At 46.3% G+C, this 63,330-nt stretch overlaps 2 protein-coding genes across 5 annotated transcripts; both read right to left on the bottom strand.

The window, feature by feature from the left end:
- Positions 1–32,585: 32,585 nt before the first annotated feature.
- On the bottom strand, positions 32,586–46,448 carry LOC148128719 (vomeronasal type-2 receptor 26-like). 4 transcript variants are annotated; one of them, XM_087948483.1, is made up of 6 exons: positions 46,102–46,448; positions 45,420–45,711; positions 42,621–43,415; positions 40,818–41,030; positions 34,191–34,317; positions 32,586–33,558 (listed from the first exon to the last, which is right to left on the bottom strand). In XM_087948483.1, the coding sequence occupies exons 1-6, from the start codon at positions 46,437–46,439 to the stop codon at positions 32,648–32,650; spliced, it is 2,676 nt and encodes an 891-aa protein (XP_087804609.1). In that variant the 5' UTR covers positions 46,440–46,448; the 3' UTR covers positions 32,586–32,647. The 4 variants fall into 4 exon arrangements, with proteins under 4 accessions (XP_087804609.1, XP_087804610.1, XP_087804611.1 ...); XM_087948484.1 differs by having other exon boundaries at positions 45,420–45,708; XM_087948485.1 differs by lacking the exon at positions 40,818–41,030.
- A 12,733-nt stretch (positions 46,449–59,181) lies between these two features.
- On the bottom strand, positions 59,182–61,089 carry LOC148128718 (vomeronasal type-2 receptor 26-like; the record flags this gene model as incomplete). Its single annotated transcript, XM_087948481.1, has 2 exons — positions 59,182–60,100; positions 60,963–61,089. Coding segments are annotated over 2 exons (1,038 nt in total), but the record flags the coding sequence as incomplete, so codon positions are not given.
- Between the last annotated feature and the right edge of the window lie 2,241 nt (positions 61,090–63,330).

Raw genomic sequence — 63,330 nt, 5'->3', positions numbered from 1 at the left:
AATAACTCAAGATGGCAAATGTCTCCAACACAGCTTCCTCCTTCATCCAGTCCACTTTTAGTACAGTCAGAGACCAGCATTACAATGAATAATAATAATAATGGAGAAAATAAAAATAAACGACAGTCAATGGGCAGTTAGAGTCTGCCTAATGCTGAGTCATGTGCGAATATGTGGCAATATAAATGTCCCAAATAAATAAATACATAATTTTGTGTTACAGCAGAATAGAATTTGGCCCCATTCAGAGAAACTCCTTCCTACTGATCTGATAACTGCAGTTGCACATAAAAGAGTTCCGTATTTCCTGGATATTTTATTAGGAGAGGCGTCACAAAGTGAATCCCTGAGTCCTGATAGGAGATGCCGCATAGCAGGCTGTGAACTCACTGGTGGGATTCAAATTTTTTTACTACTGGTTCTGTGGGCATGGCTTTAATTTGTGGGCGTGGCTTGGTGGTCACGTGACCAGATGGGCATGACTTGCTGGCCATGTGACTGAGTGGGCTTGGCCAGGTGGCCATGTGACTGGCAAACCAAATACAATTGATCCTCGCTTAATGGCCGGTTGCTTAGCAAGTGTTTTAATTTATGACTGATCTCCCCAGAGCTACTTGTCCTGTTTTTGGAGTTTTGACAACCATAAAGACAAACACACAAACACACATGCACACACACACTCACTCACACACACACAGACACACACAGAGCTTTCTAACCCTGCTATTTTTTATTCTGTAAGGATCTCCTGCTGGAGCATGGGGTTGGACTAGATGACCTCCGAGATCCCTTCCAGGCCAGCCCTAGATTGCTGTGCTGCTTCAAAGAGTCTTCTGAAGCCAGGGTTTGTGTCCTTCCTTCCTCTCCTTTTTTTCTCTCTCTCCCTCCCTCCCTCCTTCCATGTATTTATCTATCCATCCATATATCTCATTCACTTTCTCCATTCTCCCTCTTTCTTTCTCTCTTTCTCTCCCTCTTTCTTTCTTGCTCTTTCTTTCTTCTCTTGCCCCCCACTCTCTCTCTCTCTGTCTCTCTCACACACACACAGACATAGAGAGTGGGAGAGAGAGGGGGAAGCTAGGGACCTGGCCTCTTCGCTATCCCCCACCGTCCCCCTTACCTTCTCAGGCCAGGTGAGGGAGAGGATGGTGAGGGGCAGGGCCAGCTGCTTCAGGCAAGGTGAAGAGGCGTTGACCAAGCACGGAAGTGTAGAAGCCTGGGTGTTCGATCGCGGAAAAGAGAGGCGGGAGACCAGTGTGACTTTTCAGCTCTTTATTTCATGTATAGATCTGTTCAAGATCTTCGAGTCGCGGCAGCCCTTTTTGATAGGGATTTTCCACGGCTCGCAACCAATGACAGTTGTTCGAATCTCCCGCGATCGGCCGTGCCAATCGCGGGCGATTCTTAGCGAACCAATAGCGATAGGGTAATCGAACCAATCAAGTTACAGTATCTGTCAACCAATCAGAAGAGGTTATTTCAAGTATGCTAATATGGAACACCCTCCCCTCTTGGTTCAGTCTTACGTAACGTAGTCCCATAAGTAGGTGGAGCTTTTTGTGTTCCTACTTGACCTGCACAGCTCAGTTGTGTTGTTTCCTTCGGCTGGTTCAGACGGGGTTGCTGTTGCTCCTGTCCTCTTCGGTGGAACCGCCTTGAAGGGTGAGTTAGGCCTGCTGCTGCCACTCCCACCCGGCCTACCCGGTCGGTCGAGTCGGTGGCTCTGCTGCTCCTGCCTGGTCTTTCCGGGCTGGTAGAGCTTGCTTGGCTGTTTCCTCCAGGGAAGCTTCGTGTTGGTGGTCTGCTGTGGGTTCCCTTCTGCCAAAGTTGTCTGCCGGTAAGTAGTGTTGGTTTATTTTTGGGTTTATTGGTGTTGGTGGGTGGTGTTCAGTTTGTTGTTGTGTTATCAGGGGATTTTCACCCTTGTGATTTATGTTTGGAGATTCTTCCCCCCGAGTTTTTTATTATTGTCTATTTGGTGTGGTTTTTGTGTTTGTGGGTAATCTGTGTTACCCGTTGTCAGCCTCAAGATATCTTCATACTAAGTATATTCTATCCTCTAACTATTGCTCCTCTGCTGCTATGCCATTTTTACTCTTTCGGCTGTCATGAAACGGTGGGAGGGGGGAATCTTGGAAGGGAAGAAGGCAGGAGGTGTTTTGCATTCCTTTGCTGGGTTAGCAAGGGGAGGGGGGATTCTTTTCTTTAACTTTCCATTTCTTCGCTAGCTTTTGTCCCTTTCTGCGCAACTGCGAACTTTTATCAAAATATGTCAAGGTCAATTGACAGTAGCCTCATCATCACCTGGAGATGACTACATGATCATATTCAGAAGTTTTAATTGGAAGAATCATTTGATCTATGGAGGGGGGGAGCAATTCTACTCCTTTGTATATGTATTCTACCCGCCAATTTCTCAGTTTCGGAATTGGCTCTGTCGTTTCCACTTTATTTTCCAGTAAAAGAATAATTCTGCTCTACACCATGGAGTCTGAGTATTTCTTTCTTGGGATTTAGAGGAGTGTTGTCGGTGTTTCTTTCGGTTGTTCTTGACCTCAGTTGGTCGATGTGCCTTTTCCAACTTCTTCCGTCTTCTGTTTCCAGTCGGTATGACCGGGGCCCATTACCCGGTTATTCTGGCTGGTATCCAGAGTGGGTCCCCGTGAAGTTTTTTGCATATACTATCTCTCCCGGTGTAATGTGCGATATTTTCCGGAAGAGTCTGGCAGTTTTCCGGTGTTGTATGTTGGGTGCAATCTGTCTAATTTTGATCATAGTTTTCTGCCCATCAGGAGTTCCGCTGGGCTTTTGTTAGTGGATGTGCTGGGTGTTATATCTTGTATCGTCAGCATTTTATTTATTTTGTCTTGTATATCCCCCGTATCCATTTTTTCTAATGTGTCTTTGGTGTACCTAACCATGTGTTCTGCCCTTCCGTTCGCCGCCGGGTGAGCGGGCACTGTCAACGCATGCCGTATGCCTTGTTCAGCCAGGAATTTTTCAAATGACAACGCCGTGAATTGCGGGCCGTTGTCTGAAACTAGCAAGTCCGGTAGTCCATGGGTTGCGAAAAGCTTTGTTAATTTTTTGATGACTGCCTCTATTGTAGTTGATTGCATGACGCTTACGTCAAGCCAATTTGAGTAAGCGTCGACAGTTATTAAAAATGTATGTCCCTTTGTAGGCCCCGTAAAATCTATATGGACTCGTGACCAGGGGCCTCTAGGTGTCTCCCACTCGAGGGAAGGAGCGGAAGGGGGGTTAGGTCTGGTTTCCTGGCATTTGCTGCATGTTGCCACCCATGCCTCAATGTCTTTGTCCATCCCTGGCCACCAAATGTAACTCCTTACCAAGGATTTCATTTTAACAATTCCCGGTGTGCCTCATGTAGCATGTCCAATACCCTTTTTGTATTTTTTCCGGAATTACCACTCTGTTCCCCCATAGTATGCAACCCTTTTGAGTGGATAGTTCAGTTTGTCGGTTTCGGAAAGTTTTAAACGGCTCGCTGTCATCGGTTTCTGGCCACCCTTTTGTTACCCAGTTTAAAACCCGCGCCAGTTGCCTGTTGTCAGCCTCAAGAGATATCCATCCCTACCTATCAAGATATCTCCGCTCCTAATTATGGCTCATTTGTTGCTATGCTTTTTACTTCTCTTTCGGCTGTCATGAAACGGTGGGAGGGGGGAATCTTCGAAGGGAAGAAGGCAGGAGGTGTTTTGCATTCCTTTGCTGGGTAAGGAAAGGGAGAGGGGATTCTTTGTTGTAACTTTCCATTTCTCACTAACCTCTGTCCTCTTATATGCGCAACTGCGAACTTTTATCAAAATATGTCAAGGTCACTGACAGTAGCCTCATCATCACCTAGAGATGACCACATGATCCTATTCAAAAGTTTTAATTGGAAGAATCATTTGATCTCTGGAGGGGGGGGAGCAATTCTATCCCTTTGTATATGCATTTTACCCGCCAATATTTTAGTTTCGGAATTGATTCTGTTTGCTACCATTCATTTTCCAGTAAAAGATAAATTCTGCTCTACACCATGGAGTCTGAGTATTTCTTTCTTGGGATCTAGAAGGAGCACAGTCTGACATTATTCCGAAACTCAAAATACATCAACCCACCCGGAGAAAACAGCAACTTTTCTTCCGAGGGGGCTTCCTCTCATGTCGGCTCCAGCCAGCGATGAAGAGGACCAGGGAGCTGTGGTGGGGCAGCCTTTATTGCTGCCAGAGATGCCGGCTGCTGATTTACTGGCCGACCTGACCCTGGAAGAAACCCCAGCTGAGATGCCCAGATGGTCGTTGGGGGTTGGTTGGAGAGATCGGGACGACCCCCCTCCTCCCAGAATCACTGTAAGACGAAGAGGTGCGAAGGAACGGCTGTGGCAGGAGGGGGAGGAGATGGAATGCAGACTGGATCAAGGCGGCAGATTCCTTATGGATGCTTCTGAAAAGCCCGGCACGGCTCAAAGGTATGAGGGGGAAGAGGGAGCGAAGTCAGCCCGGAGAAGTCAAGCCAACCCCACCCCCCTAGGCCAACCTACGCCGGTGCAGCCACCCGCAGCCGCCTGGGGAGCCCCAGCAATAGGTGTGCCTCCTGGAAGGCGCCCCCTGCCTCCCTTAGATGTGAAATTTGGAGGAACTCCCAGAGACTTGGGGTTTTTCCTGGTGCAAGTGGGAAGCTACATGGCAGAATTTGAAAGGGAGTTCACTTCTGAAGCAGCCAAAGTGAGATGTGTCACCAGGACCCTGGAATGGTTGGCAGCAGACTGGGTGGTGACTTTGTTCAATGATAACTCCCCCAACTGCGAAACCTCGATGTTTTCATGACTGCATTGAGGAGAAGATTTGAAGACCCCCCTGGCAGAGAGAAGGGCTAGAATCAAAATGAAAACCTTGACCCAAGGGGGAGATCGGTGGCAGACTACACCCAGGAGTTCAGGCAGTTGGTCTCCTGTCTCCGAGGCTGGCCCCAAGAGGCCCTGGTGGAAACCTACAAAGACGGCTTAAATGAAGATGTATACCACATGTGCATCTCCCGGAAGGATCCACGTGATTTGCAGTCGTGGTACTTGCTGGCGGAAGAGGTGGATATTGATCTGGCTCAAACAGACGCAGAAGGGGTCCTGGCTGGAGAAATCTAAACCCCCACGCCCCCAAGAGGCCTCCACTCCCCAAAGAGGAGGGATGGCAGCAAGAGCCAAGACCACAGCCTGCTTCCGCTATGGGAAAGAGGGCCACCGGATGGCGGAGTGCCGAGTCAAGTTGGTCCCACCAAAGCCGCAGGGTCCAGGGACGAAGCCCGGTAAACCCCCAACCAAGTCCCGCGAGACCGGACTGAAGGCGAGGGAGGTTGTAGAGGTCGCCCTTCCGGCGGGGAGGAGCTGGGACCTCCAACCTTACTCGACGAGACCGATTCGGAGGATGACGCCGGTAAGTCCTACCCAGGGGCCCATGACCATCCCAATAAAGTTAAGGGACCCTACATCGGGACCGAGGGAGAGATGTTGGCCTTGTTGGACTCGGGTGCATGAGGTGTGTAATTAACATGAAAGTAGTTAAAGACATGGGCATCGGACTGAGAACTTTGAAAACGCCCATAGCTTTCTGTCAATTGGACGGATCTGTGGCGGGAGGTAGCCCGGCAAGCTTTATAACGGAACCCTTAGAAATGACCATGGGAACTCACCGCGAGATTTTGTGCTTTATCGTGGCCCCTGGGATGGAACAGCCTTTGATACTGGGACTCCTTGGCTTCGAAATGGAACCCCACATAAACTGGAGGGAAGGGTGGATACGCATCCGCACCAATCGCCCACCGGAAGGGGAGGAGCCCCACTCGGGAGGGGGAGGAGAAGCCCCATCCGAAGCCCCAAGTTCTGGCCGAGGTAGCTTCCGCAGGTGTCGAACGAGTGGAGGGGGAGGAGAAAATCCCGAAGGAATACTGGGACTTAAGAGAAGTGTTTAGTGAAAAAGCCTCTGACGAGCTCCCTCCCCATCGATCAACTGATTGCAGCATCGAATTTCTACCGGGTAACGCTCCCGAAACCGAAGCTGTATCCGATGACACCGGGGAGCTGGAAGAACTGAGAGCGTTCATCGACAAAAACCTGAAACGTGGCTTCATCACGCCTGCCAGACCTCGAGTGGCGGCCCCTGTAATGTTCCGCGAGAAGAAAGATGGCTCAAAACGCCTGGTAGTGGACTATAGAAACTTAAACGCCGTGTCGGTGGAGAATATGTACCCCTTCCCCTGATGAAGGACATGATAGCCCACCTGGCGAAGGGGAAGATTTTCACAAAGTTGGACTTGAGGGAGGCATACTACAGGATCCGAATTAAGAAAGGCGATGAGTGGAAGACTGCGTTTAACTGCCCGATGGGTTGCTTCCAGTTCAACGTTCTTCCTTTCGGCCTACAGGGGGCGCCCGCTGTTTTCATGCAAATGATAAATCAAGTGCTTCACGAACATCTATACAAGGGGGTTCTGGTCTACCTTGATGATATTCTCATCTACACGGAGAATAAAGATGAACATGTGAAACTCGTACGCTCGGTGTTGCACAAGCTGAGGGCAGCCAAACTGTACGCCAAACTGTCCAAGTGTGAGTTCCATCAAGAAAAATCGACTACTTGGGATATCGTATCTCTCCCGAGGGCATCGAGATGGATCCAGAGAAAGTGCGAGCTGTATTGGAATGGGCCCCCGAGAACCCGGAAGCAACTTCAAAGTTTTCTTGGGTTCGCCAACTTCTATCGGCAATTCATCCCGTCTTTTGCAAAAATAGCAATGCCCATCACCAACCTTCTGAAGACAAAGGGGGAAGCGAAACCAAAACCCAGCCAACCGTTGAATTGGTCCATGGAATGCCAAGCCGCATTTGAAAAGTTAAAAAGACTTTTCGCTGCAGAACCAGTATTAAAACACCCCGACATGGATGCCCCTTTCGTGATCCAAGCTGATGCAAGCGATGTGGCGGTGGGGGCGGTTCTACTTCAATTAAACGAGAAGGGGACACTACAGCTGTGTGCTTATACCTCCCGTAAATTGACTGACACTGAAAGGAGATGGGCCGCCTGGGAGAAGGAAGCTTTTGCAGTCCGTTGGGCTCTTCTAACCTGGAGACAATTTTTGGAAGGAGCGAAGCATCCCTTTGAGGTATGGACGGACCATAAAAATCTGGAAGCTTTAAAGACTCCTCGAAAGCTATCTCCTAAGCAGGTTAGGTGGGCTCAGTTTTTCAAGTGATTCAATTTCTCGTTGAAGTATATCCCAGGGGGAAAAAATTTTATGGCGGATGCTTTGTCTAGAATGCCTCAATACAACAGTATCCGAAAAGAAGTGGTAAGACCAATCGTGTCCACTACACAGTTGGCTGCTCCTGTAATTACCAGAGCACAAAAAAGAGACCAGGAGAGGGATCTGTCCACTGACCTGATGGAACGATTTAAAGAGGCTTTGAAAACAGATGAGTGGTTCCTAGCAAATGCGAATAATTGCACTATTCGAAATGGTCTAGCCTGGATAGGTGCAAAATTGTATGTACCCCAAATCCTGAGAAGCCAAGTTTTACAACAAACTCATGATTCTAAAGCGGCTGGTCATTTTGGATTTGTGAAAACTCTACATTTGGTGAAACGACAGTTCTGGTGGCCTTCGCTGAAAAAGGACATTGAGACTTATGTGGCGAGTTGTCCAGTGTGTGCTTCAGCGAAACGGCCGCCTGGTAAACCACCAGGTTTGTTACAGAATGTGGCCAGGCCAACGGCACCTTGGAAGGAAATTTCCATGGACTTTATAGTAGATCTACCCGAGAGTGTTGGACATACTGTCATTTGGGTAGTGACTGATTTGTTTTCCAAACAAGCTCATTTCATCCCTTGCTCTAAGATTCCTTCAGCGAAATCATTGGCCAGAATGTTCATTATACATGTCTACAGGTTGCATGGCGTTCCTGAGCGTGTAGTTTCTGACCGGGGGGTCCAATTTACCTCGAACTTCTGGAGAGAATTCTTGAAATTGATAGGCTCCGCCCAGAGCCTAAGCTCCGCCCATCATCCCCAAACTAATGGGGCCTGTGAGAGGACAAACGGGGTGTTAGAACAGTACCTCAGGTGTTATATAAACTATCAGCAAGATAATTGGGTGGATTTACTACCTTTTGCGGAGGTGGCGTATAATAATTCTGTACACAGTAGTACGGGATTTACCCCTTTCAAAGTAGCCACGGGACAAGATTTTGTGCCCATACCTGAACTGCCTCGAGAAAACCCCACTATCCAATCGTTGGACGATTGGATATCTAAGCTTCAACAAAATTGGCCGGTCGCTCAGTAAAGCTCTGGACGAGGCACACCAATCTCATAAAAATTTGCTGACAGAAAGCGAGCCCCACAGATGATGTATAAGGTGGGCGATAAAGTTTTCCTATCGACCAGATATTTGCAGACTACTCAGAAGTCGAAGAAGTTGGGTCCTAAGTACGTGGGACCTTTTCCCATTGAGAGGATTGTAAATCCGGTGACTGTTCAACTGACTTTACCAAAGACTCTTCGTCGTATTCATCCTGTTTTCCACGTTAGTTTGTTGAAACCAGAACATACCAGTACTTTGGCGGTCCGACCCAGTCTGATCCACCCGCATTCTGTTAATCGAGGGGAACAACATTTCGAGATTAAAGAAATTCTAGATTCTAGGAAATGGAGGGGTCGTGTCCAATATCTTGTAGCGTGGAAACATTTTCCTCCTTCCCAAGCTGAATGGGTTAATGAAAAAGACATTAAGGCCCCTGATTTGATAAAAAAGTTTTATGCCAAATACCCTGATAAACCCTAGGAATGTATGCCAATGTTAATACATAATTGTTTTTCTCTTACAGGGACTAATGTCCTTCTTCTAGGGGGTCCGAATGTCAGCCTCAAGAGATATCCATCCCTACCTATCAAGATATCTCCGCTCCTAATTATGGCTCATTTGTTGCTATGCTTTTTACTTCTCTTTCGGCTGTCATGAAACGGTGGGAGGGGGGAATCTTCGAAGGGAAGAAGGCAGGAGGTGTTTTGCATTCCTTTGCTGGGTAAGGAAAGGGAGGGGGGATTCTTTGTTGTAACTTTCCATTTCTCACTAACCTCTGTCCTCTTATATGCGCAACTGCGAACTTTTATCAAAATATGTCAAGGTCACTGACAGTAGCCTCATCATCACCTAGAGATGACCACATGATCCTATTCAAAAGTTTTAATTGGAAGAATCATTTGATCTCTGGAGGGGGGGGAGCAATTCTATCCCTTTGTATATGCATTTTACCCGCCAATATTTTAGTTTCGGAATTGATTCTGTTTGCTACCGTTCATTTTCCAGTAAAAGATAAATTCTGCTCTACACCATGGAGTCTGAGTATTTCTTTCTTGGGATCTAGAAGGAGCAGTTTAGCAGTTTCTTTGGCAATGTCTGACGCAGTCATGGTTAAGTTGGGTAATGTCTCTATCTGAAGTGTGGATGTGGTAGGAGCCGGGTCGTCTTCCAGGTCAGGGAGGGGGGAGCGGCTCAGGGCGTCAGCGTGTGATATGCTTTTCCCTGGCCGGTGAACTAGTTGATAGTTGTAGGCGGCAAGGAACTCGGACCACCTTGTCATCCTTGGTGACAATATGTTTGGGGTGGCCTTGTTCCCTGCCAGTATTCCTAGGAGCGGTTTATGATCAGTAATGAGAAAGTCCTACCGTACAGGTATTCGTGGAACCGCTTTACCCCAGTGATCACGGCCAATGCCTCCCTGTCCAGCTGGCTGTAATTCCTCTCTGCCCTGGACAATGTCTTTGAGTAGAATGCGATTGGCGCTTCTCTCCCGTCTGGTAGTGTGTGGCTTAGGATGGCTCTGACGCCGAAAGGTGATGCGTCGCAGGTCACGGTTAACGGTAGGGTTTCGTTATATTGTACGAGAACCGAGTCAGATGTCAGCAGGTCTTTTATTTTTTGAAATGCAGTTTCTTCCCGCTTGCCCCAGGACCAAGCGCCTGTTTTGTCTAACAGCCTATGCAGAGGTTCTGCCGTTGTTGCCTTCTGTGGCAAGAAAACATTATAAAAGTTAATAAGTCCTAGGAATGCCTGTAGTTCAGTTTTGTTCTGCGGTCTGGGGGCTTCTTTGATGGCTTTAATTTTCTTCTCAGTGGGGTGGATTCCATTCCCATCAATTAGGTACCCCAGAAATTCTACTTTTTCGGTGCATTAGCTGGCACTTTTCTTTTTTAACTTTGAGTCCTGCTTCTTTAAATTTCTGCAGGACTTTCCTGAGGCGGCTTCCCAATTGATTTTTATCCTTGGCAGATACCAGCACGTCATCGAAATAGGGTACCACCCCCTTTATGCCTTGCAATAACCGTTCCATCAGGCTCTGGAACAAACCTGGGGCCATGCTGACTCCGAATTGGAGTCTTTTGCAATGAAATGCACCCCTGTGGGTTACAATGGTCTGCACCTCGGCAGTTTCGGAGTCGACTGGCAGTTGCTGGTATGCCTGTGCCAGATCGAGCTTTGCGAAGACCTTTCCACCCCCAGTGAGTGTAGGAGGTGCTGTACCACCAGGACGGGGTATGCACTCTGTTGCAATGGGTGGTTGAGGGTGGCCTTATAGTCACCACAGATTCTCACGGACCCGTCTGGTTTGATTGGGGTGACTATTGGGGTTTCCCACCGTGCGTGGTCTATCTGTTCTAGGACCCTTGCGTGATGAGCTTGTCCAATTGCTCATCGATCTTTGGTTTGAGTGCAAAGGGGATTCGTCTCGGCTTTAAATGGATTGGAGCTATGTTGGGGTTTAAGTTAAAGGAGATAGGGGACCCACAGTACTTGCCTAGCTTCCCGTCGAAGACTTCCTGGAAGTCCCGCATCAGGCTGTCATCCCAGTCCATCTCGGTGACGTGGTTGATGCCGGTCACCTCGATCCCCAATGGCGCGAACCATTCCAATCCCAGCAGGCTTGGGCAGTCTTTATCCACGATGGTCAGTGGAAGTACTTTGGCATGTCCTTTGAAAGTTATGTGGAAGTGTCCGATTCCGACCACGGGATCCTGTTCCCTGGTAGTCTTTGAGGGTCAGTCGTTGGTCTTCTAATTCCCATCTGTGTATACTGGGCACTAGCTGTTTGTTGGTGTGCCAGAATACCATCGAGAGGTAGGATCAGGAATCCACCTCCATGTTGCACTGCTGGCCTTCGATGCCGACCTGCACGTGCACCTTTCGGGCATCGGTTGTGCTTGAGTGCCCGATTGTGACCGTCTGGTGGGTCTCTTCCTTCCGACGGCTTTCGCTGAGTCGCTTGCTTCTGCCCTCGTGGCTCCAATGGCTCTCTCCGTGTCGGTCTCTGGTCCTGGGGGTGCCGTGCGTCGCCTCGGGCTGTAATTCCTTTGTTCCAGCAGACCTTGGCGATGTGTCCCTGTTTTGCACAGTGCCGGCAAATGGCGTCTAGGAACCGGCACTCTGAACGGGATGGTCTCCTCCGCACCCGGCACACTGAAACCCCGACTTACGACCTCTCTGTTCCCATCTGTCTCGCTCTGATTGGAGCCGGTGTATTTCCTCCTCCTCGTCGTCGGTCTCGGAGGGGGAATCAGCGTCCTCATGGTGTGTGGTCATGCTGGTGGATTTTTGGTTCCCCTCTGGTCTCTTCTCCTGGGGCTGGCTTGCTTCCGTCGGTGTTGGTTGTGTGACTACGTTCATTTGCCGCATGGCGACCGCTGACTTCTTTGCGGTTTCGGCTGCGGTGGCCTCAGCTATGGCTTCTGCGGCTGTGATGTCTGGCCGGGTCAACAATCAGCTCTGGATCGTGGGATCTCTTAGCCCAAGGACCACGCGGTCTCTCATGTCTTCGTCCATGTTGGAAAACCCACAGGCACCTCCGATGTTCCTTAGCGCCATCACGAAATCTCCAACGCTTTCTCCCTCTTTCTGGTCCCGCCTGTAAAACTCATGCCTCCGGATGAGGTTCAGGACGGCCGGTGCATAATGAGCCCGCAGCAATCGATCCAGGTCGGCCCATGCCATCTGCTTAACGTCTCCCGGCTTTGCCAATGCCTTGGCCATTTTGAACACTGCAGGCCTGCAGTGTGTCAGGAACACAGCTCTCTTCCTCTGGTCGGTTGCATCTTGCAGGTTGTTGCTCTCGAGGAACATTAGGAACCGATCGATGTACAATTCCCAGTCCTTTGAGGTTTGGTCGAACGGTGCGGGTGGCGAGTTGCTGCCGGCCATCACGTCAGTCGATCAGTCTCGGTTGCCACGTGCTCGACTAGTCCCCCTGTCTCAGTATCCCATCCTCGTCGCCAGTGTTTGATCGCGGAAAAGAGAGGCGGGAGACCAGTGTGACTTTTCAGCTCTTTATTTCATGTATAGATCTGTTCAAGATCTTCGAGTCGCGGCAGCCCTTTTTATAGGGATTTTCCGCGGCTCGCAACCAATGACAGTTGTTCGAATCTCCTGCGATCGGCCATGCCAATCGCAGGAGATTCTTAGCGAACCAATAGCGATAGGGTAATTGAACCAATCAAGTTACAGTATCTGTCAACCAATCAGAAGAGGTTATTTCAAGTATGCTAATATGGAACACTGGGAATGGCGGCTCTCGGCTCAGCTGGCCTGAAGGGCTCCTGCAGGCATATCGCGACAAGGGGGGCGAGAAGCCATGGGACATCCGTCCACCCACCTGCTGGCTGGCCGGGCTGGGCTGGAAGAGGCACATCTGCCGGGAGAAGGAAGAAAACATGATCCAGGAGGGAGGGCGGACAGGTGGATGTCCCAGGGCTGCTGCACATGCACACTGCATCAGTAGCACACGCACGGCTGCACACGCACGCCCGAGCCAGTGAGAACCAGTTGAATACCACACTCCGTGAGCTGCAGTTCGAGTGGCCCCTTGTCCTCAGGGCCCCAGTCTCAGCTCAGGCGCTCTTTCTTTGTATCAGCCCCTGAAACTGCTCTGGGAACTCCGTTGCAGCTCTCGGAGGTTAATTCCCTTTGGACTTTTGGCATGATTATTCGATATAAATATCTTGTTGCTCTAAAGGCTGCTCAAATAAACATTCTTGGGAAGAGCAGCCCCATCTTGTTGGATTTCCAGATCTTTGAGACCTTGTTTGAGTTCAGTAAGTGCACTAACTCATCCCCTATCCTTAAAAGCCCTTCTCTGCAGAAGCCACGGGGCTGAGTACCAATGAGTAGTTGTGTGTTCATTTTCCCCACAACAACAACCCTGTGAGTTGAGTTGGGCTGAGAGACTGGCCCCAAATCCCCCAGTCTGCTTCATGACCAAGGCGGGACTTGAATTCACAGGCTCTTGCTTTCCACTTCGGAGGCTTAATTAGTAGACCAAACTGGCTCCCTTACATACTTATCAAGCTTGGCACAATCCTTCATCCAGTGCATCATTAATGTTCTTATATGAGATACTATAATTTATCAAATCCTAAAACCCAGATAGTTTTCTAGTGCTTTTTAGTCATACGGTTGTTTCTAGGAGGAAATCACAAATATTTTTCTGGAAAGTTGGTAATGTTTAAATAACATAAAAGTATATTTGCCTGAGAATTGTTATAAATCTTGTATAATAGCAATTTATCAACCCTATTATACTAATGACAACATAGAAAAATTGATGAATTATGACAAAATGTTATATCTTCCCACTTTTATGACAAAGATTTAAAAACCTAAAAATTATCTGAGTACCATTTTTAAATAAGTTTTTATCCACTTAATTATCATACCATCCACCCCTCACTTAACTGGGTTCCTGATCACATCACAAAATTGTTTGTTACTCTTTCCTGAAATCAAGTTATATCAGCATAATATATTTAGGAAAGGAAATAATATGTGAGGATGACTTGCATTGAGCACATAAGTTATATCCCTCCCTTTCCCACAATCCATTTAGAAAGGGCAGTGATTGGAGGGGTGGAGGAGAGATTCTGCCTGGGGAAGAAGCAGATAAGAGGAGGACACCTACAGCTGCATAAAAAAAGGGTCGGTGGGAGATTTGTACTTTCTGACTCCCCAAATCCTGTCAGTGCAGCATTACAGCGAAGTGGGCCTAGCTCAGGTTTCCTGTCTGGGCTTCCTGGGAGAGGATTACCCTGACAATTTTCTTCTTGACAAATCCATGTTTCTGATAAGCAACCTGCTGCTTTCAGGGAGTTCATAAATCTCCTTTTTTTCTGTTGTTCAACTATATTTTGTCAAAATCTATATTGTCAAAATATGATCGACAAATTTTTGTGAACTTTTTCCTTCGCTTGTAAGATAGTGGTAACACCATTTTCCTAATGAAGCATGTCTGTAAATTAGACTACTACAAGAAGAAAGATTAAATATTGAAAAAGCGTCTGGGATAATAAACAAAGTTTTCTGCTTTTAAAATTGCTGCATGTTCCCATTCTAGTTCCATCCTTTCCTGGAGAAGAATGAGTTTGTCAATATTTCACACACTGAATTGTACATGGACCCAAATGGAGAGGTAGCATCATATCTGTTCATTTGGGGCTTCTTGGTTCTTCCCAGGGATGATCCCAGGGAAGAGACTGTGGCGTATTTTGTAAGACAGAGACTTTATATTGACGAAGATGTTCTTTCACGGCTAAAGTTGCTTAACAAGGTAGGAGAAAGTTTGGTGTCTTCTCTCCATTTTCCAAAGCCTGAGGTCCCATTTCAAGAGGGCTGATGCTATTCCCCAAAGGTGGTTGACCTTCACCGAGAATTGAATCTGGGCAGTAGAAACTGGATTTTTTCCCTTATGCTGCTTGGGAGGCTTCAATATTGTTCCATTTTGTGGACCACGTACAATTAAGGGTCCCCATCAAACAGGTGAGAAACCCACAAGGGCTGGGGAATGTGTCACTAGTAGCTTCTGGTTGTTTGCTCCTTGTGCCCAGAGTAGCAACGAAGGCGGCAATTCTGCTGACCGGGCCCTGAATCCAGGCTTGGACTGTATCGGATGGGATTGAATCGTGAGTGGATGGAGATCCTTTTGGCCCCATTGGGGGAAAGAAGCTTCCTCTCGTCCTGCTTGGGGAAAAGTGTCCCCTGAAGGGGCAGCTTCATAATCTGGGAGGCTCTTAAGGAGGCCGGACCTGGCCAGAGCTCTCCATGCCTCCCTTTCACCCTCCCTGGGATGGAGCAATGGGCCTTCTGCTCCTAGGAAGCAGCTCCAAGGCTTTCAGTTCGCGTGAAATTATCAAGATTGTTCTGATATCACACCTTAAAATTAGGGTGTGAGAAGAGGGGAGAAATGCGTGTTAATGGGGTCATGAGAAGGAACCGGCTGGTTATCACTTAATGCTGAAATCTTTTCTCAATTCCATCCAGGGGTGGGATTCAAATTTTGTAACAACCGGTTCTGTGGGCATGGCTTAATTTGTGGGCATGGCTTAGTGGTCACGTGACCAGATGGGCATGGCCATGTGGCTGGCAAACCAAATACAAGTGGTCCTCGCTTAATGGCCAATTGCTTAGCAAGTGTTCTAATTTATGACTGATCTCCCCAGAGCTCCTTGACCTGTTTTTGGAGTTTTGACAAACATAAACACAAACACACACACACACACACACACACACACACACACGCTCGCACACAGCCTTCTGACCCTGCTATTCTTTGATTCTGTAAGGATCTCTTGCTGGAGCAAGGGGTTGGACTAGATGACCTCCGAGATCCCTTGCAGGCCAGCCCTAGATTGCTGTGCTGCTTCAAAGAGTCTTCTGAAGTCAGGGTGTGTGTCCTTCCTTCCTCTCCTTTTCTCTCTCTCCCTCCTTCCATGTATTTATCTATCCATTCATATATCTCATTCACTTTCTCCTCCCTCCGTCTCTTCCTTTCTTTTTCTTTCTTTGTCCCTTCCTTCCATCTCTCCCTTTCTTTGTCTATCCCTTTTCTTCCTTTTGCTTCCTTTCTCTCTTTTCTTTCTCTTTCCCTCTTCTTTCTTTTCTCTCTCTTCTTCTTCTCTCATTCCCTCTATTTCACTCTTTCCCTCTCTTTTTCTCTCTTTCTCCCTCTCTGTATCTCTCTCTCTCTTTCTCTAACCCCCCCTCCACTGTGTGTGTGTGTCTGCGTCTGTGTCTGTGTGTGTGTGTGTGTAAAAGAGAGGCATGGGTAAGTCTGACCAGGTCTGGACTCTTTAAGAACCTCCCCAAGTATGAACCGGCCCTTTCAGGGGACACTTTTCCCCAAGCAGGACGAAGCTTCTCTCCCAATGGGACCAAAAGGACCTCCACCCAATCATGATTCAAATTCATCTGAATTCAGTCCCTGGTCAACAGAATTCCCTTTTTTCTTTGCTAGTTGGGGCACAAGGAGCAAACAAACCTGAAGCTCTTAGTGACACATTCCACAGCCCTTGTGGGATTCTCACCAGTTTGAAGGCGATACTAAACCATAGGTGGTTCACAAAATGGAGAAGTGAGATAAGGTAAGCGTGATAGTGGGGGATAGTGAAGTGGCCGGGTCCCTATCTTCCCCTCTCTCTCCCCCACTCTGTGTGTGTGTGTTTGTGTGTGTGTGTGTCCCTCAAAGCCACGGCTGGGCCAAGCCAGCAAGCTCTCCTTGGCGCTCTTCGCTACTTCTTTCATTTCTTCTTTTTCGAATCCAGACTGGCTGAACAATGATTGCCAGACCGCGGTGGAAGCGTCCATTTGGGCAACCCTCCTCCTCCTCTTTCCTCCTCCTCTTGCACCCGGCAGCTGTAGATGGATCAGGAGGGTGCACTTGTGTGGGGAGACGCTCGCTCCTCAAGTGAGCAGCCACCCACCCCATACCAGGTTTTGCTGTGCTTTGGCATTTGTTTGAGGAGCATCTCCCCATGTGCATGCATCCTCCTGGCCCTGCCACAACTGCCGGTTATGAGAGGAGGAGGAGAGGGAGGAGGAGGGTCACCCGAAGGGACGCTTCCATCGCGGTTCAGCCAGTCTGGATTCCAAAAAGAAGAAATGAAAGAAGTAACGAAGAGCGCCAAGGAGAGCTTGCTGGCTTGGCCATGCCGCAGCTTTCAGACACACACACACAGAGTGGGAGAGAGAGTTGGGAAGATAGGGACCCGGCCGCTTTGCTATCCCCCACCGTCACCCTCACCTTCTTAGGCCAGGCGAGAGAGGGGAGGGGTGAGGGGCAGGGCCAGCCGCTTCATCAAGGTGAAGAGGGGGCGACCAAGCACAGGCGAGTAGAAACTTGGGAACAGCGGCTTCTAAAGGGCTTTGAGGTCGAACGGCCTGGAGCGGACGAGATCCGAGTGGGCATTGCACCACAGGGTCACCTGATCGCCCACTTCTTTGGTGTTGGCTTTACGGAGCCGTGGATTGAGGCCTGAGCTCACATGCAACAGCAGTGCCTTTAACTGCGCTCGCTTGTATGTGTCCAAATAATCTGGCGAAGACACCGGAGGAGTCACTCAGGTAGACCTGCCCCTCCGCAGTCCCCTCCTGCAGAAAGCAGCCATTCCCTGAGCTAAGAAGGCAAGGAGCTGCGGCTCGACTCACCCAATTCCTAGGACTACCCCAATGGTCCCAATTCTGCTAGGAGAGGGTGGCTACCCCCTGGCAATCCCCTTTCCCTCGGTGCTCTGACTTCCCGTGGCCCGCCTCCAGCCTGAACACCAGGTCGGACCACTAGAAGGCCACTTCCCTGCTTCTCAATGGTGCTCCTGTACCAGCCACTGCAGGACCCTCCACCTCCTTCCCCAAATTCTCCCTCAATTTCGAAATGACAACGCCAGGGGTGATTATTCTGTGTCCAACAATGGGGCTGCGGGTGGGAGAGGGAAGGGATGGTAGGCAAATGGGCCATGCTCCCTGGTCTCCCTCCCCCACACCTCTGCCTCACTGCTGGCAGGGTCCAGCAGCTGTGTGAATCCCAGCTAATCCCATGTGGAGAGGCTCATGTTCTCCTGCTGCTGGGAAAGCAAGAGAGTCTTTCCTGGCACAGTGAAAAGTTTGCAACTTCCCTCCAATAGGGAAACGGGCGGCTCTGGGCGGCAGAGAAGCAGCCTGCTTGAATCCTGTTTCTCTCTGCCGCCCAGAGCTGTGCCGGGAAAGACTCTCTTGCTCTCCCAGCAGTAGGAGAACATGAGCCTCTCCACATGTCTTGCAGTACAGCGAAATGTAGCTCTGGTCCCCACCAGTCTGCATCTCGCCCTCGCCTGGATTCACCGCAGCTGCTGGGCCTTATCTGCTGGGGGTTAGGGTGATGGGTGGGAGCAGCAAAAGGCAAGTGGGGTGGGGGTTAAAGGTGACTGGTACTGGCTGGTAGGCGTCTGGGCCCCGGAGCTTGCAGAGCCTCACTCACCCAGGGAGATCAGGCAGGGCCACAGCGGAAGGCATGCAGCAATGGCTGGCCTGGTGAGTGGGCAAAAGCAGGCTGCAGGCGATGCCACGCATGCGCGATAAGAACTGACTGGGCATTGGACTTCTGGTTTGAAGGGCTTCGGCGACAGGCAGAAATCCGCAATCGTGCGCAGTTTCTGTCTGGGCTCGCCGCTGGAGTGCCCTGAGCCGGCTGGTTTCAGGGCTAAGCCACCCCGTAGAGGTGGTGAAGAGGGGGGAGACTGCCAGCAGGGTTCAGGAGAGCCGCATCTCTCCTCCCCAGCTGGCCATTACTCCCTTTCCCGAAGGCGGTTGCAGCGGTGGTCAGAAATGGCCACCACAAAGAAGAACTCGACCGGAAAAGAATGTGCAGGAGGAAGATAAGAAGTGAAAGTTTTGGCTGACCGGGTTAAATTGTAAAAGCAACAACCAAGGTACCCTGGAATTTAAACTTACAAAAAACAACATCGCTCCCAAAGAAGAGTTGGAAGCAGCAAAGGAAAGTGAAAAGGAAATGTTCGGCTTTTTTTCCCTTCTCTCTTCTTCCCTATACTGACAACTAAGAGACTTAAATAAGAAATTGGAAAAATCCGCTTTGACATCAATAGGCAATTAAGCTGAAAATAAAACAAAATGTGAAAGGGATAATAAAGATTTCTGGACATTAAAATTTTTCTTTTTCATAAGCAGGAAGGGAGAGAAAAAGAATAAAGGGAGGATCTGGAAGAGGGAGGAGACTGCCTGGAATTAAAAAGAATCTACAGTAAAAGTTCAACAAGACTTCTAAAAGATACATTTTAACTGAAACTTTGCAACTAAATAGTAACCCCAGGAAGAGAAAGTGAAAAAAAGAGCAAAAAAGAAACAGCTTGCGTGTATTTGGATTATTTGGTGATCTTTGGATTCTTGGTTATTATATTTGAATGACTAAAATCAATCGGGTGGTTGTTTAAAAATTTATACAATGGCACCACTTCTGGATGAATTGAAAATGGAACTGAAAAAGTATAAAGAAGATGCACAAGAAGGGAAGGGTTCTTTTGGCTTCATTTTTCAATTCTTAGAAATGGAGATTTGGAACTATGAGAAACAACAAGAAACAACTGCAAAAAAAGAAGACTGGGACAAAGAAGAAGCCATCTTTAATGAACAAGCAATTTTATGTGGGGAAGAAAAAGGAAAGGGGGGAAAGAGAATGGAGAATTTAAGACTTAAAAAAAACAACCAAAGAAAAGAAAAATAATTCGAAAAATAAGTATAATATTGGAAAGCAACAGAAAAGCGGAATAAAGAAGAGAGAAATAGAGGTAGAGAGACAAGGGGGTGAAAAGGGGAGAGAGAAGAAGAGAGGGAAGAAGGAAAGGATAAGAAGTTACAAAGGACCGGAACAAGATATAGAGAAACAGGACCTATTTAGAGATCATGGGTGAAAATCTAACTGAAAAAGGGATTCAGTAAAGGTACATAAGATTGTATTTTTTTTTAAACAAGTTTTATTAATTCTTCAAAACATACAAATACATACATACACAAAAACACAAAACATAAAAGCATAAAAATCTCTTTTCTGAAAGTTGCTTAGTCCCGGTTATAACTCTTGGTACAGACACAAATTCAAATTCATATTCCTTTTATATACCATTTCATATCTTATTAACATTTTCAATTTTCTATATAACTTCTCCTCTCTTTTAAATTTTCTCAATTTTATTTTATTTATCTCCTCTCAATTCAGATCGTAATATTTATTATTCTTTGTCTGTTCTATTTCCAGCCATCCATTTATTTTTCTTCTTTAAAAAGAAGAAAAACTTCTCCTGTACACTATATGGAGTATGATGCCTTTATCTCTCTCCCCTATATTTATAATACTTAATATAAAACACATAACTTACATTGGGATTCTGTCTGGTACATTCTAAAATTATACTATGTTATCAAAATGATACAAATCTATTCATTAGTATTGATATTCATTTATATCTTGAACGTTTAATACATTACTTTTCAATTAAATCACATACTTTTATGGGAGCCCTATTTTCCATAATTATTCCCCCTCACATCACATATTATAGCTCATTATTTCATTACAATGTTCCTCCTTCTTCTACTTCAAATCTCTCATTTCACAAAAAATTTCGCTAATATACCATATTCTGATCATTAATATTAACAATCATTTGTATCTTAAACATTTTATCCATTTCAATTAAATATCATGCCTTTGTGGGAACAGTTATGCTTTCCAAATTTATTACCCCCCCCCAGATCACAATCTTAAATCATATTTCATTGCAGTACTCCTTTTTTCTTAACAAAAATTTCACTAGTTTATGTTAAATATTTTATCACTTTAAATTACATATTATTTCCAATTTTCTATGGTTATTTCTAAATACAAATATAAAAATACAGTCTTATGTACCTTTCTAGAATCCCTTTATCAATAAAGTTTATCCATTATCTCTAAAAAACTTTTGCTTCTTAACATCTTGCTCCCCACCATTAGGGCTTCTCATCCCTTCCTTTCTCCCTTGCTTCTTCTTCTCCTTGTCCTCTTTAACCCTTGTCTCTCCACCTCCCTTTTATTCTGCTTTCCCCCTTTCTGTTGTTTCCTAACATAATGTCCCTTTTTCACCTTATTCTTCTCTTTTTGGGTTGTTTTCCCAGATCTTAGAGTCCTCTTTTCCTTTTTCTCTTTCTTTTTTCCTTCTCCAACCAAAGTCATTTGTTCATCAAAGATGGCTTCTTCTTTGTCCCCTTCATCCTGTTGTTCATTCTGCTTCACATAAGTATAAACCGCCATTTCTAAAAATTGTTTTTCTTTTTCATATTTTTGATATACAAGTTTCAATCCATCCACAAGTGATGCCATTGTGTAGAGAAAAAGTTTTTCCAGACAACCACCCAGATGTTTTGATCAGAAATAATTCTCAAAAGTTCCAAAATCATCAAACAATCCAAACAGGCTGTTTCTTTTAAATACCTTCTTCTTCTTCCCTTTCTCTTTCTGGAGTTAAAGTTTAATCACAAAGTTCCCTTTCAAATATATTTTTTGGAAGTCTTATTGATGTTTAGTAACTCTTTAAAATTCTAGGCAATCTTCTTATTTTCAAATTTTGCTCCAATTTTTTCCCCTCTCCCTTCCCACTCACAGCCAAAAGGATTTTTTCCCTCCACTGTCACTTTAGGAAGGAGAGTGGAACAAAGAAAAAACTTTTCCTTTTAAAATATTTGCAGCTTGTAACTCTCACTAGAGACAATACATACTTAGCAGCCTTCAAGTTTCCAGGTCACTTTCTCTTGTCTTGTCCCGGTTAGAAGCAACTTTCACTATTCTTCTGACTTTCTCCCTCCTGCACCTGCTTGTCCGGCTGCAGATTTCTTCGTGGCGGCCATTGCTGACCGCCGTTCCTCCACCTCGGGAAAAGGGGGTTTAGCCGGCTGGGGAGGGGGTCTGTGACACCCCCAAACCCCTTTCCGGATCCCCCCTGTCTTCAGCTGCCTCTACGGGCAGCTATATCCCCAGATCCAAACGGATTGGGAACCTTGGCGGCGAACGCAGCAGGGATCGCGCGTGTAGCGAATCCCTGCCGCCGCCGAAAGCTTGCAAACCGGAAGTCCTCATAAGATTGTATTGTTATATTAGTAATAGAAATAACTTTAGAAAACAACGTATGATTAAAATGAGGGATAAAATAGTTAGTGCAATTTAGTGAAATGTTTGTGAATAAAATAAGTGAAATAAAATAAATGAGAAAATTGAATTAGGAAGGAACAGGAACATTTTAATTAGTAAATGTTTTATAAAATATAAGTGAAGGGGAGGGGAATTAATTATGGAAAGCTTATAATTGTTCCCATAGAAGTATGATATTTAATTGAAAAGTAATGTTAAAGAAGTTAAGATTTTAATGAATATTAATATTAATGATAGCATTGAATTGGAATGGAATGTGTTGTTTTAATTATATATATTTATATATTTTTCTTTTTTTAAGAATACAGTGTGCATTTTAAGAATGTACCAAGCAGAATCCGAATGGAAGTTATGTATTATATTGAATGTTACAAGTTTAGGGAAAAGATATAAAGGCGTCATATCTCCAATCAGTAACTACAGGAGAAATTTTGTTTAATGAGAAAAGATAATAGATAATTGAAACAGGACAGACAAAAAATATAAATACAATGATTTGAATTGAGATGAGATAATTACAATAAAATTGAGAAAATTAAAAGAAGGGAGAAGCCATGCAGAAAATGTAAAATAGTAATAAGATATGGAATAGAATATAAAAATGAGCATGAACCTGAATTTGTGTCTGTACGAAGAATGTAACCCGGGATTACGCTACTTTCAAAAAAGATGTTTTATTTGTATTTTTTTTCTCTTTGTGAAAACTCAAATAAAATTTACAAAAAAAAAAAAGAACTGACTGGTCATGGAGGGGAGGGGCGGGTGGAGAGGGGCGGGGCCAGTTAGTAGTGCGATTTGCCAGTTCTCCAAACTGCGCAGAATCATAACAACCGGTTCTATAGAACTGGACAGAACCAGTACAATCCCACCACTGGTTCCATCTCTCCAGACTTTTCTATTTAATAAAGTCCTTTTTTTGGGCAATGTGAGATGCTAAAAGCAAAAGAGAGGAACTAAAGGAAGAATCTTCCAGAAGTTATATCTCCAACCATTTGGAAATAGTGAGAGATTTTGTATTTACTTAAGTGAAGACCAGAGGCTAATATCTAATATCTTGTCTAATATCCATTTTTACCTCCATTTTCCATGGACGGAGAGTCCTAACACATTTCCTTTGGCAATCTTGTTTTTTTCCTGCTCAGTCCTTTCCTCAATCTGAATGTGTGGAAAGTTGTCGTCCTGGATTTGTCAAGAGGGCTCGAGAAGGAGAGCCAGTTTGCTGTTACGACTGCGTTCCTTGTCCAGAGGGGACCTTCTCCATTCAGAAAGGTGGGTGACACCAAAGGAAAATGGGAGGCCTGGTGGAACTGGATCCATCCAGAGCATTGTCATGAAAGTGTGAATTAAAACACACTTTTAAGCTTAATTGGTTTCTGGTTTATTTCCAAAATGCCCTATTTCTCATCTAAACAGAAGAGCAAAAAGACTGTGAAGGAAGGGCTGGATAGAGAGAGGTGGCTGTGGCAGATTGGACAAGCTTTACTACTGCCAGAGAAAATATTTATTCTTTTTAGGTTGGATGTGTCCTTCCTTCCACATTTACTTCTCTAGGAACACCTGAGTTCTTTGAAACACGAGGAATGGTTTTAGGTCCACCTCCTGAAAGGAGGACTGCAATGCAGTCTACATGGGTTCCCTTTGAGGAACACTGAAAAGGTGTTGCTGATGTACGAGATACACAATATGGTGGCATGGATAGTTATGCTTATATGTGTCTGCACCCATATCACCACTGCTCCAATGGCCATTCCAAATTATTTGCAACAGTCACTTGTTCTGCCAGCCAGCTCTGAGGCAAGTATGACAAGAATTGCCATCTTGCATGTAAGTTTCTGTAGAAAGATTAATTGATTCATTATTTTCCTTTAGTAATGGAGGTTCCTTTCAATATTCTGAACATTACAAAGGAAATCTTTCAAGTCCAAAGCTTCTCTCAATTTCATAGCCTATCAAAAATATACTGTAGCTATATATTTTTAAAAAGTGATAACACTTATTTTTTGTCTCTGGAAATATTAAGAACTCCATCCTGGAAAATGCTCCTGATAATCACTTGTTCCCAAAGAATGTACAATATATCTTGAAATGCAAAGGACAAAGAAATATGGGGTTGTTGTTTTTTTTCTCTCAGACACAGAAAAATGCACCGAATGTTTGGATGATAAATTCCCAAATAAAAAAAGAGTCCAATGTATCCTCAAAGTGATAACCTTCCTGTCTTATGAAGAACATCTCGGCATCATCCTGGCATCTTTTGCCCTATTCTTGTTCCTAACCACAGGCCTTGTTTTAATCGTCTTCATTAAATACCGAGAAACTCCCCTTGTCAAAGCCAACAACCGGGACCTCTCCTACATCCTCCTGGTCTCCCTCCTGCTTTGCTTCTTGTCTTCTTCTCTCTTCATTGGTCAACCAAGGAAAGCCACCTGCCTTCTCCGACAAACGGTTTTCAGCATCATCTTCTCAGTTGCCGTTTCTTCTCTCTTGGCCAAAACCATCATGGTGGTGCTGGCCTTCTTGGCCACAAAACCAGGAAACCGAGCAAAGAGATGGTTGGGGAAGAGCTTGGCCAACTCCATCATCCTGTCTTCTTCTGGTGTCCAAGTTATCATCTGCTCCATCTGGCTGGGAGTTTCTCCCCCTTCCCTGACTCTGACCTCCTCTCCCAACCTGAAGAGATCATCCTGCAATGCAACCAAGGGGCCGTTGTCATGTTCTACGTCACCCTCAGCTACATGGGCTTCCTGGCTGCCGTCTGCTTCACGGTGGCTTTCCTGGCCAGGAATCTGCCTGGGGCCTTCAACGAAGCCAAGTTGATCACCTTCAGCATGCTGGTCTTCTGCAGTGTCTGGGTGACTTTTGTGCCCACCTACCTGAGCACCAAAGGGAAACACATGGTGGCTGTGCAGGTCTTCTCCATCCTGGCCTCCAGTGCTGGTCTGCTGGGCTGCATCTTCATCCCCAAGTGCTACATTATCCTTCTGAGGCCAGAGCTGAACACAAAGGAGCATCTCACAGCCAGAGCAAATGTAAAAACATGAGATATAACATCATTATGATAATGGAAGAATTGTTAACGTTTCTTTTATTTCATTTCCATTTAGATAGTATGCAGGAGTCAAAGAAAATGATATCTGTATGTTACAAAATGGGGAATTGTTGAACGACTGGAATTCTTGCAGTTCCCTCCCATCTCAATAAATATTGCTAAAGAGACCACTGTAAAATTCAGAGGAATTCAGCTGTTCAGCAACAGCTACTGAACATGATACCTTATAAAAAACAATTGACGCACTTGTTCCCACTGACAGCAGCTAAACATGTGGGTGGGTGGTGAGAGAATGTGTAGGAAAAGAGATCAGGAGGAAGCTGTGGGATCCAAACACCAGCCTGGTTGCCTGATCCTCTCCCTAAAAATGCCAGAATGATGTGAAATGCCATGCTTGACTGGCTCCCAGCTGAGGAGGGAAATCTTCATCCCTCTTATATGAGTCTTTCTTGATTTCCTGATAAAACCTCCTTTACAGAAAGAATTCAGCAGAACGGCTGTCTGGTATTTCAGTTTGGGATTGTATGTACTTCACAGCAAAAAAAAAAAAAAAAAACTAAATAAGAAAATTAAGTGTGTAAAGAAATTTCCACTGTATATTTTTTTTCTTTCATCAACCAGAGAAATAAAATAGCCGTTTTCAGGCTCTTTAATTTTCCACTCTACAATTTGTACCTAAAGCATTTCTCTGCTCCTCCTCCAAGCCTGTCTCGTCTGTGAAGGGCTGGAGAAGATGTCCAGAGAAAGGGGGTCTTGGGACTCTTCCCAGGAGGAGGTTGCAGGGATCCTGTCTCAAGGCAGCCGCATCATTGACCAGGTCACAAACCTCCAATGCTGCATAATGTTCATCCAGGTCCAAGAAGGGGCTGAATAAGTCAGGGGGACTTCTAGGTTTCTAGGAAGAGGCACCCATGGAAGCTGCTCTGCTCTCCAACCACAGAGATTGCTGATCAATTGGGAATCAATTTTTATGTCTCATAATGGTTCCTAACTGCGAATAGGATCCCTTTGCAAATTTCATTTTAAGGAGATAAGAAAAGCTCTGTTGGATCAGAAGAAGCTCAGTCTAAGATTCACACAAATCCCTCTGATTCTCTCACAAGCAGTAGAAGAAGGCCAAGACTTGTGGCTTTGTGCCACAGGGAAGAGGCGTTTATCCAGAGGTGGTATTCAGTAGGTTCTGACCAGTTCTGGAGAACCAGTAGTGGAAATTTTGAGTTGTTTGGAGAACTGGCAAATACCACCTCCGACTGGCCTCACCCCCATCTCTTCTCTGCCTCCCACTGAGTCCCAGCTGATCGGCTGGATTGGTTGCCCTGCACAGGAGAACGGAGCTGGAAAGCAGGTTAGTCGGGAGAGGTAGGAATGGGCTTTTGAAGTAACTTTCCACTGCCATGCCCACAAAGCCACGCCCACAAAACCATGCCAAGCCATGCCCATAGAACCAGTAGTAAAAAAATTTGATCCCCACCACAGCGATTATCCCACAATTTCACTTTCCTCCATCACTACCCATAACATTGGACACTCGGCCATCTCACACTCTAGGAATCTCCAATTTTAGTATCTCACATTAATCTGAGAAAATGTTTCCAAATTTCCCACCCCAAATTCAATAAGAACTAAGGTGGGACTGGAATTCAAAAGTCTCCTGGTGATCCGCTCAAAGTCCCCAGGAAGTTTTCCTGCCTGAGGGAGGATTAGAACTCAGAGCCTCCCGAATCTTGGCCGATACAACCAACAAGTCCTAAATCAATTATTGTCAGGAAGCTCACTCAAATTGATCGGCAATTCATGCAAAAAAAAAAAAATAGGCTGTGTGTTTCCCAGAAGATGGGTAGGCTCCATAAACAATGCCATTGTTTCATTTGAGGAATGAAGGCGGAGATGGAAGGTTCTGGAAATCTGTTGGCCGATGAGGGGGAAGCTCATCTGAAGCCTTTTCGCTGAACACTTCTTTTAAGTCCCAATATTCTTTCGGAATTTTTTCCTCCTCCTCCAAGTTTTCAGTACCTGTGGAGGCTAGCTCAACTGGATTTAGAAGCTTCTGCTAGGATTGCCCCTCCCCTTCCGGTCGCTGATTGCTGATTGTATGCGCAACGACCCTTTCCTCCAGTTCACATGGGGATTCCACTTGCGGAGCCAGGGCAATCCTCGTATTAGCAGTTGCTCCATTCCAGGGGCCACAATAAAACACAAAGTCTCTTTATGCTCCCCCATGGTCATCTCTAGGGGTTCCGTTATGAAGCGTGCAGGGCAACCCCCTGCCACTGATCCATCCAATTGGCAAAAGGATATGGGCGTTTCTAAAGTTCTCAGTCTGATGCCCATCTCCTCAACTACTTTCATGTTGATTACACATCTCGTGCACCCAGAGTCTAGCAAGGCTAACATCTCCCTTTCGGTCCCTGAAGTGGGTACCCTTAATTTTACTGGAATGGTCATGGGGCCCATATTTGGACTTACCAGGAAGTCGTCTTCCGAGTCAGATTCACTCTCTTCAAGGAAGGTCGGAGGTCCCAGCTCCTCTCCTGCCGGAGGGGCGACCTCTACAACCTCCCCCGTCTTTAGCGCGGTTTCGTGAGGCTTGGCTGGGGGATTTTCAGGTTTCCTCCCTCCTCTCTGTGCCCCCTTTGGATCCAACTTGACCCTGCAGTCCGCAATCTGGTGGCCCTCCTTCCCACATTGAAAACAGGCAGTGAATTTGGGTCTTGCCATCACTCCTCCTTTCAGAGGCTTAGGGGCCTCTTGGAAGCATGGGGGGGATGGCTTGCTCCATCCAGAGCCCCCCCTGCATCTGCTTCGGGTCAAATCTATTTCCACTTCTTCTGCCAGCAAGTACCACAGCTGCAAATCATTGGGGTCCCTTCTGGAAATACACATCTGGTATACGTCTTCATTTAGACCATCTTTGTAGGCTTCTATCAGGGCTCCCTGGGACCAGCCTCGGATATGGCCAGCTGTCTAAACTCTTGGGTGTAGTCGGCCACTGACCTCCTCCCTTGATTTATGGTTTTCATCCTGATCCTGGCCTTTCGCTCCGCTAGTGGGTCCTCAAATCTTGCCCGCAGCGCAGTCATGAATACGTTATAGTTTAGCAGTTGGGGGGAGTTATCATTATACAAAGTCACCATCCACTCTGCAGCTATTCCCTCCAGGGCCCTGGTAACACATCTCACTTTGGCTGCTTCTGAGGTGAATTCTTCCCCGTATTCTTCCATATAGCTCCAAACTTGTGCTAGGAAGAAACCCAAGTCCCCCAAATTTCAATTCTAACGGAGGCAGCTTGAGGACTCTGCGTCTTCTAGGGATCACACCTCCCGCTGGGGCCCCCGGGGCTGCAGCTGGCTGCTGCGCTGGCGCAGGCTTAGCTATGGGGGTGGGGGCAGCTTGGCTGCCTCTGGCTGAACTTGCTCCCCCTTCCCCTTCATACCTTGGAGCGATGTGGGGCTGTCCGAAAGCTTCATTGAGGAGCTGCCTGGCTTGATCCAGTAACAATTCTCTCTTCTCCCTCTCTTGCCATGGCTCCTCTCTCCCACGCCGTCGGGAAATGGTGATTCCAGGAGGGGGGGGCTCTTCGGGATCCCTCCAGCCAACACCCAACGACCATCTGGGCTTCTCAGCTGGAACCTCTTCCAGAGTAAGGTCGGCTAGCAATTCAGCTGCTGGCACCTCCGGTATCAGCAACGATTGCTCCCCCACAGCTCCCAGATCCTCCTGATCACTAGCTGGAGATGACATAATATCAAACCCCCTCGGAAGAAAACTGGATATTTTCTCCGGGTGGGCTGGTGATGAGATTCAGAATAATGTCAGTCTGTGCTCCATTCAAAATCCAAGAAAGAAATACTTAGACTCCATAGATTAGAGAAAAGAATTCTTTTACTGAAAAATGAAATGGTAGCATCAGGTAAGATTCTGAATCTGAGAAATTAGGCATGCAGATCACATATACAAAGTGATGGAATTGTTCCCACCCCCCAAAGTTCAAAAGATTCTTCCAATTAAAAGTTCTGGATATGATCATGTGGACATCTTCAGGTGGTGATGAGGCCTCTGTCCGTTGACCTTGGCATATTTTGATAAAGATCTGCAGCTGCGCAGAGAAAAGAAAGCTAAGCGAGAAATAGAAACCTAAAAGCAGGAATTTATACTCCCCCCCCCACTCCTCATTTACACAACACAAGAATGTAACACCTCCAGCTCTCTTCCCAGACAATTCCCCCCTCCTCCCCCCGTTACTTATGGTAGCCAAAAGATGCAAAGCAGTAGCAGAAGATCTTGAAGGCCGACACCTACTCTTAACCTTGGGCAGAGATCAAGGGTGCTGATTGTCATTAGAAGACACTAGAGTTAGAACCTCCAGTGGTGTTTCCATCGAAGACGGATCAGAGACCACAATTGTGCGCAGTTTTGATCTGTATTTACCTTGGTGGAAGGGTACCTGTGGGACTGGAACCATCTGACCCATCTCAGAGGGGTGGAGGAAGAGGGGGAGACTGCCAGCTGGGTTGAGGGGTGGGGTTCTACCGGTTCAGACCAGTTCTATAGAACCGGTAGTTATGAGTCTGCGCAGTTCAGAGAACCGGTAAATCTCACCCCTGGCTGGCCCCACCCCTTCCCTTCCTGCCTGCCCACTTCCCACCCACCGAATTATTCCTCATCTCGCCCACCATTGGTAACCTGCTTTCCACTGATGCCTGCCTGATATCCCTGGGTGAATTAAGCCAGGATATAGTTGGGAATGGTGGTGTTTTGTGTGGTCTCATATGAGACCCCGAGAGCCAGGATGGCTTCCACACCACACGTGGGTCTCGAGCAACACTCCCACCCTCCCAAAGCATGCTGAGGCCCCCCATTTCCTTGGGAAGATTGGGGTGGGAAGGTTGCTCAAAGCCCCCTGCCAGCATTGCATGCCGAGGCCTCCCATGTATCCAGTGGCTACACCATTGCACCTCTTTGCTGAATGGGTGTTTCCCACCGTGAAACTGGGATGAAAAGAGCAGAGTTGGACCATGAAAATTGGGCAAGTGAACTTGGATTGTTCTTGGCACAAACAAGTGATGGATTTGTCCAAGAAGTTCTAGCTTTGTGGTCTTTGGAGCCAACCAAGGAGTAAGGGGGAAAGACAAGAGGCAGCTGATAGAAAAAAGCAGAAGGACCTAGAATGGCAAAATGACCATGTGTGAGATTTAGTATGTGTTCCCACTTACTGCACATTACAAAAAGATAAAATATAAGCGGACCGATGACAAGATAGATGTCCATGCTTGAAGCATAGAAAAACAAGGCTTTGTGTATATCTGGATGTCCTCCTGGTGTTGTGATGGTCAGATAGGGCTCACAGTTTAGGAGCAGACTGAGCTCACTTTCAAAGGTTCCCCTAAAACTTGTGTGTTGTCAATATACACAGCAAACACACCTACACAATATGTCCCCTTCCCAAGAATAGGGACACATCCATCATGACATACTCAAAATAGAAAGGGATCAGGATACGTTTTAGGATGGGAGACTTCTCCTGTGGCCCCTGGACCTAAACCCAAGACAATGTTTCAGAGATTCCTTAGCTCAGGTGTTGTACAAAGAAAAACAGGGGCAGTCAGGCTTAAAAAAGGTGCATCCTGTAAAACGGCATTTCTAGAACCTTCCATCTCCGCTTTCATTCCTCAAATGAAACAATGGCATTGTTTATGGAGCCTACCCATCTTCTGGGAAGTGCACAGCCCAATTTTTTCTTTTGCATAAATTGCAGTCAATTTGAGTGAGCTTCCTGACGATAATTCATTTAGGATCTATGACCCATTATTGTTGGTTATATGGGCCAAGGTCCAGGAGGCTCTGAGTTCTAATCCTCCCACAGGCAGGAAAACTTCCTGGGGGACGTTGAGAGGATCACCAGGAGACCCTTGAGTTCCAGTTCTGCCTTAGTTCTTATTGAATTGGGGTGGACACATTTTCTCAGATTAATGTGAGATACTAAAATTGGAGATTCCTAGAGTGTGAGATGGCCAAGTGTCCAATATTGTGTGTTGTGATGGAGGAAAGTGAAATTATGGGATAATCGCTGTTCACATTTTTTTTACAACTGGTTCTGTGGGTGTGGCTTGGTGGGAGTGGCTTGGTGGGAGTGGCAGGGGAAAGTTACTTCAAAAGCCCATTCCTTCCTCTCCCCGCTAACTTGCTTTCCAGCTCCATTCTCCTGAGCAGGCCAACCAAAGGAGACCCAGCCAATCAGCTGGGACTCAGTGGGAGGCAGAGTATAGATGGGGGCGAGGCCAGTCGGAGGTGGTATTTGCCAGTTTGCCGAACCACTCAAAATTTCCACTACCGGTTCTCCAGAATTGGTCAGAACCTACTGAATACCACCTCTGGATAAACGCCTCTTCCCTGTGACACAAAGCCACAAGTCTTGGCCTTCTTCTACTGCTTGTGGGAGAGCCAGAGGGATTTGTGTGAATCTTAGACTGACTTTCTTCTGATCCAACAGAGCTTTTCTTATCTCCTTAAAATGGAATTTGCAAAGGGATCCTATTCGCAGTTAGGAGCCTTTATGAGACATAAAAATTGATTCCCAATTGATCAGCAATCTCTGTGGTTGGAGAGCAGAGCAGCTTCCATGGGTGCCTCTTCCTAGAAACCTAGAAGTTTCCCGCCCCACTTATTCAGCTCCTTCTTGGACCTGGATGAACATTATGCAGCACTGAAGGTTTATAACCGGGTCAATGATGCGGCTGCCTTGAGACAGGAACCCTGCAACCACCTCCTGGGAAGAGTCCCAAGGTCCCCTTTCTCTGGACATCTTCTCCAACCCTTCACAGACAAGACAAGCTTGGAGGAGGAGCAGAGAAATGCTTTAGGTACAAATTGTAGAGTGGAAAATTAAAGAGCCTGAAAATGAATATTATATTTCTCTGGTTGAGGAAAGGAAAAAAATATACGGTGGAAATTTCTTTATGTGCTTTATTTTTTAATTTACTTTTTATTTTTTGCTGTGAAGTACACACCAAAATAAGAACAATCCCAAACTGAAATCCCAGACAGCTGTTCTGCTGAATTCTTTCTGCAAAGGGGGTTTTATCAGGAAATCAAGAAAGACTCATATAAGAGGGATGACGATTTCCCTCCCCAGCTGAGTGCCAGTCAAACATGGCATTTCACATCATTCTGGCATTTTTAGGGAGAGGATCAGGCAACCAGGCTGGTGTTTGGTTCCCAAAGCTTCCTCCTGACCTCTTTTCCTACGCATTCTCTCACACCCACCCACATGTTTAGCTGCTGTCAGTAGGAACAAGTGCATCAATCGTTTTTTATAAGGTGTCATGTTCAATAGCTGTTGCTGAATAGCTGAATTCCTCTGAATTTTAAAGCAATATTTATTTAGCAATATTTATTGAAAGGGGAGGGAACTCCAAGAATCCCAGTCATTCAACAGTTCCCCATTCTGAAACATACAGATATCATTTTCTTCGACTTCTGCATACTATCTAAATGGAAATCAAATAAAAGAAACATTAACAATTCTTTCAGTATCATAATGATGTTATATCTCATGTTTTTACATTTGTTCTGGCTGTGAGATGCTCCTTTGTGTTCAGCTCTGGCCTCAGAAGGATAATGTAGCACTTGGGGATGAAGATGCAGCCCAGCAGACCAGCACTGGAGGCCAGGATGGAGAAGACCTGCACAGCCACCATGTGTTTCCCTTTGGTGCTGAGGTAGGTGGGCACAAAAGTCACCCAGACACTGCAGAAGACCAGCATGCTGAAGGTGATCAGCTTGGCTTCATTGAAGGCCCCAGGCAGATTCCTGGCCAGGAAAGCCACCGTGAAGCAGGTGGCAGCCAGGAAGCCCATGTAGCTGAGGGTGACATAGAACATGACAACGGCCCCTTGGTTGCATTGCAGGATGATCTCTCTAGGCTGGGAGTGGAGGTCAGAGTCAGGGAAGTGGGGAGAAACTCCCAGCCAGATGGAGCAGATGATAATTTGGACAGCAGAACAAGAAAGAATGATGGAGTTGGCCAAGCTCTTCCCCAACCATTTCTTCACTCGGTTTCCTGGTTTTGTGGCCAGGAAAGCCAGCACCACCGTGATGGTTTTGGCCAAGAGAGAAGAAATGGCAACTGAGAAGATGAGGCTGAAGACCGCTTGTCGGAGAAGGCAGGTGGCTTTCCTTGGTTGACCAATGAAGAGAGAAGAAGACAAGAAGCAAAGCAGGAGGGAGACCAGGAGGATGTAGGAGAGGTCCCGGTTGTTGGCTTTGACAAGGGGAGTTTCTCGGTATTTAATGAAGATGATTAAAACAAGGCTTGTGGTTAGGAAGAAGAATAGGGCAAAAGAGACCAGGATGATGCCCAGAAGTTCTTCATAAGACAGGAAGGTTATAACTTTGGGGATACATTGTACTCTCTCCTCATTTGGATATTTATAATCTGGACACTTGGTGCATTTTTCTGTATCTGAAAAATCCAAAAAGCTATAAATGTATATGATATACAACTTTTTATACATAATTTTTGGAGGATGATATAATGTGGTGCAGTGGTTAGAGTGCAGTACTGCAGGCTACTTCTGCTGACTGCTGGTTGCCTGCAATTTTTCAGTTCAAATCTCACCAAGCTCAAGGTTGATGCAGCCTTCCATCCTTCCAAGATGGGCAAAATGAGGACGCGGATTCTTGGGGGCAAAATGCTGACTCTGTAAACCACTTAGAGAGGGCTGTAAAGCACTAAATGCTATTGCTATTGCTAAGTCTGCTTTAGATGAGGAAAAGCAAGGAACCTAAGACAATTCCTAAAGTTTCAAAGAAGTGAGATGTTAATGGAAAAAAACCATGGAAGTATACATCCAAACTAAAGCATTGAAGAATTATCCTGGAAATTGTAAAGTTTGCACAATCTGCCTTTCTTCCTATCTAGCTGCTTCTTCAAGATCTTTTTGATAAGTCTTCCCTTTAGATGAGAAATTGTGCATTTTGAAAATAAGCAGGAAGACAGTTAAGTTTCAATGTGTTTTTTCAACATGTGTTTTGTGAAAATGCTCTGGATGGATCCAGTTAAACAAAACCTTCCTTGCCTCTGATGTCACCCACCTTCCTGAGTGGAGAAGGTCCCCTCCGGACAAGGAACACAGTCGTAGCAGCAAACTGGCTCTCCTTCTTGAGCCCTCTTGACAAATCCAGCATGACAACTTTCCACACATCTGGACTGAGGCAGGGACTGAGCAGAGAAAATAGGAATGCCAAAGAAAATATATTAGGACTCTCCATCTAGGTGAAATGGAGGTAGACAAAACATTAGCCAAACAGTGGCTTCCAGTTTGCAAGGCTTCAGCAGCGGCAGGGATTTGCTACACTGCGCGATCCCTGCTGCGCTTGCTGCCGAGGTGCCTCCGATCCGTTTGGATTTGGAGGATATAGCTGCCCCATAGAGGCAGCTGAAGACAGGGGACCTGGACAGGGGTTTGGGGTGTCGCAGACCCTCCCCAGCTGGCAAAACCCCTTTTCCCAAGGCGGTGGAGCGGCGGTTGGTAATGGCCGCCACAAAGAAGCCTGCAGCTGGACAAGATTGCACAGGAGGAAGAAAGTGAAAGTTTTCTCTGGCTGAACCAGGACAAAGAGGAGCCTTTAAAACCTGGAAACTTGCCTTTTTATTGCTACATTGCTTCCCAGAAAGACTGTGCAAGCAGCGGAAGATAGTTGTGAAAGGGAAAGTTACTTTTTCTCACTCTCCTTCCTCCGGAGTAGCTGATGGAAACTTGGAAAACCTGCTTGGGCAAAGAAGGTAAATAAACCTAAAAATTAAAGCCAAGGGGATAAAAGATTTTGGAACATTGGAATTAAAAATTAAAAGTTTATTGCTATAAGTGGGAAGGAAGAGGTAAAAAAACTTATTCTAAGACTTTATTGAAGAAGACTGCTTGAAGTTTATAAGATTAGAAATTAATGACAACAAGGCTTCTAAAATCATTTTGAAACTGTCTAATTGAATCTCACCCCAGGAGGAGGGAAGAAGAAGAAGAAGAAGAAGAAGAAGAAGAAGAAGGAGAAGAAGAAGAAGAAGAAGAAGAAGAAGAAGAAGAAGAAGAAGAAGAAGAAGAAGAAGAAGAAGAAGAAGAAGAAGAAGAAGAAGAAGAAGAAGAAGAAGAAGAAGAAGAAGAAGAAGAAGAAGAAGAAGAAGAAGAAGAAGAAGAAGAGTGTTAATGGAACAGTTTGTTCTGATTTGGATTGCATTGTGACTTTGTGACTTTGGGATTTTGGGGGAACTATTTCTTGAAAGACTAAAAACATTTGGGTTGCTCTTTTAAAAATACAAAAAATAAAAATGGCATTATCTGTGCAAGAATTACAAATGGAATTTCAAAAGCTACAAGAAGAGGAACAAGAAGGCAAGGGCTCTTTTGGATCTATCTTTCGTTTTCTGGAAATGGCGATTTCCACTTACCAAGAAATACAAGAACAAGAGGACTGGGATGAAGAAGGAGAAGCCATCTTTAATGGACAAAAAGTTATAGCTGAAAAGAACAAGGGGGGAAGAAAATGGAGAATTCAGAACTTAAAAAGCAACCAAGAAAGGGGAAAATAAGATGAAAAATCGATACAATGCCAGAAAGCAACAGAAAAGAGAAACACAACAGAGAGGGAAGATCAAAAAAGTGGAATTTGAGAGATGGGGGCCAAAAGACCAGAATTGATAAGAAAGGAAGGGAAAAAGGAAAGAGAAGCCATAAAGGTTTAAAACAAGATGCTAAAAAAAAGGTTTTTTCAGAGATAAAGGGTAAAATTTAAATTAAAAAAATATATGATTCTGCAAAAGTACATAAGATTGTATTGTAGATATTAGTATTTGAAGCTGAGTTAGAAAACTGAAATATTATGAGTTAATAATGTATTAAAGGGAATATATAAAATGTTTAAGAGTAAATAATAGAGTTTAATTTTCTATGGAATATTGTTTTGATCATACTATAAACTCAATCCCTTTTTTATTTTTGTTTTATTATTTTAAAATGTAGTACTGTGCTAAGCAGAATCAGTATGGAAAGTATGTATTATTTCAAGTGTCAAATCTAGGGGAAAGATAAAAAGTTGTCATACTTCAACCAGTGATTACAGGAGAAATATTGTATTAGAAAGAAAAGATAAATAGATAATTGAAGAGAACAGACAAAAGATACAAGTATAATTATTTAAAATGAGATGAAATAAATATAATAGAATTATGAGAGTGAATAGAGGAGAGAAAATATATAGAAAATACAGAATGTTAATTAAGATATGAAACAGTATTTTAACTGAGTATGAATTTGATTTATGTCTGTATAAAAAGAGGTAACCCGGGTAGGCCGCTTTCCAAAAAGAAATTTTAGGTATTTATGTTTTGTGTTTTGTATGTCCATGTTTGAATTAATAAAATCTTAGAAGAATGTAAGAAGAACGTTGGAAGAGAATAATGAAATTGTAAATAAGACAGATGGATATAAAGAATGTATACAATCTAAAGTAAAAGAAATATAATTTGAATAATAGAAGGAAAGGGAGAAATAAAGAGAAGCTGAGATAAGATATGAAATTGAACAGATAAGGTAAATATATATATTAAATTGTGCTTGTATGGAAATGTGATAATTTGGAATTATTCTGTCTTTAAATAAGATTTTTTATTGGTTTTTCCAGAAAAGATCTTTTATGTTATTACATTCCATGCTTTGTTTGTCTGTGTATTGTTTTGTAAAAATTAATAAAATTTGTTTTTTTTAAAAAAAAAACATTAGCCAAACAGTCTCTGGGTTCACTGAGGTAAATAAGAAATCTCTGACTACTTTAAACAGATGCAGGAGGTAGAACAACTGGCAGATCCTTCATTTAGTTCCTCCCTTTGCTTTTGGAATTTAACAATACAATAAAGTACTTTCTATTTAATAAAGTCTATCGGGCTGAAGTGAAAAAAAGATTTAAGTATGATGATGTAGTCATATTAAAACTGAGTATAAAGTTTGTCGTGTCCGTCGAGAAAGGAAGCTCGGAGTCAGTGACTTGGTTTCAGCTCTTTATTGGCTCCTGATACAGCTTAAGCTTGAAGGGAAAAACTGCGGCTTTTATTCTCGAGCCGCGGCGTCGCTGACCAATGACACCGCTTGAATCTCCCGCGATTAGTTTCCACCAATCGCGGGGATTCGCAGCGAGACCAATCAGTGCGGCTCGCCGACCAATCCGGTCGCCGCGCGCCTTGTAACCAATCGCGACGCGGCTACGAGTATGTAAATTGACTTGTACAGAACACCCTCCCCTCTTGGTTCGGTCTCACGTAACGTAGTCCCGTAGGTAGGCGGGCTTCGTACTTGTCTACTTGACTTGCGCAGCTTAGTTGTTGTTTGGTTCCCGGCCGGTTCGGTCGGGACTTCTGTTTCTCTTGGCCCTGTCGATGGAACCTCCTGGAAGGTGTCGCTGGGCCTCTTGTTGCAGCTCCTCCCGGTCTACCCGGGTTGGTTGAGCTGCGACTTTCGCCGCTCCTGCCTGGTCTTTCCGGGCTGGTTGAGCTGGCCTGGCTGTTCCTTCCTGGTGAGACTTCGGGCTGGCTGTTGACTGGTGAGTATTGCTGGTTATTTCCTATTTGATCCTCTGTGTCTTCCCTCCCTCTTGGTTTGTGTTATCGGTGTCGCCTGTGTTTGGTTGCGTGTCGGTTGTGTTTTTTGTTCTTGATCTTATTTGATCGATGTGGCGTTTCCATGTTTGTCCGTCGGTTGTCTGTAGCCGGTAGGAGTGGGGTCCTGTCAGTTGGGTTATAGTTGCCGGTACCCATAGTGGGTCTCCGGTAAGGTTTTTTGCATAGACTGCAGTCGCCTGGTGCAAAAACCGGTGCTTGCTAGATGAGTCCGGGGTTTTTCCGGGTTGTATGTGGGGTGTAGTCTGTCGAGTGGTGACCTTAGTTTTCTCCCCATTAGTAATTCGGCCGGGCTTTTGTTAGTCGTTGTGTTAGGGGTGATATGTTGTATTAGGAGCATTTTATTTATTTTTTCTTGTATGTCCCCGTGTTCGATCTTTTGGAGGGTTCTTTTTGTAAATTGAACCATCCGTTCTGCCCTACCATTGGCCGCCGGATGCGCCGTCGCTGTCAGTGCGTGTCGTATGCCTCGTTCCGCTAGGAATCTTTCGAATTCCAGTGAGGTGAACTGGGGTCCGTTGTCTGACACGATGACATCCGGGAGACCGTGGGTTGCGAAGAGTTTGTTTAAGACCTTGGTTACTGCATCTGTTGTGGTGGTCTTCATGTTGCTTACCTCCAGCCAGTTGGAGTAAGCATCCACCGTGATGAGGAATGTGTTCCTTTGTGGGCCCGGCAAAGTCTATATGGAGTCTCGACCATGGTCCCCTGGCGTTCCCATTCTAAAATCGGTGCTGCGGGGGATTTGGTCTGGTTTCTTGGCAGCGCGAGCACTTGGCTACCCAGGCCTCGATCTCCTTGTCCATACCTGGCCACCAAGCATAGCTTCTGGCTAAAGCTTTAGTCCTCACAATCCCCGGGTGCCCTTCGTGTAATAATTGTAATACCTTCCCTTGCAGTTTTTCCGGTATGACCACCCTGTTTGACGAGTTTGTCAATCTGCTCGTCTATTTTCTTCCGGAGTGCAAAGGCACCCGTCTGGGTTTTAGGCGTATGGGGCGACATTTGGGTCTAGGCTAAAAGAGATAGGGGGCCCTTTGTACTTGCCTAGGTGCCGTCGAATACTTCTTGGAAGTCCCTCGCCAGCTGCTGCTCCCAGTCGGCCTCTGTGGTGTGGTTTACTCCCGTGACCTCGATCCCGAGTGGCGCGAACCATTGGAGTCCTAAAAGGCTGGGTCGGTTCCGGTCCACGATAGTCAGGGGAAGTTTCGCGTGCGGTTTTTGAAAGTCACCACGAACTGTCCGGTCCCAATGACGGGGATGCGGTTCCCCTGATAGTCCTTGATGATCAGTTTCTGGTTCTCCAGTCCTCTTTTCTGGATGTTTGGCACCAGGCGCTTGAGTTCTTTCCAGGCGACCATGGAGAGGTAGGATCCGGAGTCTACCTCCATCCGGCATGGTTCGCCCTCGATGCTCACCTCCACGTAGACCTTCCGGGCATCCGTGGTTTCGGCATGGCCGATGGTGACCGTCTGGTGGGTTTCTTCTCTCTGTCGGCCTTCCCCGCTCCGTCGTCCTCGGTTGTCTCGGCTCCAGCGATAGTCGGCTTGGCGATCTCTGGTTCTCGGGGGGTGTCGTCTCGTCCCGGTTGCTTGGTTCTCGCCGGGGGCTGTGTGTCTTTTGAGTCGGCAGACTCGGGCGATGTGGCCCTTCTTGTTGCACTGCCGGCAGATCGCGTCGATAAAACGGCACTCGGATCGAAAGTGGTTTCCCCGCACCCGGCGCACTGGTTCCCGACTTACGACCCCGTTGATCTCGCCGGTCCCGTCCTGTTTGTAGTCGGTGGACGTCTTCCTCCTCGTCCGTGGTATCGGAGGCGGAGTCCAGGTCCCCGTGGTGTGTGGTGGTTTCTCGTCGGCTTGTCTCGGGGTTTCAGTGTGGTCCCCGTTGTCTGCCCTCCGAAGTCTGGCTGCTGACTTCCGGGTGGCTTCGGCTGCGGAAGCTTCGCCAGGGCGTCCCGAGGTCGATGTTGCCTTTCGCCATCAGTCGACTTTTTAGTGCCTGATCCCTGAGGCCTAGGACCACGCGGTCTCGGAGGACATCGTCCAGGTCCTGAACTCGCACATCCCCCTAGGTCTCGCAAGGCGGCTATAAAGTCGCTAATGCTCTCGTCCTGCCGCTGGTTTCGCCGATAGAACTCATCCCGCCGGATGAGGATGGGCACAGCGGGGCGTAGTGGTTCCGAAGGAGTGGCTCGAGATCGGCCCAGTCCATCGCCTTCACGTCCTCTGGCTTCGCGAGGGCTTTGGCCATCTTAAACACTGCGGGCCCGCAGTGTGTGAGGAAGACGGCCCTTTTCTTCTGCCCGTTCGCATCCTTCAAATTGCTACTTCGAGGAACATCAGGAATCTATCCGTGTACGATTCCCAGTCCTCGGTAGCGGGGTTGAAGGGTGCTGGTGGGGTCATGCTGGCCATCTCGTCGGTCCTTTGTCTTCCTCGGGACACGTGCTCGGTGGTTATTCTCTGAATCCCATCCTCGTCGCCAGTGTCGTGTCCGTCGAGAAAGGAAGCTCGGAGTCAGTGACTTGGTTTCAGCTCTTTATTGGCTCCTGATACAGCTTAAGCTTGAAGGGAAAAACTGCGGCTTTTTATTCTCGAGCCGCGGCGGTCGCTGACCAATGACACCGCTTGAATCTCCCGCGATTAGTTTCCACCAATCGCGGGGATTCGCAGCGGACCAATCAGTGCGGCTCGCCGACCAATCCGGTCGCCGCGCGCCTTAACCAATCGCGACGCGGGCTACGAGTATGTAAATTGACTTGTACAGAACAAAGTTTACTGTAAAAGATTTAGGAAACTTTCATTCCATTAGATTTTTTAAATACGAAATTAAACTATGATGAAGAAAGAAACCTCTGACCAGTAAGATCTTGAAAGTTCTCCATAAAACATGGGAAAGCCACTCCACTTGGGGTCCTGTCTCTTGAAGAACTTCCATTAGAAGACACCAACTGGCATGGAAGGCCAACCACCCTGGATACTTTAGGCTTTGCCCACTGGAAATGGGACATCAGGCTTTGGAAAACAGAGAAAAGATACCAACATTTCTCTCACCTTATTGAGCAACTTTAACCGTAAAAGAGCATCTTGACTGATAATAAGTCTCCCTCTTTCAAAAGTTCCTGGGTGCAGATAAATGTGATCCAAACTGGGGAGAACCACCCAGGTTCTGATGTTCAGATCTGCTGCTACCTCTCCATTTTGGTCCAAGTACAAAATAAAGATGGAAAAATTGCAAAACTCATTCTTTGCAAGAAAGGGATGAAACTAAAATGGAAAGATCCAGAAATATTAAAAGCAAGAATTTTGGTTTCTTATCTCATGTGGTCTTTTCACTTTTGAACTTTACTTCCACAGTTATCTAACTTGCAAGTTTTCCTAGTTGGGAGAACAAGAGTTACCACAAAAAGTGAAAAATAAATGATTCAGCAAAATTTGTCAATCATATATTGATGAAACCAGATTGACAAAATTTGTCAATTATATAGAACATTGTAGAGCACTCACAACTGAAGAAACAAATAATAAAACGATTATTCATAAACTCCTTGAAGACAACAGAATGGATTCATCTAGAAGTAAGTTCCCAGGTTAATCTTCTCCCAGGTAAACAGATGGGAAACATGATCAGAGGAGTTAATTCTAATTGATTGTAAGGCCACATTAACAGAATCTTGCAAGTCTGAAAGCAGAAATCTCCCACCAATTTTTATGCAGGGAAATGTTAGGCAGAAAATCTTCTGAGTTTCTTTCTCTTCCTGTTATGCAGCTGAGGGTTCCCCTCCCTGTTATCTGATCGTTTCTAGTCAGCATCTCTTCACTCATCCCCAAGATCATCCCCACGAATCATTACAGTTTGTTAATAGATTGTGGGAATGCTTTTAAAATAGCCTGCTTTCATTAAAGTATTAACATACTATTTCATGAAGTAATGATTAGAAACCAAGTTAAGTGAGGGGTTGGATGGTGTGATAACTAAGTGGAAAATGACTATCTTAAAAATTGTACTCAAAATATTTTCACTGTTTCTTGGAGAACTGGGGAGATATGAATAATAATTCATCCTTGATTACCTATTTTTCAATATATTCATTAATACAAGCAGATTGACCCAATAGATTATGATATTATGATAGATGATTTATTCCAATTCTTAGATAAAGCTAGTTAGATCACTTTAAAAAAAAATCACAGCTTTCAGAAAAAAATATAATTTCGCAATACGGTAGAGATAGATGTGCATAAATAAAACCCAATAGAAAAATATCTGAAAAATATCTTCAGCAATCTAGACGTGACAAACGATGGAATCCCATATAAGAACAATGGATGGGAGCTCCAATGCAGATCTCTCATTAAAGTGTCCTTTATACTTTGTTGATACCATTATGTATGTATACTGATCACTGCTTATAATAAACTGGTAGTAGTAACCAATTTATTAGATAAACAGTCATATAATTTGATAATTTTGTTACTGATGCACTGGAAGAAGGATGAGAGATAAGCCTTGAGAAGATCTTTAAGATGATCTGTTGGAATGTTATGTTGAATACTAATAAAATTATGGTAAATTTCTAGTGAATTTGTAGACAATGATGTACTGTGGTATTTAATACCTGATGTATTTTCAGAGATATATAGTGTTTCAAATATTTGTTGGAAATTTAATTATAAAGAAGGTATTTTTTAATTATATGTGGCTGACTAGTGATAATGCAAAAATATGGGAACTAGAGTTATGTTTCAATCCAGAAGAATCTTAAAATACGTATAGAATAAAACCATTGTTTTAAGACTTTTATATGAGGAATTGGGGGAAAAATAGAACTCATAATTTAAGTCTGTCCTTTTTACCTGCCATGGTTGCAGCCTTGGAGCCCCCAACCTCTCTTTGACTGCCTTGCTTCTCTTACTGGAACTGGAGGAATATGCAGCATTCAAAGCGTGGACCAGAGTCTTAATGAAACTGTACAAATAGGGGTAATTTGCAACCCACATTGTGTTCCTTTTCTCCTGGGTCTCCAGTGGGGCTTTCTGGGTACATCTTCTCCGGCCTTTGACAGAAAAGACGTGCTTTGAAAGAGAACAGTAAAAATAATGATCTTCAACCTGGGGCTCCACAAATAAATTGGGTTCAAGGAGATGATATAGTTGCTTAAATTTCCACTGAAAAGCAAACGCCCAAATACTATGGACATATTTAAGAATTTTGTGCCTTCTAATTGCAAAATGACCCAAGACTGTCAAGATCCAGATTTTCCCTTCAATGGGTCCTGGAAAATGCCTGAGTGCTAAATGGAAAGGAAGAATTTTGTCCCAAATTGAATCATATTCCATGAAGTGAACAAAGACATTTACTTGTCTCCACTTTGAGAGGGCCTCCCTGAGGGAGGCTGTATGCCCAGTTGTTGAGAACTGTTGTGATATAACAACACAAATTCCATTCTGGACAAACATGGGAGTTAAAGTCCTCATGAAATTCGTTCCCTCCATTGTGTCTGAAGCAAAGAGACCAATCAGGGTCCATCTGAAATGGAGCAGCAGCTGGACAATTCCTGGGTACTGGATCCCTTGTTTTGGGAGCATCAGGTGGAAAAAAGGGAATTGACTTTTATCAGTCAGAGTGTTTGAAACAGGTTCAACACTGATCTGAAAAAGCAATGAATGTGGTGTTATATTTGGGGTCAGAACAAGTCCCAAACACTAGATTTTAATAGCTCCTTACCGGTTCTCATGACCACATTAGTATAGTTAGTTTATTATAGCCATTAAGCCAGATTAAAATGCATAATGTAGAACACGGAACATTATCAAATATATGTATAAAAACAGAATACAAGAATAAGTTAAGAATAAAGAATATAAATCATTTCAGCATCGTCCTACAATTTACCACAATCAGACTCACATATCCAGATCTCTACTTAACTGTTTTGCTCAAATAATGGGCTATATCAGAGGTATTTTTTTTAAATTCTGATTGCCCAGGATATATGCTATTTTAATAAATGGATCCTAATAGGTCATTTGTGAGGTTCAAGATACTCATCTCATTCTTAGACATGTCTATGGTCTAATAATGGGTGTGTTCTCCAGTTATACGAAAGAAAGGTAACGTATCCTAATATAATTCGTCAGTTGTACAATCCAAGTTGTCTTTAACTGAAATTTTACATTGCTAACACAAGGAATTTTGGAAAGCTATCATTCCATGTGTTAATTGTACACTTATAATTATGTGCACTGGTTTAGACAAAGGGCAAATTGTGTAAATTCCCAATCCAGCTTTGAGGGCAGCTGTTTAATCCTTTTATCCACCCCCAAGATACTCTTCAAATGCTGTGATTGGGTTTGTTCTAGTAGTGATATATATTAAAGCCCAAACTTCAGTTTGATATAATGGTTTGGCAGTAACTTTGGTATCATATACTTTAATAAATGGAAAGAAAGCTGGATAGCTATATTTCTTTTAAAGTTTAAGCTGTAAATTCACTAGTGTGCTTTTTAAAAGTGTCTCCTTTGATGCTGTGGAAAGTAATATTCCGTCTCAGTGAAGTGTTTACTTGCTCTGTTGGCTCACTATCAATTGGACATCTCATGGCTGTGATGTTGTCTTCCAAAGATCTTATCTTTTGCTTTGATGTATCAATAATCATTGAATGATTATATCAGTGGGAGTCAAGCTTTCCTAACAATCTATACAATCCAACTTATAAGTGTGATAATAATAAATATTGAGAGTGTAAACCAGTCTGTACCAATTTGTATTTATCACCATAGACATGTCTACTTCAGGATCCATTATTACTGATAAGTAGTACTTATCATAATATCAATGATAAATCATTAATGTAGACTACATATAGGAATGGTTCAAATGTGCCCCCTTGTCTTACTCCATGGGAAAAAGTGATCCTTCTTCTCATGACTCCATAGAGCCCAAACCTTCCTCTCAAATAGGGCTTGGAGAAAGGGCTGTGCTCCATTTTAAGGGCAATCAATTTCCTCCACAGTATTTCTCCATTTACTATTTCAAATGCTGCACTAACATCTATGTAACCAGCAAACCCTGGTTACCAGACTGAAATATTTTGGGATTAGATATTTCAAGACAATCTGTTGTCAATATTAGATTATTAACCTTTGCATTGTTTAATATACACATTTATATAATTTTTAATTTTAACCTTATTACTCTTCTCTAAGAAATGCACCTTCTCTTCTACCCAAACTCAAGTTTACCTAAGAGGAACATGGTATAAGTTTTAGTCACAATATTTATTAGAATAACTGGCCTGTAATTGCTAGAGACCTTTATATTCTGTTTTTAAATACATAATCACTACTATTTCCTACTTTAATCCAACTGGATGTGGCAGGTATGGTATGTGAAATGAACATGCCAGTAAAGAACCCACAACTAGGGATATTTTTGAGCATCTACTGGAAAGTTCTCTCCAGGGACCTTATTGCTCTTCTGGCCTTTTATGATGAATTTGAACACTAACATAATAGGATAAAAAAAAAACCAGACATGTTCACTAATATGATGAAAATCAGCTCTTGAATTCCATGGAGAAGATACAACTGGAGTTATTGCTCACCCACCACTATCCTACTCACTTGAATAGATGAAGACACACACACACAAACCTGAGGGACTTTGTAGGCACCTCCTAATACTGATATCTGGATGGAGATGTCCCTGGCAGCTCCATCAATAAAAGCCAGGAGGTTCTCCTTCCTTCCACAAACGTAGTTGGGGACATTGGCTTCTCCAGTGGAGAGGATGTCCAGTAAGGCATCTGAAGTGCGTAAAGTGCTCAAAGAGTTGTCATGGATGTTGTAGCCAAGTGTGAGATTGTACAGGAGTTGTTGATTCTTGTTGATCAGTTGAATGGCAAAAATGAAACGTAGTCTTTCTATGAACCCAAAAGAAAGCCTACTGAAAAATAAAAATCTTTATGTTAATAACATCAACAGCAACAACAAGCTCCTTTTTAAAAATTTATTTTCTTTGTCCCCACAAGCCTACTGAGCCTTAAGCCAACATTGATCCAAAACCAATCATCAGTTATTTCAGTAGTCAAGTGATGAACCCAGGATTGTACAGGGAGAGGAAAATAATGGCAACTTCCTCCACAATTTTTTTCAGCTCCATCTTTGGATTTGAGTCTCTTCCATAAAGTAAGACAAAAGAGGAGACCCATGGAAACCCAAACCATTCAGGCAATTAAATAGGTCATGAAATATAGGAGCAAATGAAATCAGAAAAAAGGAGAGTAATAGAAATGCAAATGGAGGGAATGCAACTCCACCACCCTGAATGACTTACGAATGGCTAAAAGAACTAGAAGGAGCACTGTTGAAAGGGAACAGTATACGTGACATTTCTGTCACAGTGTTGATCATAGTGATGAGATGGTCTCCTGGGCTGTAATAGCTCCACGGACTGTTTCCATCCTGTTGCTCCAAACTCAGCGAGCATTTCAGTCTAAGCTTCCCAGAGACTGGCTGGGACACCAGCAGAAGCAGAAGCAGGAGGTCCATAATTCTTGAGGCTGAATCAATCCCCTTGCCAATTCTTAAGAAAAATATTGACAAATTCATAGAATTCAAAGCACTCTCGCAAGGTGAACTTTCCAGTGTCTTTCCTGATTCAGACAGACACATTCCATGCTTCATCTGTCTGTCTGAAAACTTATGCTATACAAATGTGACCTAAGATATTTATCCTTTTTTGATGAAGGATACTTTCACATTGTTTCAGTCTGATGTTTGCATCAAAGAGAGTCACTGGAGAAGTAGCAGAAAACTGGGATGGCGATGACTACAGGGAGAAGCAACTTTTCCCCTGGGGACCCTAAACTTCTTTGTGGATGCATGTGAGGAGGCTTAGCTGGAAAAAAACATGTTAGTGAAAACCCACAGAAAGACAACTGGAGGCTCTGTTCTGTAGCAGTTGTGATCTTTCCTGTCAGGGCATGTCCAGAAAGCGATGCAGGAGGCAGAGATCTGGATAATAAGGGAACTGACTTCTGCTGTCCTTCAACCAGAGGTGGTATTCAGCAGGTTCTGACCAGTTCTGGAGAGCTGGTAGCGGAAATTTTGAGTAGTTCGGAGAACCAGCAAATACCGCCTCTGACTGGATATTTTACAGTATCCTTCCCCTGCCACGCCCACCAAGCCACGCCCACAGAACCGGTAGTAAAAGAAATTGAATCCCACCACTGCCTTCAACATGAACTTTTGTCTCCCGAGTCTGCTAGGAAAGGTCACCAGAGCTATGGACTTTGATGCCACTCGAGGTTGATGTCCCTTAACTCTAGTACTGCCTGTCTTCTAACGCCAAGAAAGCAACGAACATTGAACACTTCCTAAAGTTTAGAGTAGGGCCTGTTGGAGATTTTCTCATAATATATCTACAGACATGAATCCTATATTGGAGCTGGTTTTAAAATTGTTTATGCCCAAAGTGAAATTACATTTTCCATCTTTACTAATGGTATCCATTTTTGGATGAGAACTGACAAATAGTCAGGAAATTGACAGCCTATGGACTATATCATTGAGCAAATAGTGACAAATTTATAGAGTGGGTAGAATTTTTTTGACCTCTTTACCACTCTACCTGTTGCTTTTCCGTATTCATGGGCACTTGGCATTTCCTTTCCATTCTGAAGTTCATCCGTTTATGAGACAAACTGGGTGCTGTCAGGTCTGTAGCTGAGATCACAGTGTGGTGGACGGTGTGAACTGATTTCTTGTCACATCCACCCAGGAAAATTGTCTGGGGGGACTGGTGGCCCTTCCCTCACTTGTGTGGATGGACTTGGTGGGGGTACCCTTGCGACACCCCCATCTCTGAGGCTCTGTGTGCGAAGCTCCACAAAAGACCTCCAAGGGCTAGGAAGGTGCCGTTGGGGTGCTGGATTATTTGAATCCACTGATAACGGATTTGTGTCTCTTATCTGGAGGGGGAGACATGGACGTGTCCACTTTGGCCAAGAAGGGAGAACTGGGGGCTGAGCAAGAGGGAGAGGTTGAGGGAATAGGCAGGTCCTTCTTGATCTTGAGGAGCAGAGGATGATCTGCTGCATGTCCCTCAGATTCTCCTCCCAGTGCCTGGCTATCGGGTCCTAGGTGGCTCTGGGTTCAGGCTCTTCCTTCTGAATGCCAGGCTGATGTGTAACAAGGTTGCTCTCCTTCACAATATCCTCTGCCATGTCTCACTGAGGGCTGGTTGTGCCCGGAAGGGAGGAAGCCCCTTCTCAGTCAGGAATCTCCGCAGCCTGATTTCTGGGTTTGCCTCAGGGGAGACCCCGGGGGAGAGGAGGGGGAGCAGCTGCCACAATCTGTGGTTTGTTAAAGGCTCTCAGGAAGCTGCCCCTGGACCTGCGTTGTGTCTCAGGGTGGCCGAGAGATTATTTCCTCAGCCTAGGTTGTGGGAATACGGTCCTTGCAGGAAGAAAAGCGTCCCAGCTTGTTCCATTTGTCAACTCTTGTTCGTCTTGCTTCCAGCTGAATTAATGTATTTTGGGGTTCCCATGACTGAACCCTCGGCCAACAGGCTCAACCTCAGAAAACAAACCATGGTGAAAAGTTACAAGAGGGAATGCAACCATAGGTGAAGTGACCAGGTTAAGCGAGTTATATGTCTATGGAGATTCTCAGCCATCCAGGTCCTGGTTGTCCCAAAGGTGCTTTTTTTTTTCCAGGAGGCAGCTGGACTTTTTGGTTTTTCCTTGAAGATGTTTTGCTTCTCCTCCCAGAAGCTTCTTCAGCTCTGACGGGATGGTGGTGGGGAAGGGACATTAAATGTGGTATATGGATATGATCTGAAGCAGTTTGTGGCTTCTCAGCTGACTTTCTCACCCATCCATTGTTCCTAGTTGCTAGGAGTAAAATTAAAACCCCTTGGCTGGTGTGTGTGTCCTCTGCTGGGTGACAAGGAGGAGAAACATTCTTTTTTTTAAAAAAACAATTTTATTGATTTTTAAAAAACAAACAAAACATAGAAACATCAGCTCTCTTCCATACATATATATGTATGTAAGAGAAACATTCTTTTTATAAAAAGGGCAAAATCCTTGATTCCCTGGTGACCCTCCAGTCTTCAATGTCCCTCTCCTGCCCCACATGCCCTTGGAGAGGAAGGGATCCCATTTTTGACCCTCCCCCTCCTTGGAGGCCCTTCAGTGCTGAGACCCCCCCCAGTGCTGTGGGGGAAAGAGCCACTGGCCCATGGGGTCCCCTTCCTGACTGTCGTGTCCGTCGCAGGAAGGAAGCTCGGAGTCAGTGACAAAGTTCAGCTCTTTATTGTGCTCCAGTACATGCTTGGGGAAAGGAAGGAAAAACCCGGCTTTTTATTTCCAAGCCGCGGCGGCCCGCGCCAATGACATCGTTAATCTCCCGCTCTTGGCTCGACCAATAGCGGGAGATTCTTAACGGACCAATCCAGGCGGCTTCGAATCTCCCGCTCTTGGCTCGACCAATAGCGGGAGATTCTTAACGGACCAATCCGGGCGGCTTGCCCGACCAATCCGGTTGCCGCGCGCTTTAGCCAATCGCAGCGCGGGGTTTGCAAGTATGTTAATTCTTTGTACAGAACACCCCTCCCCTCTTGGTTCGTTCCTACGCAACGTAGTCCCGTAAGTAGGCGGGGCTCCGTACTTGTCTGCTGGACCTGCGCAGGTCAGTTGTTTCCTGGTTCCCGGCCTGTTCGGTCGGGGTTTTTGTTGCTCTCAGTCTATTTGATGGCATCGTCTGGAGTGTGGGCCCGCTGCTGCAGCTCCCTCCCGGTCTACCCGGGTTGGTCGAGCTGCGGCTTTTGCCGCTCCCGCTTGGTCTTTCCGGGCTGGTCGAGCTGGCTTGGCTGCTTTTCCCTGGTGCGGCTTCGAGTTGGCTGATATCTGGTGAGTATAGTTGGTTGTGTTCTATTCTTTCTTGGTCCCCTGTATTTTCCCTCCCCCCTTGGTTAGTGTTAATGGGGTTGTCTGTGTTTGCTTGCGTGTCGGTTGTGTTTTTTATTCGAGATCTTAACTGATCTATGTGGCGTTTCCATGCTTGTCCGTCCGTTGTTTGTAGTCTGTGTGAATGGGGACCTGTTATTTGGGTTATAGTTGCCGGTACCCATAGTGGGTCTCCGGTAAGGTTTTTTGCGTAGACTGCATCGCCTGGCTTAAATGCCCGGCGTTTGCTTGATGAGTCCGGGGGCTTCTCCGGGTTGTATGTGGGGTGCAGTCTGTCAAGTGGGGACCTTAGTTTCCTCCCCATCAGTAATTCTGCCGGGCTTTTGTTTGTTGTCGTGTTAGGGGTTATATGTTGTATTAGAAGCAGTTTATTTATTTTTTCCTGTATATTCCCGTGCTCGATTTTCTGGATGGTTTTCTTTGTGAATTGGACCATCCATTCTGCCCTACCGTTGGCCGCCGGATGAGCCGTCGCTGTCAAGGCGTGTCGTATGCCCTTTTCTGCTAGGAATTTTTCGAATTCCAGCGAGGTGAATTGGGGCCCGTTGTCCGACACGATGACATCAGGAAAGGCCGTGGGTCGCGAACAGTTTATTTAGTACCCTGGTGACGGCTTCAGTTGTGGTGGTTTTCATGTCGCTTACCTCCAGCCAATTGGAGTAAGCGTCCACCGTGATGAGGAATGTGTGTCCCCTTGTGGGACCGGCAAAATCTATATGTACTCTAGACCATGGTCCCCTGGGGGTCTCCCATTCTAATATTGGCGCGGCAGGGGGATTTGGTCTGGTTTCTTGGCAGCGTGAACACCTGGCCACCCACCCTTCAATTTCTTTGTCTATGCCTGGCCACCACGCGTAACTTCTGGCCAAGGCTTTTGTTCGTACGATGCCTGGGTGCCCGTCATGCAGAAGTTTTAACACTTTCCTTTGCAACTTCTCTGGTACGACCACCCTGTCCCCCCATAACAAACAACCTTTCTGTAGAGATAGTTCGGTTTGCCTGTTTCTGAAGGGTTTGAATGATTCGTCGTTGTCTTTTTCCGGCCACCCTTTCTCTACCCAGTGCAATACCTGCACCAGATGTTTGTCTTTATTTGTTTCTCGAGCAATGTCTGACGCGGTTATGGGCAGATCGGGTAGCGCCTCTATGCTGAGGGTGGTCGTCGTGGGTGCTGGGTCGTCGTCGAGGTCGGGTAATGGTGAACGGCTTAGTGCGTCTGCATGGGTGATTGTCTTACTGGGGCGGTGTGTGAGCCGGTAGTCGTAAACGGCGAGGAATTCGGACCACCTTGTCATCCTGGGGGATATGATGTTCGGTGTGGCCCTGTTTCCCGCCAGGATTCCTAGCAACGGTTTGTGATCTGTGATAATTGTGAATCGACGGCCGTAAAGATACTCGTGGAATTTCTTTACGGCTGCGACGATGGCAAGGGCTTCCTTGTCTAGTTGGCTGTATTTTCTTTCTGGCTTGCTAAGTGTTCTTGAGAAAAATGCAATGGGTGCTTCTTTTCCGTCCGTTAGGGTATGGCTGAGGACGGCACCGACGCCAAAAGGTGAGGCGTCGCATGTGACGGTAAGGGGTAGAGTCTCGTTGTATTGTATGAGGACGGCGTCCAAGGTTAGCAGGTCTTTTGTTTTCCTGAATGCGGTTTCCTCACGCGTCCCCCAGGACCATTTTGTTGTTTTATCCAGTAGCCTATGCAAAGGCTCCGCCGCGGTTGCCTTTTGGGGTAAGAACACGTTATAAAAATTGAGTAATCCCAGAAATGCCTGTAACTCTGTTTTGTTTTTGGGGGTCGGGGCTTCCTTGATGGCTTTTACTTTGTCCCTGGTCGGGTGGATGCCATGTCGGTCTAGGAGGTATCCCAGAAACTCGACTTTCTCTGTGTAAAGTTGGCATTTTTCCCTTTTCACTTTTAAACCGGCCCCTTTGAATTTCTCTAGTACTTCCCTTAGGCGACCCTCTAGTTCTTCCCGGTTGGTTGCTGATACTAGTACGTCATCGAAGTAAGGGACCACCCTTTTATTCCTTGTAGGAGTCTCTCCATGAGGCTTTGAAAAATCCCGGGCCACGCTGACTCCAAACTGGAGTCAGTTACAACGAAACGCCCCCGGTGGGTGACAATAGTCTGTGCTTGGCGGTTTCGTCATCGACCGGCAGCTGCTGATAGGCTTGTGCCAGGTCGAGCTTCGCGAAGACTTTGCCCCCCCCCCAGTGAGTGAAGTAGATGTTGCACGACTGGGACGGGGTATGCGCTTTGTTGCAGGGCGCAGTTGAGGGTGGCCTTATAGTCCCCACAAATCCTTATTGACCCGTCTGGCTTAACTGGGGTGACTATTGGGGTCTCCCACCGGGCGTGATCAATTGGCTGCAGAACCCCCTGTTTGACGAGCTTGTCAAGCTGCTCGTCTATTTTCCCCCGGAGCGCGAAAGGCACCCGCCTCGGCTTTAGGCGGATGGGGTTGACGTTTGGATCTAAACTGAAAGAGATAGGGGGTCCCCGGTACTTGCCTAAGGTGCCGTCGAATACTTCCTGGAAGTCCTTAGCCAGCTGCTGTTCCCAGTCGGTTTCCTCAGTGCGGTTTATCCCGGTGACCCCGATGCCCAATGGTGCGAACCATTGGAGTCCCAGGAGGCTTGGTCGGTTCCGGTCCACTATTGTGATGGGAAGTTTTGCGGTGCGGTCCTTGAAGGCTACGTTGAACTGTCCGGTCCCGATGACGGGGATGCGGTTCCCTTGGTAGTCTTTGACTATCAATCTTTGGTTCTCTAGCTCAGCCTTGTGGAGATTTGGTACTAGTCGCTTGATTTCTTCCCAGGCGATCATGGAAAGGTAGGACCCGGAGTCCACCTCCATGCGGCAAAGTTCACCCTCGATGCTTACTTCCACGTAGACCTTACGGTTATCGTTGGTCTCGGCGTGGCCAATTGTGAGTGTCTGGTGGGTTTCCTCCCTCTGTTGATCTCCCCCGTTTCGTCGGCCCCGGCTGTCCCTATTCCAACGAGTGTCGGGTTGGTGCTCTCGGTTCCTGGGGGAGGTGTTGTCTCGCCGCCAGTTGCTCGGCTCTCGGCGTCGGGGGCTGTAATTTTTCCGAAGCCGGCAGACTCGGGCGATGTGGCCCCTCTTGTTGCAATTCCGACAGGTCGCGTCGAAAAACGGCAGTCTGCTCGGTAGTGGTTGCCCCCGCACCCGCACACTGGGTCCCCGACTTACGACCTCGTTGGTCTCGTCGTGTCTGGAGCCGATGGACGTCTTCTTCTTCTCCTTCGTCTGGGGTGTCCGAGGCGGAGTCCAGGTCGCCATGGTGTGTGGCAGTTTCTCGGCGATTAGCCTCGGGGTTGTCGGTGCGGTCCCCGTTCTCCGCTTTCCGTAGTCGAGCTGCCGATTTCTTGGTGGCTTCAGCGGCGGACGCTTCTGCCAGGGCGACATCGAGACTGATGTCCCCCTTTGCCATTAGACGGCTTTTCAGCGCCTGGTCCCGGAGACCTAGGACCACGCGGTCTCGGAGGACGTCGTCTAGTTCATGGAATTCGCACAAACCCCCGAGGTCCCTTAGAGCAGCTATGAAGTCGTTTATGCTCTCGTCCTGCCGCTGATTTCGCCGATAGAATTCGTCTCGTCGGATGAGGATGGGCACGGTGGGAGCGTAGTGGTTTTTTAGCAATGGCGCAAGGTCGGCCCAGTCCATCGTCTTTACGTCGGCGGGTTTGGCGAGGGCTTTCGCCATTTTGAACACTGCGGGCCCGCAGTGTGTCAGGAAAACAGCCCTTTTCTTGTTTCCGTTGGCATCCTTCAAGTTGTTACTCTCGAGGTACATCTGGAAACGATCAGCGTACGATTCCCAGTCCTCGGTAGTCGGGTTGAATTGTGCGGGCGGAGTAAGGCCGGCCATCGTGTTGCTCTTTGTCTTCCTCCGGACACGTGCTTGGTGGTTCCTTCTTGGATCCCACCCTCGTCGCCAGTGTCGTGTCCGTCGCAGGAAGGAAGCTCGGAGTCAGTGACAAAGTTCAGCTCTTTATTGTGCTCCAGTACATGCTTGGGGAAAGGAAGGAAAAACCCCGGCTTTTTATTTCCAAGCCGCGGCCCGCGCCAATGACATCGTTGAATCTCCCGCTCTTGGCTCGACCAATAGCGGGAGATTCTTAACGGACCAATCCGGGCGGCTTGCCCGACCAATCCGGTTGCCGCGCGCTTTAGCCAATCGCAGCGCGGGGTTTGCAAGTATGTTAATTCTTTGTACAGAACACTGACCCCCCCAAGTTTCTCCCTCCCCCAACCAGCCCTCTGGGGACCCAGGAGAGGATCAGATGGGAAGCCCTCCCCCACCCAGGCCTGGCTTTGGGGGTCAGGAGCTCAGCCCGCCTGAGGAGGGGCAAGAAGGCCAGGAGGAAGCTCCAGGATTTAAGCCAAGATCAATTTTATTCAAGGTGCCAAAAGAAGAGATAGGATTTCATGCACAGAACATGGTTAAAAAAGGATGAAAAGCAAACAAAAAAACAACCCCCCCCCCCACAAACACAATTCCAGCTGCAACCAATTTCCTCCTTTCCCTCTTTTTACTAGAGATTCCCGCCACAAAATGGCGGTGGACACTGCAGGGCCCGAGCCAGCTTTAGCTGTCCTTCTCACTGCCTGTAGGGGGTCGTCTATGATCTGGCCTTTAAGTTATACCTGCTTTCCACAGGCAGTGAGAAGTACAGTTAAAGCTGGGCAAAGACCATCCTCCATTTGTTGCCCAAAGTCCCATTTTGGAGAGGATTCTTTTGCCCTCCACAAAGAGGAAAGTAGTTAGAATAATGGAAAAATTGAGTCGGAAGAGACCTCAGAGGGGATCTGTCCAACTGCTCAGTGCAGGGTCTACTAGAAGAGCATGTTTCTTCAACCTTAGCCACCTGAATATGTGTGGACTCCATCTCCCAGAATTCCACAGCCAGCACTCAGGGTCCTTCCTCTGCTGGGTCTTTAGCTGTCCCTCTGACTGCCTGTAGGGGGCGGTCAGCAGCCTGGCCTCTACAGGCCGCGAGTGCCAACCCTGAAGCTGGCCCAGCAGTGGCCATTTTCTTTTCTGTAGCCTTTCCTGTGAGGGCCTCTTCATGAGGATATGAGAATCAGGATCGGGCACTTTTCGGAGCCTCCCCCCTTCTTCCCTGGACTTCCCGACAGGCAGAGGCTGGCCCAGCAGCAGCCTGGGCATCCATGGGAGCAGCTCCCCCTTCAGCCTCCCCCATCTCGGGGGCCCAGGAGGAGCTCCGGGCGTTTTGGAGGCCGTTGCCTGGAGGGGCCGCGGTCTCCCTGGAGCAGATCCCCTCCCTCCCTCCCATGGCCAAGGGGGTTCTTGGGTTTTGCAGCATTAATTCAGCACCAGAAAAATAAACACAGATGGCTGAGGCTTCATTTAACATCATCATAAACATAATAAGTAGATTTTACAAACCATTTGTAGATTTCTCCAACGTGGAGCAAACTCAAACATGTTGCAAGTAGCAACTCAGGAGCTCGGAAAGAGACATCAGTTTCACTTTAGCTCAGCAGGCAAGCAAGCAAGCAAGTAGGTTTCATCTTCAATAGACAGACTCAGAGCTTCACATAGCTGCAGAGTTGCAGAGCTTAATACAGAGCCTTGCCTAGGCTACTTCTAGTTTCAGTTTCCAAACAGTCCTCATTGGCTGAGTTAGTTGCTATGCCTATTCATTGGCTTACCTTGTTACAAGCTCTATTCCAGTTCATGAATATACTCTGACATCTTTCCCTTGGCACGAGGGCACTCGTGGGCCCCCTGGAGTCCCAGGCAACCCGGCCTCTGCCACCAACAGCTTTTCTTTCCTTTCCCTCCTCTTCTTCTTTTCTGAACCGCCAAAGATCAGGCTCCAGACTCCCAAAGCCCTGGAACCCCGGACTGGAGTTGGGTCTTGGTCTCTCCCTCCAGCGGCTGGGAAAGGACGATCAGTGGGGCCACATCCAAGGAAAGGACCTGGGACCGGACTCCGTTCTCCTCACCACAAGGACAGACCACGGCCCACCCCTCAGCTTCCCATAACTTAGCCCTCCAGCTCTCCCCTGTAGGCCAAGGTGGACCAACAAATGTCCCTCGTGCAGGTGAGACAGGTCATCCCTCCACAACTGATCACAATCAGAACACAGGGAGCCTCCAAGGTCTCAGCTGCAGACCTCACAGCACTTGCAATTTGTTTACTAACAAAACAATTAACTTCAGAATGGAAAAGAGCCGAGTGTCCTACCTGAGCATGGAAGGGCCACAGATAGAGTGGCAAAGTGAGGGAAAAACCCCTCCACCCACTATAACTTCCTCCCTAGGCACCCAGTGATATTACAGTTCATAGGATGCCCCTTTCCTGCCTCTTAGTCAGCTCCCAGCCAACAGTTTTTATTGTTAGAAAGATGGGGAATGTAATTTCACTTCAGGCACAGGCCGTTTTAAAATCGGCTCCAACTTAAGGATTAACCTAGGAAGTTCTGAGGTGAAAGGAAATCTTAATACTAGGCAGGGCGCAAGGCTTCCTTGGTGTCAGAAGACAGGCAGCACCAGAGTTAAGTGCCACCAACTAGAGTGTCACCAAACTCCATCGCTCTGGCTGACCTTCCTCACAGATGTCTCTGCAGACTAGAGGCCATGTTGAAGGACAGCGGGAGTCAATTCCCTTGTTGTTGAACTATTTTCCTCCAGCCTCACTTTCTGGACATGTCCTGACACAACCAACACACAACAGAGTCCCCAGGGGTGTCTCTGTGTTTTTTTCATTAACATGTTTTTTTTCCAGCTACCTTCCTCACATGGACCCCCAGGGTCAGTGTCCCCAGAGGAAAAAGTTCCTTCCCCCTGTCACCAATCCAGCCTTTGAGACCTCTTCTGCTCCTTCTCCAGTGACTTCCTTTCAGGTAAACACCAGATTGAAGCAACATGGAAGGGATTTTGCATCAAAAAAAGGATAGAAGCACCTGTGTGACAGACATTTTCAGACAGGCAGGGGCTGTGCTCTTCAATGTACTTTTCTTTCTTTTCCAGGTGAAGCTTGAACTGTCTCTTACTGAATCAGGAAAACCACTAACGTTTCCCTCTTGTAAGAGTGCTTTGAATTCTCCTACCTCTTCCTGTGGTTTTTGTAAAGAATTGGGAGCAGAATTGATTCACCCTTATGAATTATGGACCTTCTGCTTGTTGTTCTGATGCTGCTGGTGTCCCAGCCGGTCTCTGGGAAGCACAGAAGGAAGTGCCCGCTGCGTTTGGAGCAGCAGGATGGAAACAGTCCATGGAGCTATTACTACCTAGGAGACCATCTCATTGCTATGATCAACACTGTGACAAAAATGTTGCATATAATGCTGCCTTTTAACAGTCCTCCTTCTATGCCTTCTGGTCGTATGTAAGTGTCAGCTTTGGAAGCCATTCAGGTGATGGGTTTGCATTCCCTCCATTTGCATTTCTAATGTTCTTCTTATTTCACTTACTTCTAAATGTGAGAAGTGTATCTATTTTATGACTCAAATCTCATGATGAAAGGGATGTTTTCTTTTGAAGTAAGGAAAGGCAGTACCAAGCACTGATTAAAATGTTGACTGATCTTGGAATGTCTTTGAAGCGCTGGGAATTATCACACTTTTTGGAATGCCTTTGAAATGCTAGATACCGGATAAGGAAGTGTCTGTTATATGTTAGGATGATAAAATGTAACTTGTATCCTGAAAGATAGGTTGTAAATCAAGCCATTTGTATACTGGGGGGGGTCACTTTTAGGGTATAAGAGTAAGAGCAAAAGCTATGTTTTTTGTTCCTCCCAGCTTGCCAAGGGTGGAACCCATCTGCAGATGTATATTTCAATAAAGTCTTTTCCCTTGGATCAACTTTGAATCCTGGTGGTCTTTTCAGCTACCATCTCACAATTTGGGGGCTCGTCCGGGATCCTCGATGGTGGTCGACTGGAAAGAGGGGACCAGGTAAGAGAGTGGCCACAACCTCCCATTGAGAGGTACCTCTCCCCGAATTTGGTCAGACTCCCGAGGTGACTGGGAATCCAGACGATCCTTGGAAAAAGAACTGAGACGAAATGCCGGCTGAGAGTTTGTGAAATTGATCTGAGTTGGGGACGCCCACGCATCCTTTTGACTTCGGAGAGTCCAGGAGCGATCAGATCAGGTAAACTTTGTTTCTTTCATCTGTAGCCAAAAAGAGAGGGGTCCTTAAACTCCCTGAGGGGGAATCCAGCACCTGCTGGAGGACTGGGACTGGTGAGTCAAGGCTCTGGGAGTCTGAAAGAGTAGAGATGGGAAAGGGACAGAGCAACGGTCTGGGAGACCAGGAAGAAGCCTGTCTGGGACAGGGAAAATCTGACAATGGCACAAAGCCACAAGTCTTGGCCTTCTTCTACTGTTTGTGGGAGAACCAGAGGGAATTGTGTGAATCTTAGACTGACCTTCTTCTGATCCAACAGAGCTTTTCTTATCTCCTTCAAATGGAATTTGCAAAGAGATCCTATTCGCAGTTAGGAGCCTTTATGAGACATAAAAATGGATTCCCAATTGATCAGCAATCTCTGTGGTTGGAGAGCAGAGCAGCTTCCATGGGTGCCTCTTCCTAGAAACCGAGAAGTCCCCTCCCCACTTATTCAGCCCCTTCTGGGACCTGGATGAACATTATGTAGCATTGAAGGTTTGTAACCCGGTCAATGATGCGGCTGCCTTGAGACAGGATCCCTGCAACCTCCTCCTGTGAAGAGTCCCAAGGTCCCCTTTCTCTGGACATCTTCTCCAGCCCTTCACAGACAAGACAAGTTTGGAGGAGGAGCAGAGAAAGGCTTTAGGTACAAACTGTAGAGTGGAAAATTAAAGGACCTGAAAACTGGTATATTATTTCTCTGATTGAGGAAATGAAAAAAATATACAGTGGAAATTTCTTTATACACTTTATTTTTTATTTACTTTTTATTTTTTGCTGTGAAGTACACACCAAAATAAAAACAATCCCAAACTGAAATCCCAGACAGCTGTTCTGCTGAATTCTTTCTGCAAAGGAGATTTTATCAGGAAATCAAGAAAGACTCATATAAGAGGGATGAAGATTTCCCTCCTCAGCTAAGAGCCAGCCAAACATGGCATTTCACATCATTCTGGTATTTTTAGGGAGAGGATCAGGCAACCAGGCTGGTGTTTGGTTCCCAAAGCTTCCTCCTGACCTCTTTTCCTACTCATTCTCTCACACCCACCCACATGTTTAGCTGATGTCAGTAGGAACAAGTGCATAAATCATTTTTATAAGGTGTCATGTTCAGTAGCTGTTGCTGAACAGCTGAATTCCTCTGAATTTTACAGAGGTCTCTTTAGCAATATTTATTGAAAGGGGAGGGAACATTTTCTTTGACTCCTGCATACTATCTAAATGGAAATCAAATAAAAGAAACACTAACAATTCTTCCACTATCATAATGATGTTATATCTCATGTTTTTACATTTTTTCTGGCTGTGAGATGCTCTTTTGTGTTCAGCTCTGGCCTCAGAAGGATAATGTAGCACTTGGGGATGAAGATGCAGCCCAGCAGACCAGCAGTGGAGGCCAGGATGGAGAAGACCTGCACAGCTACCATGTGTTTCCCTTTGGTGCTTAGGTAGGTGGGCACAAAAGTCACCCAGACACTGCAGAAGACCAGCATGCTGAAGGTGATTAGCTTGGCTTCATTGAAGGCCCCAGGCAGATTCCTGGCCAGGAAAGCCACCGTGAAGCAGATGGCAGCCAGGAAGCCCATGTAGCTGAGGGTGACGTAGAACATGACAACAGCCCCTTCGTTGCATTGCAGGATGATCTCTCCAGGCTGGGAATGGAGGTCAGAGTCAGGGAAGGGGGGAGAAACTCCCAGCCAGATGGAGCAGGTGAGAATTTGGACAGCAGAACAAGAAAGGATGATGGAGTTGGCCAAGCTCTTCCCCAACCATCTCTTCGCTCGGTTTCCTGGTTTTGTGGCCAGGAAAGCCAGTACCACCGTGATGGTTTTGGCCAAGAGAGAAGAAACAGCGACCGAGAAGATGATGCTGAAGACCGTTTGTTGGAGAAGGCAGGTGGCTTTCCTTGGTTGACCAATGAAGAGAGAAGGAGACAAGAAGCAAAGCAGGAGGGAGACCAGGAGGATGTAGGAGAGGTCCCGGTTGTTGGCTTTGACAAGGGGAGTTTCTCGGTATTTAATGAAGATGATTAAAACAAGGCCTGTGGTTAGGAACAAGAATAGGGCAAAAGATGCCAGGATGATGCCCAGAAGTTCTTCATAAGACAGGAAGGTTATCACTTTGGGGATACATTGGACTCTTTCTTTATTTGGGTATTGATCATCTGGACACTTGGTGCATTTTTCTGTATCTGAGGGGGAAAAAAAAACAACCCCATATTTCTTTGTCCTTTGCATTTCAAGATATATTTTACGTTCTTTGGCAACAAGTGATTATCAGGAGCATTTTCCAGGATGGATTTCTTAATATCTCCAGAGACAGAAAATAAGTGTATCAATTTTTTAAAAAATATACCTACGATATATTTTTGATAGGCTATGAAATTGAGTGAAGGCTTAGGACTTGAAAGATTTCCTTTATAATGTTCAGAATATTGATAGGAACCTCCATTACTAAAGGTAAATAATGAATCAATTAATCTTTCTAGAGAAACTTACCTGCCAGATGGCAATTCTTGTCATACTTGCCTCAGAGGATGCTGGCAGATCAAGTAACTGTTGCAAATAATTTGGAATGGCCATTGGAGCAGTGGTGATACGGGTGCAGCCAGATACAGGCATAACTGTCCATGCCACCACATTGTGCATCTCATATATCAGAAATATCTTTTTAGTGTTCCTCAAAGGGAACCCATGTAAACTGCTTTGCAAAACTCTTTTCAGTAGGTGGACCTAAAAGAATTCCTCGTGTTTCAAGGAACTCAGGTGTTCCTAGAGATGTAAATGTGGAAGGAAGGACATATCCAAGCAAAAAAGAAAAAATATTTTCTCTGGCAGTAGTAAAGCTTGCCCAATCTGCTACAGCTACCTCTCTCTATGCAGCCCTTCCTTCACAGTCTTTTTGCTCTTCTGTTTAGATAAGAAATGGGGCATTGTGGAAATAAACCAGAAATCAATTCAGCTTCAAAGTGTCTTTTAATTCACACTTTCATGACAATTCTCTGGATGGATCCAGTTCCATCAGGCCTCCCATTTTCCTCTGGTGTCACCCACCTTTCTGAGTGGAGAAGGTCCCCTCCGGACACGGAACGCAGTCGTAACAGCAAACTGGCTCTCCTTCTCGAGCCCTCTTGACAAATCCAGGACGACAATTTTCCACACATTCAGACTGAGGAAAGGACTGAGCAGAAAAAAAAAAGATTGCCAAAGGAAATGTGTTAGGACTCTCTGTCCATGGAAAATGGAGGTAAAAATGGATATTAGACAAGATATTAGATATTAGCCTCTGGTCTTCACTTTAGTAAAGACAAAATCTCTCACGATTTCCAAATGGTTGGAGATACAACTTCTGTAAGATTCTTTCTTTAGTTCCTCTCTTTTGCTTTTGGCATCTCACATTGCCAAAAAACAAAACAAAAAAAAAGGATTTTATTAAATAGAAAAGTCTGGAGAGATGGAACCAGTGGTGGGATTCTACTGGTTCTGCCCAGTTCTATAGAACCGGTTGTTATGATTCTGCGCAGTTCAGAGAACCAGCAAATCGCACCACTGGCAGGCCCTGCCCCTCTTCTCCTGCCTCTCCCCTCCACGCCCAGTCAGTCCTTATCGTGCATGCGCAGCATCGCCTGCAGCCTGCTTTTGCCCACTTGCCAGGCCAGCCATTGCTGCATGCCTTCTGCTGTGGCCCTGCCTGATCTCCCTGGGTGAGGGAGGCTCTGAAAGCTCCGGGGCCCAGTCGCCAACCTGCCACTGCCGGTCACCTTTACCCCCCATCTCACTTGCCTTTGCTGCCACCACCCACCACCCTAACCCCCAGCAGATAAGGCCCAGCAGCTGCGGTGAATCCAGGCAAGGGGCGAGAGGCAGACTTGTGGGGACCCCAGCTACATTTTGCTGTACTGGAAGACATGTGGAGAGGCTCGTGTTCTCCTCCTGCTGAGAGAGCAAGAAAGTCTTTCCCAGCACAGCTCTGGGTGGCAGAGAGAAACAGGATTCAAGCTGGCTGCTTCTCTGCTGCCCAGAGCCCCCGTTTCCCTATTGGAGGGGAAGTTGCAAACTTTTCGCTGTGCCAAGAAAGAGTCTCTTGCTTTCCCAGCATCAGGAGAACACGAGCCTCTCCACAAGTCCTCCGGTACAGTGAAATGTAGCTGGGATTCACCACAGTGCTGGGCCGTGCCGATGGGGGACATAGGTGTGGGGGGACAACCAGGGAGCATGACTCATCTGCCTGCCATCCCTTCCCTCTCCTGACCGCAGCCCCTTTGTTGGACCCCGAACAATCACCCCTGGATGGCCCTGCCAAACCCGCCAGGTCGCACCCATGTCGGCAACAGGCTTCGTCATTTTGAAGTTAAGGGAGAATTTGGGAAAGGAGGTGGAGGGTCCCGCAGTGGCCAGCACAGGAACACTGCTGAGAAGCAGGGAAGTGGCCTTCTAGTGGTCCGACCTGGCGTTCAGGCCGCTGGTAGGCAATGGGAAGTCAGAGCATCAAGGGAAAGGGGGATTGCCAGGGGAGCCACTCTCTCCGCCCCAAATTGGGACCATTTGGGGTAGTCCTAGGAATTGGGTGATACAAGGCGCAACTCCTTGCCTTCATAGCTCAGGGAATGGCCATTTTCTGCAGGAGGAGGACTGTGGAGGGGGGAAGTCTACTTGAGCGACTCCGGTGACTTTGCCAGATTATTTGGACTCTTACAAGTGAGTGCAGCAAAAGGCACTGCTGTCGCATGTCAGCCCAGGCCTCACCCCACGGCTCTGTAAAGCCAAAACCAAAGAAGTGGGAGATCAGGTGAACCTGTGGTGCAATGCTCACTCGGATCTCAGCCACTCAAGGCCATCTAACCTCAAAGCCCCTTGGGAGCTGCCGTTCCCAGGCTTCTACTCACCTGTGCTTGGTCGCCACCTCTTCACCTTGCTGAAGCAGCTGGCCCTGCCCCTCCCCCTCCCCTCCCCCACCTGGCCTGAGAAGGTAAGGCAACGGTGGGGGATAGTGAAGCTGCCAGGTCCCTATCTCTCTCCCCCACTCTGTGTGTGTGTCTCCCTCAAAGCTACGGCTGGGTCAAGCCAACAAGCTCTCCTTGGCGCTCTTCGCTATTTCTTTCATTTCTTCTTTTTGGAATCCAGACTGGCTGAACAACGATCGCCAGACTGTGGTGGAAGTATCCCTTCGGGTGACCCTCCTCCTCCTCCTCTTCATCCTTCTCCTCCTCCTCTTCCTCCTCTCACAACTGGAAGTTGTGGCAGGGCCAGGAGGGTGCACGCATGCAGGGAGATGCTCCTCAAGCAAATGCCAAAGCACAGCAAAACCGGATACGGGGTGGGTGGCTGCTCACTTGAGGAGCAGCATCTCCCCACACAAGTGCACCCTTCTGGCCCCGCCATGGCCACTGGGCATGAGAGGAGGAGGAGGGTCGCCTGAAGG

This window comes from Notechis scutatus, unplaced genomic scaffold, assembly GCF_049901735.1.
Source record: "Notechis scutatus isolate UNSWTSFEM ecotype Mainland unplaced genomic scaffold, rNotScu1.2 NSCUCTG107, whole genome shotgun sequence".
Taxonomy (NCBI): Eukaryota; Metazoa; Chordata; class Lepidosauria; order Squamata; family Elapidae; genus Notechis; species Notechis scutatus.
The sequence above is the reverse complement of the archived record's forward strand: the minus strand, read 5'-3'. Positions and strand labels throughout refer to the sequence as shown.

Bases quoted from the DNA above. Each gene is read 5' to 3' on its own strand.
- LOC148128719 (XM_087948483.1), bottom strand. From the start codon at position 46,439: ATGTGTCTGTCTGAATCAGGAAAGACACTGGAAAGTTCACCTTGCGAG. The intron at 45,712-46,101 runs GTAAGTCATTCA...TTTATTTTTCAG, and splicing joins TCTAGTTCTTTTAGCCATTC to TAGGCTTTCTTTTGGGTTCA. The intron at 43,416-45,419 runs GTTTGTGTGTGT...TTGCTTTTTCAG, and splicing joins GTGCCTACAAAGTCCCTCAG to ATCAGTGTTGAACCTGTTTC.